Genomic DNA, 72,089 nt, shown 5'->3' with positions numbered 1-72,089 from the left:
ATATTGTAGTAAATAAAATTTGTTTATATTACAGTATAATTGATAATGAGTTAGAAAATAAAAAATAATTAGATAAAATATATCGAAATAATATTCTACATGATGAAAATAAACAACAAATAAAAATATTAAAAAATCAACAAATATGTGTCTTATAAACAATTAGAGAGACTATTGAAAGAAATCACACAAAGGAAAACAAATGTATAATTAAGGGTATGATAAAATGAAAAATACCTTAGAGATCTAAGAAAACTTTTCAAATATCAACATATATACTCAATGGTTGAGAAATAACAAAAATTGTTTTAGCGAAACAAAAGAGTTCTTCAAATGAAACAAAAATTAATAATAATAAGTAAAATTTTTTTTTCTATTACCTAATAAATGAAAGATTTATGCTATTAATCACTTAAATTGATAGTACTAAACATTCTCATGTAAAAGATGAAAATATACAATAAATAAAAATATTCAAATGTGAGACATAAAATTTTTAATTGACATATATCATTTTAACATAATTACATAAAGGTTATGATAAGATGAAAAATATATCAGAGATGTGAATGAGTTTCATGACAAATCAAATAACTAGAAGAAATAAAAAATAGAAAGTATATATTTAATAATTTAAACGTGGACGGAGATATGGCGGGGACGGGTATTATGGTAGAGATATGTACATCCACATACTCATCCCCATACCCAATTGAAAAAGTTGGGGATTCCTCATACCCATACGCATACCTAGTCAATGCGGGGATTCCCCGTCAAAACGGGAACGAGTTCGAGCAATACCCACGGGGGCAGGTTTATTTGTCATCTCTATTATCAAGCATAGGTTTATTGAATTCCAAGCTCGTATCTTTCTTTTTTATCACCTTTTTGTCCTTCCATTGTTGATGTCATTATTCCTTGATAAACAAATCTTCCTAAGGCAACAAAACAATACGAGGCCAGTTAGTATTCTCTCTTATTGATAATTCAGATTGCTCTTCCATTTCTTTCTCTTTTTCTCTCTTCTCTTTCTCTTCTTTCTCTCTAATTTCTTTCTCTTCTTTCACTATCTTTTCTTTCTCTTCTCTCTCTTTTCTTTCTTTCTCTTCTCTTTCACTTTTTTCCTTCTCTTCTCTTTCCCTCTTTTCTTTCTCTTCTCTCTCTTTCTTTTCTTTCTCTTCTGTTTCTATTATCTTTCTCTCTTTTCTCTCTCTTCTTTGTTTCTCTCTTCTTTTTCTCTTATTTCTCTTTCTATAAGTGCATCTTTCTCTTGTGTAAGTTGTTGTAATTTGGAAAGCTCCTTTTTGTAGTAAGGAGGCATTACAATTGAGTCCTAATTTTATTTAAAATCACATAATGTTGGTCCTTTTGTTAAATTGGCGTTAACACCTTTTGCTAAGGGCCACATGTGAGTATCTAGGTTTCTTTTGTTTGTTTTTTTCTATGTTTGTTTGAATTTTTTGAATTTTTATTTTTGAATAATCTTACTATTCTTCTTCAACCAGCAAACCCCACAAGATATTACTACCTACCTTCTTCTTCCTCCAATTTCTCTCTTCCATTCCCAAATATCTTACTTCCCCTTTCTAATTTCACTTTTCCTTCACCCACCATCACAATTGAAATCTCCAATGTTTCACTCTACTCACACTCACACACCCCTTTATTGCCATCTCTGTAATTTTCGGCGAGGCCTCTCAGAGCTATAGTGAGTAGCCCGTTGAAACATAAACCTGAGGAATAATTATTTTTTATGTTGGATGAAAATAGCATAATCCTATGGCACCAAATAAGCAATAAAAGCATGTTTATTGGATAAGGGTTTTTGTGTTCTGTTTACTTTTACATTGATGAGGTTATGACATAACCATGCTTGCTAATTATGAAAGAAAGATTGTAGCTAGTTGTTGTTACTAGCATGGACACTACCCAACCATAACTCACTAAGTTTTGGACTCTGCATCTCTTCATCATAATTTGGGGTTGGGGTTTCTCATGAGCAAAATTAGGAGAGAAAAAGAGGAATAAGAGTTGGGGTTCTGTTGGTGGTGTGGTGCTTGCACAATTGGGGTTGGTAGTGTGTGGGGAGGAGAAGAAAGAAGATGGAGGAGTGGCATGGAGAAAAGGAGGAGGAAGGAGATGGAGGGGTAGCGTGGAGAGAAAAAGGAAGGAGATGAAAGATGAAAAAAAAAGGAAAACAAAAACATTAAAAAATAAATAAATAAATAAAAGTTCATAATACTGACATATAACACCTGGTAAACAATGTTAATGATAATTTAACAAAAAAAGTCACCATTGTGCGATTTAAAACAAAATTGGGACACAATTAAATAAAAATAATTGAATATTTTTTTTTAATATAGGGACAAAAGTAATAATTAAACATTAATCTTATCAATAATATATGTTTTAAGATATAAATTGAAACACATAGGAAGTAGACATAAGATATTTATATCTTCATATTTTAAAGGTTATCTTGTTTCTAATTGTTTAGTTCATTTTTTTTTCAGCATTATGTAATTAAAAAAGACTTCTAGATTATGTAATGCAATTTTTTTTTAATAATATTGTTCAACAATCCAATAAGAGTGTGTAATCCAATGTCCAAAGCAAGAAACCACAAGGACATCGACGAAAATCAATGGAGATTTTAGAGGTTGATTTGGTTATAAAATTGAAAGGATAAAATTAGATTTTTTTTTTTAAAAAAAATGGGAGTGTATGAGGAAAATATGTGCATACAATAAGTAAAAAACTTTTGAATTATAGAAATACAGAAAGAAATGATCTCTTCCATAATGTGTTTTCTAAAAACCTCCTCCAAATCCAAGATATGGAAGACAATCCACAACTATTAAAACAAAACAACCGATTCATACCTTCTCCACGTACTTGAAGTTAATGAACTTTAAATCACTGTTACTATTATTAAAGCTAGTCAAAATACTTCTACTTAGACTATTGGTGGAGAAATATCACGGAAGAAAACTGTGAACAAGGAGGAGATGCTTTAAAATAAAATTCCAAGAAGTAAAATGAACATTTCAAAACTTATAGATGTATATTTAGCAATTATGGAGGTGCAAGAAGCAAACAAATTCTTGTGTGTTTGCATAAATAGCGTAATTTACAAAAAAATGGTAAGGTGAGTAGTATTGATAGGGGTGCATATTGAAATTATGTGGGTAAAATAAGAAAAGCCCCATCCTGAAGCACCATGATCTGTATAGTAAATAAAGTGATATTGCTTTTATTATATGTTTAGAATTAGTGGACATTATAAGTTTTGAGTATATATTGCTTTTATTCTATAGTAACAAAATTAGTTGTGCTGCATTAAATTCATGTTCTTTATTATATGTTTATAAATTAATATTTATTTCATTATCAATTTCTTATTTATTAGTTTTATATCTTAAATCTGACATTTTTGCTAAATGATGGGGATGATATTTTTAGAAAAGTTTTGTCTAAAAATCTTATTTACCCATCTAATTAAAAGAAGTTTTAATAAAAAGTTATTTTTAAGCCAAAGTTTTGGTGGAAAAATTAATATTTATTATGTATTTATTGTTGTCGTAGAATATAAGAAATAAAAAATATGTATAGTAGTTAAAAATATATATTAAAAAAGGTAATCAAGAGATGACAGACTTGGGTGTCCTGTATCGGAAAAACAAAACTCTAAAATTTTCCAAGAAGAAAAATTATATTGAGGAATCTGTCAGACAACTCTGTGACCATCCAAAGCCATTGCTGACCAGGAACGATCCTCTACAGCTGAAGAGTTTCCTAATCCAAGAAGAAGGTCATCTAGCCGTTAATCACGCTCTGATCACAGAGTCATGGTTCATCCACCAGATTTCAGTTCCTGTCTCCTTAGAACTTAAGGATACAGAGGTACGAACCTATAGAACAGATCCTGTTCAAGTAAGGTCGTATCCAGAGCTCTTTCGCAGAGGTTTATAAACTAGTGTAATTTTCAAAAAGTTTCCGATGTGGGACAAACCGGCTTTCCGAAATGCAGATTGTTGAGGCAAATATGACGCATTGCTTGGGTGCAGTGATGTGTGTGTGCTGAAATATTTTATTGATAACTTCTCTCGAAACTACATGCCATCATCTCTATATACTAAAATTATCAGTTTATGAAACATTGAAATCAGTTAAACATTTCTAATGTTTCCCATCATCATATATCTTTTATATTTGTTCATCTGTGAAAGTATGCACTTGCTTGTTTAAGGATAATGATTCATGACTAGTAATTAACCTTAGCTATTCTGAAAACAATCTCAAATCATGGAATAAAAGTGTGAATAGGAACCATGTGCTTATGCAAAAGCAGTTATTGAATCAGAATGAAACTTTAGTTGCAGGTGCTTGTAGAATCAGGTCTATAGATTATTGTTTCATTCACCAAACACGACAAAAGAAATAAACCAAAAGGAAATTTGAAGCAATGTGCACTGTTTTTGGTGGGCTGAAATTGAAGATTTAAGATTTCGAAATTGTGTTTGTATATAAGGTACTTCACTGTCACCTAAATTCTCTTACTTCACTGTCAACAATTTTGTTCCGTACGATCAAGTCCACAAATTCTCTTACTTTTTTATGGTGATTGTATTGCTAATATAATATGTTGTTCTAACAAGAACATTCATCCTTTGTGTTCTTTGTGGATTTTCTTAGCATTTCGTGTTTTCAATTTTTTGTTCTTATTGAAGATAGATTCATTACTGGATAGTGTAAAATGGGATGACAAAGGCTTAGTTGTGGCAATAGCTCAGAATGTTGACACAGGGCCATATTAATGCAAGGTTTTGCAAACAGAGAAGCAGTTGCCACAACCCTATCTTCTCGAAAGGCCACTTTCTATAGCCGATCAAGATCGACATTGTGGACCAAAGGAGAGACCTCTAATAATTTTATCAATATTCATGATGTCTTTCTTGATTGTGACTGTGATTATGTAAGCACTTCCCTTTTTCTCATTGAATTGTTTAGTTTTTCCTTTTTAATTTTAGTTTCATACGGTATGTTGTTTACTTTTCAGATAATATATCTGGGGAAACCTGATGGTCCTACATGCCACACGGGCAGAAACATGTTAATTATACATCAGTCTTTGACTTGTTAAAACAACAAGAGGTAACTAAAAGCAAATAAAAAATACATATAATTGCCATGTTTTGCTGGAGAGAAAGTGCAGTAACATTCAAATTGTTTTTGGTTATCTGTTATAGGATGAAGGAAATAATTTGGCATTAACCTCTTTGTATGCATTGGAGTCAACAATCTCACAACGGAAAACAGAGTTAACTGGAGAAAATGAGAAGCCTTCATGGACAAAGCGATTATTGCTTAATGATAAGTTGTTGTGTTCCAAAATCAGGTGTGTATAACTTGGCATGTTATTATATTGAGTTGAAATTTAAAAGAGAAACAATATACCCCTTTTTTACCTGTTTGTCCCAAAAATATCACATTCTACATGATTTTCAGTTATTAAGAAGCCTTTTAACACCACTTTTATTATGATTCATTTTTCTTGAAGGTACAATATGGATTAAAAGATTGTCTGTTTATGATCTCAGATTGTAACTCTATCTTTCTACTTGCATGGAAGAGGCAAATGAGTTGTGTCAAACACTAGGGAATAATGAGGACAAGTCACGTACTGCTTCAGAGATGGCTGATGTACTTTATCATTCCATGGTTTTGCTGGCACAGAAAGATGTCAAAATAGAAGAGAAGCCGTTTATCCCAGAAACCATTGGATCATTAAATTTTATGTCAAGTCTATATCTCAAACAATATATTTAGCTTTTGTCGACATACCTGGATTCATTGTATGATTATGTAAAAGTGTGTTTTTAGTTATTTTAGGTATTATTTGAAACAATGAGAAAAAAAATAATTTTTTTTGTCTTTTTGAATTTGTTGATTTTAAAATGGATTTTGTACTGTGTACTAAGTTATTTTATGTGCAATTTGAAAATATAAAAGTTAATTTAATTTAATTTTTTTTACTTTGTTGATTAATTTTCTTTTTATAATAGTGATTTTGGAAAAACAATATGAATTATAATAGAGATAACTAAAGTAAAAATAATTAATATATATTGTTTAATGTGGTGTTGTATTATTTATTTTTTAATGTTTATTAAATATATTAAATTAAAAAATTTGGTTACTGCATCAAATGGATCAAGAATCAAAGCCAAAAAAAATCAAAATGAAAATTAAAAAAAAAATAGGTTGCGGATGTGGGCATCCGTAACACAAAAATGACATCTATTTCGACATTATTGTGAATGTCGATATCCACAATACAATTTTTCACAAAATATTTTCTAAATTTTTTAAAATTAAACCAGTTTCATATAATTGAAAATAAATTAATCAACTACTATATTAATGTTTATGCATGTTATAGTCTAATTACTGCATTGGATCAAGAATAAAAGTCAAAAAAATTTCAAATTAAAAAAAAAAATAGGTTGCGGATGTGGACATCCGCACACAAAAATGACATTTGTTTCAATATTATTACGAATGTCAACATCCGTAATACAATTTTTCATAAAAATCATTTTTCAATTTTTTAAAATTAAATCAGTTTCATATGATTGGAAATAAATTAACCAACTACTATATTAATGTTTATACATGTTGTAGTGTGGTTACTGCATCAAATGGATCAAGAATCAAAGAAAAAAAAATTCAAAATGAAAATTAAAGAAAAAAAGGTTGTGGATGTGGACATCCACAACACAAAAATGACTTTGTTTCAACATTATATCAAATGTCCACATTCGCAATACAATTTTTCATTAAACTAATTTTTAAATTTTTTAAATTAAATCAGTTTCATATAATTAAAAATAAATTAACCAATTACTATATTAAAGTTTATACATGTTATAGTAATAATACTGCAACAAATCGATCAAGCATCAAAATAAAACAAAAATTAAATTGAAAATTAAAAAAAAAAAGTTGTGGATGTGAACATCCGAAACACAAAAATGACATTCGTTTCAGCATTACTACAAATGTCGACATCTACAATATAATTTTTTAAAAAAATAATTTTTAATTTTTTTAATATTAAATATGTTTCATAAAATTAAAATAAATTAACCAATTACTATATTTATATTTATACGTGTTATAGTAATACTACTGCAACAAATGGATCGAGACTAAAAAAAATTCAAATTGAAAATAAATAAAAAAAGGTTGTGAATATACACATATCTGGAACACCAAAATGTCATTCATTTCAGCTTTATTGTGGATGTCCACATGTGATATATTTCATAAACCCGTACACAAGCTAAACTAGTATATTTCATATATTTTGGAAATTCTGCTTTAAAAATCTTATTTTAGAAATTTTATTCTGGAAATCTTATTCTTCTGAAAGTTTAAAATGTTTTCGAAATACGTAATCTACAAAATCACTTTTATGGAAGGTAGAAGGCTTAGTTTTATAATTTGAGGGGTGAGTGAAGAAATTGCCGGGGGAGGAAGTAAAAGTCCGATATGTTTGTATATAGTTGTTTTGACTCTAGTGAAAGTTGAAGATGGCAATCCGTTTTAGGATGATGAAGATCCTTCGAAGATATTGCCAAATCTCTTGAAGCAGAGAATTGTTTTTTTCGATAATTAAGGAAAAAGGTGCATAATTTTTTTTTTTTTGAGTGATTAATATTATTTTGAGCAAATGAATATCGATTCCCTTGAAACAAAATAACATAGGTTATATAATGCTTTTTATCCACATTTTTGTTGAGAAATATTAATTTTTAGCTTTTTTTATACGTCTTAATTTGGTTCCTATTTTGTTAAATTTAATGCAATCAGGTTCTTTTCGTTAATATGTTAATATTGTATCAACAATGTTGTTAGTACATTACTAACGGAAATGACCTGATTGCATCAAATCTTTCAAAATATGAACCAAATTGAGATGCATAAAAAATGAACAAGTTCATATTTTTTCACCCAACAAGGGGACCAAAGACATAATTTAACCAATAAAATAATGTCATGATAACTAATGAGTCATGTATAGCAAGAAATGCAAAACAACACCATAGATGTAACGTTTCAATTGATAGGATTCACCTTACTAATTTAAAATATTTCATATTTGATAAAAAGCATAAACCAAACAAATAAGTATATAAAATATATTTACAAATTCTCCCCGAGGAAAACAAAACAAAACAAAACTTTTTAAAGATAAATCACACTTCATCAACTAGAAGGATGTATACAATACAAAAAATATATACATAACAAATGTTACTCTCTCTAGGAAGATCATCTAAAGTCCTATCATTTCAAAATTCTCTTTTTTACAATATTATTTGCTCATATATAACATACGATCATTGTAGGTGGACAAACCACGATATAACAAACAATTAGGTAAGCTATAATTAATTTAAAACTTATAAGTTTTAAATAAATAAGAAAAGAATCTACTAGCAATTCAGGAAAAAAAACGTAGCTTTCACAAATCATACAATCTGAATCCAAATATAAAAGGCCTAATATCATAACTCATTCATATACCAAGAACTACAAACACAACCTTCGAAGGACTGATGTATTGACTTGTATTGACTTGAACCTTGAGATCTTACACACGCCATTGCTCAATCACTCTTGTCTCTCAGGAACTATAGTTATAACATGCTCGAGCCTTTACTCGATCCATAAGACATACTGGGAAAATTAAATAAATAAAAAAATATTTATTTAATGAATGCGAGGACGAGAATCTCTAAGTTAATAAATATTACTACTTTTATTTTTATTATTGTTACTATTATTTTTATTATCATTATCATTTTTATTTTTATTATTATTATTATTATAATTATTATTATTTTTTTTAATATTATTATTATTTTTATTTTATTATTATACTTATTTATATTATTATTATTTATTATAATATTATTATTATTATTTTATTTTATTTATTATTATTTTTATTATTATTATTACTATTATTATTATTATTATTTTGTTTTATTTTACTATTCTTTTATTATTATTGTTATTAGTATCATTTTTATTTTATTTAAGATTTTATTATCATTATTATTGTTTAATTATTATTACTTTATTTTATTATTATTAATATTTTATTATTATTGTTTTATTTTATTAATATTATTGTTTTATTATTATTGTTTCATGTATTTTATTATTATTTTCATTATTATTATTTTTATTTTTATTGTTTCGTTTATTATTATTATTATCATTATTATCATTATTATTGTTGTTGTTATTGTTTTTATTGATATCATTATTACTATTTTAATGTTCGTGTGATATTTTGAGGCAATAGTTTGGTATTCTTCCTTATTTGTATATTGTTTGGTTGTACAGGATTGTATGTTGGATATAACACTTTGTTTACCATAATGATATGAAAGTGTATTTACTTGTCATGGATGCATGTTTTGCATGAACGGGGTGTCTTATGTAAATAGGTTCAATGGAACCTATTCTAGAGTGTCAAAAACTAGTAAATTACTAGTTACTGGTGTGTCGTCTTGCGGAACGATGTAAACCGCCAAGAGATAGGCCACAAAGTGAACTCTAGATCAAAACCCAAGAGTTGGCGTTTGGCGACATAAATGGTCCCGCCAAGAGGTGTGTTGTAGAATTGGGGTTGGACCAAAATCCAATGGGCTGGCACCCGACGACACCAAGTGTCCTGCCAGGCGGTCTAGAATGCGAGTTAGCCTAGCAACGTGAGTGTCTCGCTAGGCGATTTTGGGTGTGGAATTGGATTGTGTGGAAGATACTACACAGCTTTGGATGGATGTCTTGAGGTGATGCTTGACTAGGGCCCCAATTACGAGTGTAGCTTGTATTGGGGTAACACGTGGCAAACTCAAGGTTGTAACCTAGTGGTTTGGGAGTCCAGTGGAATGTGCGAGATTATGGCTCGTACGGATGGGTTCCGAAAGATTGCCCTCATCGGTAGTAGCCAATGAGTTTGGTAGTCTTGGGACAAATACGGACTACGGTTCGTATTGGGGAACGCCACTTGGTGTTGCAGATTGTGGTCGTGACAAGATTATTCTCACGTGTAGACTATAGGTGGTGGCCTGTATGGCAGCAAGTATCAACCAAAGTAACCATCAAAGGGTGTAGAATCAAGAGGTATCCAAAGGAAGATGTGAAAGTTTGGGTCTGAGGTTTGAGTGTAGTAGAAGTTTTAGGGGTTTTAAATTGTTATTATAATGTACCTTCTAATGCATTTTTATTTTGAGCTCACCCTATCTGTGTGCGTTTGGCGATGATCATGTAACTTGTTACAAGGAAGCAAATGTTAGTGTAGGTGAGCACGTGGATACTTAGAGCTGTAGTGAGGTTAGCATGGGAATTTTTACATTGAATTATTTTATGGATTTTATGGATTATTTTTTTAATAAGTTACTATAAATCGTTTTATATTTGTAAGCGTTGAACATTTATGGATTTTATCTTTTAGTGCTTCTAATAAAGTTTGAAATTTTCCCGCATTTTGGGAAAAAACTTTTGTTATTAAATGCGTTTTATTTTAGCTTCATTTTATTTTATTTAAAATAGTAATATCCGACCGAGATGTTATATTTGGTATCAGAGTAATGGTTTTCAAGAGATTTTTGGCCATTGGGGAGTGAGCTTGTCGTGTTTCGGTTGCGAAACTATGTGTGTTTGATTAGACTGTTGAGTCTTGTTGAGTGAGGCTCATGTGTTGTGTTGACTGATAGTACGTGTTGGGGTGCGAGTTGGTAGTCTCGACACCAGCATTTGGGCAAGTTTCAACCAATTTAGGTTGTGTTGGATGTTCCATATAAATAGTAGGCCGCATGTTCAAGGTGAATCTCATAGGCTTGTTTTTTTTAGGGAATGAAAATGAAACTTAAAGCATTAAGAACAAAAAGTGTCTTGGTAGAGTGATGAGGGTGCACACTCATGACTATATCAGAGATAGTTTTCTTTTTTAATATTAAAGGTTTTGGTAAAGGGGAGGAGAGTATAGTTTGAGTTTATTTCCTATTCTTTTCTTGTTAGGCTTGCGCTTTTGTGGGGTGTGTTTGCTGTTTGTAAGGATAGAGGAATCCAGATTCAAGGTCAAATCTAACCTGCTTACTTTGCAAGGGTTGGGTAGGGCCCTTGAGACAATCTCTTGCTCGGAGAGGCAATTATGCAAAAGGTTGAGAATTGGTGACCGAGGAATGTTAAATGGTGGTTCAGTGGGTGAAATGCGACATTGGAGTTTAAAAACGACACATTAGACCGAAGGATCTTTTGGAATAAGTTCTCGGGACTAATACCACCAGTTGTGCAAGAGGAGTTGAGTTCAAAGGTTAGATTAAGAAAAGGTATCGGTGCATGCTTGTGCAACAAAGTTAAGAAGTCAAATTGGTACTACGTCTTAGCATAGGTCTAAGGTCAGAGGTGGAAAGTGGGAACGTGTGATGAAGGATTATCTTGTTCCTTTTCAAGATTATTAAATATGGTGTGAATTGATTAAGAAAGCTAAGTGAAATCCCCACTGGACATTAAGATAGCAAGCTATCTAGATGTGAAGGTTCCTTTCACAAAGCTCAAGAGAAAAAGATGATGGATTGATTCAAAATGAAAAGGAAATGGAAAGCACATAAATCATAGAAAACCAAGAACAATTAAAGGAAGAAGAAAACATAAATTGGAAAGGAAAGAAATGGTAAAAATGTGAGAAACACGCCACTACAAGGCTAGGCTAGAAGCCATGACAACCTTGAAGATGAGTGGATGTGTGCCGCCACTTGCTATGCAAGATAAGGCTTAAAAGTATTCACTCCCTAGGGAGGAAACTCTCACAAATGGTTGAGACACAAGAGTGTTTTTACTTCAAAATCTTCAACCCTTTTACATGTCTAGGAGCACCCCTTATATAGAAGAGTTTAGGGGCCTCTAAGCAAATAAAAGATACCTAAGGATGTCTCTACAAAAACCTAACCTAGCTTCTAGAAGCTAGGTCAAATAAGGTTACAAAAATGAGAGACAAAAGAGCCAACTATGGTGTGTGCAAGGCTAATTTCGTTCTAGCACAAAAGGAGACAAAGAATGTGTCTCATATGTCTCCAAAAAGTGGCCAAAGTGTGCTAAAAACAAAGGAGACCAAAGGTACATAGGTACATTTGCTTCATGCCTTTTACTTTATGCTTTATGCCTTTGCTTTACTCTCTCCTCCACATCATTTATGCTCCCCAATCACCATGCGCCACCTAGCATTGCTTTCTTACTTCTAATTAACCTACAAAGCAAATAAACATAGATTAGCATGTTGGCTTAAGTTAAGTCAACTATAGTCAACAAGTCAAACCTAGTCAAAGGTCAACAAGTCAACTAAAATTGATTCAACTAAGTCAACTTAGGGAATCAAAAATAACAAACGCAAATGAAAGGGATGAAGGATTAGTGAACTTCCTTTCTAAACATGCTTAGTCTTCTTAAGCATGTGCCTCCATCCTTGGTTGGGGTCAATCCTTCATCATCCTCCCCTTCTTGGAGAGAATTTAACCACAAATTCTTTAAGCCTTTGTGGATGGAACTTGACTTGATTTGGGGGAGGATTTGCGCCTCCCTTTTATGAGCTTTTGTTCCATCCTTTCTAAGGGTATTACCCCTAGCTTTGGTTAGGCCATCTTTATTTTCTAGACTACTCTTCCTCTCTTGCTTATGCTTTGGGCCTTCCTTTTTGGCTTGGGAAAAGAAGGAAGAGTGATGCACATCTTGCTTTGGAAGAATTTTTTTGTAGGCAAGTAACACCTTGGTGAAAGCTTGCCCCTTTTCTTTTTCTTCTTTATATTTTCTTATTTTATTTCTATCCTTATTAACTTCTTGAGGTGATAGAGGTAGTAAAGTTGTCTTTTTCCCATTTTTGAAGAAAATGTATTGGTTGGTATGGCCATCATGTAAAGTTTGTTTATCAAATTGCCATGGCCTACCTAGTAAGATATGTGTGACTTCCATGGGAACAACATCACATAGCACCTCATCTTTGTAGCTTCCTATAGAGAAGTTAATTAGGACTTGTTTATTGACATCTATTTCTCCCTCTTTACTTATCCAAGCAAGCTTGTAGGGCTTAGCATGAGGAATGGTCTCTAAGCTAAGCTTTTCCACCAACCTTGTGCTAGCTACATTGGTACTACTTCCTCCATCAATAATTAGAGAGCAAACCCATTTGTTAATTTTGCATCTAGATTGAAAAATGTTTTCTCTTTGAGTTGGCTCAAGCTCACTTTGATCTTGACCTATCATGCGCCTTAATAACATAGGGTCTTTCTCAAAAATTTTAGTTTTACTAGAGGAAGAAGGTTCTTTTGAAAGAGAATGGGGAGATAAGTGTTCACTTTCAACATCATTACTCTTCTTTAAGATCATGGTCCTCTTGGTTGGGTAATTTAAAGCAATGTGATTATAACCCAAACATTTAAAACATTTAATAGAACTTGATCTTGGAGAAGTGGAATGGTGAATGTGATCACTTGGTGACTTACTTTTACTTTGTAGTTCTTGATGAGAGTTAGAAGGGAACTTATCATGTTTCATTTTATCATTTCCCTTCCATGAGTGACTAAAGTAGTGGTTGGGTGAGTAACTCTTCCTTGCCCTTCTTTTTCTTTTCAATTGAATTTCAATCCCAAGGGCAAGTGTGAAAACATTTTCAAGAATGGAGTACTCATACAACTCTACTTGGTCTTGTATGTCTCTCCTAAGACCACTCACAAATCTTTTTATTTTTTCTTTGTTAGTTTCTTTTATTTCAACCCTACGCATTTGAGACTCTAATTCTTTAAAGTACTCACTCACACTCATAGAACCTTGGTAAAGCCTTTGGAGCTTCAAAAGAAGTTCCTTCCTATAGGAGGGAGGAACAAATCTAGCGCGCATAAGAGTTTTAATGTCCATCCAAGAAGCCACGGGTGGCCCTTGGTCATAATTCTTACAAACTTTATGCCACCAAGTATTGGCATACTCCAAAAATCCTAAAACTACTAGATCAACTTGTGTTTGATCCTTTACATGATTTTCATTGAAAATTTGATCAACTTTAGCTTCCCAATCAAGGAAGACTTTGGGATCACTTCCTCCATAGAACTTAGGAATCTTTGGAGTTTGCTTCTCTTGTGATGGGTTGCGCCTAGAATACCCTATTTTCCTAGCCTCTCTTTCTTGCTCTTTAGCTTCAAGCCTTTGAATGTGCTCTTGGATTCTTAGGTCACTTTGCTCCTTGTCTTTTCTTAATTGTTCAAAGGCCTCCTTCCTAGACAACTCCAAATCCCGAAGCAATCTCATCAATGTATTGTTTTTGTTTGGTGTAGGTGCATTTGATGAACTTGCCATGATTCCTACAACAAAAACACTCAAATCCGAGACAAAATAAATGGATTAGAGGTTAGACAACATGAAAACCGAGACCAAATCCAACCCAAATTGTAACCCAAGTGTTTAGATCACTCTCCCAAAGTAACAAGGCAAGGCTAGCACTCAAAATCCACCAAAGGAGTGAAGCAAACACTTTTAAAAACTTGTTCAAAACCTTTCAAATGCAAGACAAGTGATTCGGCCACAACATCCCAAGAGTTTCAAGAAAAGAAAACTACTAAGACACAACAAAGAACACCTAGTGACAAGCAAAAAAAGCACAAAAACAAGAAAGTTTAACTTCTAAGGAAATTTTGTTTTAAAGACAAAACTTGAATAAGACTAAAGCAATGAAAAACACTTTTAAAGACTCTATGGAAAGCATTTGAACAAGCCAAGATTATACCTCAAATTATGCATACACCAAGAAAGATCATAACCAAGTTAAAGCATGGAACTAATTTTCCAATATCACCCAAAATCCAAGTATAAAATTTGGTAGCATAACACCTAGTAAAAATGGCCAAATGGATTCACCAAGCAACACATTAGCTCTCGGCCAAACTGTTTTTGGTCATGAAAATAATTTTTCTTTTCAAAACTAGGTACTTAAGATGATGAGAAGGATATTTTAGGGTGTCTTGAACACTTAGTTCCTTAAAAATTAGGTCAAAATCAATTTCAAGGAGCATGCTACAACAAAAGGCATAGATCTCATGCAATAGCTCAAATACTTAGAAACAAGAATAAGAAAACTCAAAGAAGCATATGACATATGACTCAAGTAAAAGTTAGACACATTTAAAGACTCAACATGACATACACAAAGACACAAACATGTAGCTATCATGCATTTAAACTCATGGATTTGAGGATCAAATACTAAGCATCAAAAGACATGTTATCCAACCACATTTAGGAGCAAAAGAGTCACAAAACCGAAGCCAAAATTGTCACAACATAACCTGAAAACGTTGTTTTTCGTATTCTCGGCAGCTCTGACCTTTGCTCACTCATTTGATCATAACTCTCTCCACAGAACTCCAAATGCATTAATTCTTTTTTTGTTGGAAACTAGACTCAAAGAGATTTCTTTTGATATAAAGAACGTTACTTTTGGACTACTGAGCAGGTGCAGTTTAATCTTTTAAAATCGTGAACAGTTTCTGCCAGCATTGTTTTTGTGTGCAATGGAAGTGGATTTGAACCATACAAAGATAGCTACAACAAGACAAGGTTAGCACATGAAAAACACCATATTCAAGATAACCTAGGCTCTAGATACCAAATGATGAAGGATTATCTTGTTCACTAATCATGTTTAGAAAGGAAGTTCACTAATCCTTCATCCCTTTCATTTGCGTTTGTTATTTTTGATTCCCTAAGTTGACTTAGTTGAATCAACTTTAGTTGACTTGTTGACCTTTGACTAGGTTTGACTTGTTGACTATAGTTGACTTGACTTAAGCCAACATGCTAATCTATGTTTATTTGCTTTGTAGGTTAATTAGGAGTAAGAAAGCAATGCTAGGTGGCGCATGGTGATTGGGGAGCATAAATGATGTGGAGGAGAGAGTAAAGCAAAGGCATAAAGCATAAAGTAAAAGGCATGAAGCAAGTGTACCTATGTACCTTTGGTCTCCTTTGTTTTTAGCACACTTTGGCCACTTTTTGGAGACATATGAGACACATTCTTTGTGTAACACCCCCGGATCCTCTTGGGCTTACCAGGCATCCCACCTGCCACCCTCAAACCGGTTGTGTTAGGTCTGCAGCCCAATACACCCCAACCCCTCACCCTTCTCCATCCATTCATACTGGGTGGGTTGTTGCCAGTGGGAATCGAACCCCCAACCTGACCTTTAACACCCCTGGCAAACCAGCACAACTGGTAGCATCTGCTGGTGAGCCAGAGGTGTTAAAGGTCAGGTTGGGGGTTCGATTCCCACTGGCAACAACCCACCCAGTATGAATGGACGGAGAAGGGTGAGGGGTTGGGGTGCATCGGGCTGTAGTAACCTGACAGCCTCTGGGGCCCGAGGAGGGGTAGCCAGGGATGTTACACTTTGTCTCCTTTTGTGCTAGAACGAAATTAGCCTTGCACACACCATAGTTGGCTCTTTTGTCTCTCATTTTTGTAACCTTATTTGACCTAGCTTCTAGAAGCTAGGTTAGGTTTTTGTAGAGACATCCTTAGGTATCTTTTATTTGCTTAGAGGCCCCTAAACTCTTCTATATAAGGGGTGCTCCTAGACATGTAAAAGGGTTGAAGATTTTGAAGTAAAAACACTCTTGTGTCTCAACCATTTGTCAGAGTTTCCTCCCTAGGGAGTGAATACTTTTAAGCCTTATCTTGCATAGCAAGTGGCGACACACATCCACTCATCTTCAAGGTTGTCATGGCTTCTAGCTTAGCCTTGTAGTGGCGTGCTTCTCACATTTTTACCATTTCTTTCCTTTCCAATTTATGTTTTCTTCTTCCTTTAATTGTTCTTGGTTTTCTATGATTTATGTGCTTTCCATTTCCTTTTTATTTTGAATCAATCCATCATCTTCTTCTCTTGAGCTTTGTGAAAGGAACCTTCACATCTAGATAGCTTGCTATCTTAATGTCCAGTGGGAATTTCACTTAGCTTTCTTAATCAACTCACACCATATTCAATATTCTTAAAAAGGAACAAGATGATCCTTCATCAACGTGTGAGGCTAAGGCTAAAAAGGTAGAAACTAGGAAGGGAATAAGGGAGGAAGGATCTCAAGTGGGACGTTAAGTTGAGTCAAAGCTTGGAAGATTAATCCGATAAGGTGGTGTTCTAAGAAAAACGGGTCTTTGATATATGTCGCTGAGTCGGTTGAAGTAAATAAGGACATTAAAGGATACAAAGCATAAATGATGTGACCCTAATAAGGCTTACAGCATTGGGCCAATGCCTGGGCCCATTCCTTTTTAATTTCTTTTATTTTTCTTTATTTTTAATTAAATAAATGTGTTCTAATTGGGTTTGTTTGTTAAATGCAGCCTATTTTCTAAGCTGCCAATTATTGAAGATTGGCATTGGGCCTGCGGCCCAATTCTCCTTTGCATCAACAATCACACGCTTCTTCAATTTTTCCTTCCAGCACCACATCCTTGCTGCAGCCAACACAACACGAGCCCAATTCTACAATTCATTCAGCGCCTTCGAGCCATTCCTCTCTAAGTCTTGCTTTCTGCACACCACGTGTTTCATCTTTCTTCACATTACGAGAGCTTCAGCTTGTTGGGCCGCAAGCTTTCATTTCTTTTCCGCGTACGGAACCTTTAACTGCTACTTCTTCGAATCTTCACACCAACCTAATGCAATAACATTTTGTCTTCATTGGGCCGAGAATCATTTCATGCGTGCAGCCCAATTATCTCTAGGGTTCCTCTCCACGCGTCCCTTTCTCTCGTCAACGCCGCTAGCTTCTTTCTCTTTCACGCTGCTCGGGTTCCTTGTGTTGCACCTTCATCCAAAACTGACAACCCAAACAGCCAACCCAAACAAGAGTGCATCACACGTCCCTGGCCCGCATCACATGTTCTTTTCCCCTCACCCATTTCCCATTAGGATTCTTGTACACGGCCTCGTTGCCGTTAGATCCTTTTCTCTTTCACTTTCGTTTCCCTTGCCGTTAGGTCTGTTAGACAGCGTTCCTTTCTTCATTCTGGTTTCCGGTTGCCTCTCCTATAAAGGGCAAGCCAATCTCATGTAACAAACAGCTTTGATGAATGAGAATGCCGGTAGAGATCACTCCCACCGTTCATCAGCTCACCCAAACCCTAGATTAGCTTTTTACCTCTTAGGGTTTCCGAAACCAGTGAGATTCGAGCCTAAACACCATACACGAACCATTCCGCTGCGTTTTCCCTCGCTTCTTGCGAGATTCAATCGGTAGAACACCGATTGGGAGAGGTTTCCAGCGACTACCGCGACAGAGGAGCCTCATCAATAAAAGTAGTGCCTGGGGTATGGATTTTGGTTTTGATTAAGATCGTATACTATTGGTTATCGCCAGTATGAGAATTAGGTTATGGTTGTCTACAAGAGGGAGTTAGTAGTGAGATGGTGGTTTCGCTACAGTTGCGACTAAGTGCAGAGTACTCGGGTTTGGTGGTGTCTCGGGATGATCAAAGAATCCATACTCAATGTTAATTGGAATTGATTCCTTTGTGAGATTGGGACATAAACGCAAGAGTGAATAGGTTATTTTCCAATCTCATCTCGGAACGATGCAATACCGAACAAAGTGGCGTTCGATGATCTAAAGAGATAAATCGACGATGGCGTATCAATTGTGGGTCAAGCAGAAATGTGAGGGTAGAGTGTCGTGTGAACCAGAGTTACCTAGCAAAGACAAGCGAAGAATAGACGCAGATGATCTCAATCGTGGAAGAGTCCTAGACGTGTTTTGAGGTGGGTACTAGAATTTCACCTTGGAGTGGTGAAGTTCTTCATTGCTCTAGTATCTGAAGTAGAGTTGGTGCCAATAGTTCCAAATTGGATGTATGCAACACAAGAAAGACATAAGTGGTACGCAGATAGGAAGAGATGGTCATTGGAAGTTGAGGCGGTAAAGCAGGTGATTCTTAGGGTTCCCAAACTACAAGCATTGGAAGAACGATCAATTCAGAAAGTTGACTCGGGAGTTCATCGGCAATATAAAATTAATCGAAGGATCGATTCAGTTACATAGGAGATTGTCGGACCACCACACCTGGCGAACTTGGACCAAGTGTTTCACGTGTCACAAATAAGGATACGCATTGCAAGTCCCAATCATGTACTATAGGGGGATGATGTTCAGATCAGGATGAGGTTCAGATCAGGGAAGATCTGACTTTGGACGTGAGGTTAGTAAGAATATTGTATTCTCTGGTCATGGAAGTGAGGGAGAATGAGATCCAGACAATGAAGGTTTCTAGGATGAAGCTACGCACAAGAAGACGTGGGAAATGGAAGACCTCGCAAGACAAACATAGCCATAGTTGTTTCCAGGTAAGTGCAATTTTTGAGGGCGAAAATTCTATAAGTTGAGGGAAATGTAAGACCCGAGAAAATTAAATAAATAAATAAATATTTATTTAATAAATGTGAGGGCGAGAATTTCTAAGTTAATTAATGTGGAGAGAGAAGACAAGGAATTGTACTAGCTCAAGTGATTCAGAGACTTGGTTATATGAGAGGACTTAGGTAAGTCTTGTGTATGACATTGTGGTGTTAATTAATTACTTAATTTGTTTTGCGTGGGGATAAGATCTCGTGACTTAATGTATAGGCACATGTGTGCATAAAACACCACAAAACATGAATTTGTTGGTTGGTTGTGCTTTTGCTTTGTATTTGTTTGGGTATGGGTTTGAACCTTGGTGAACACAAAATAGTTCTTTTTGCGCTTAGATTATTTTAGCAGTGAGGAGAGATGTTCAGAAAACTCTAGCCGTCAAGATTTTTCCAAGCACACACCTAAATTCAAAGAGAGTTGGTGCTCGTTTTAGTGTGGAGGCAAATGTGTGACTCTTTGGAGCAAAAAGAACTCTAGAAGAGCTTTGATGCAGGAAATCCAGGTTAGAAGAGCTTTGATGCGTGTGCTTGTGGCTTTTGTTGTATTGAGTTCTCTTTGTGTCCCATCTCTTTTGTGATTATTATGATTCTTTTTTTTTTTACTTAGCGTGATGTTTAGAGTTTTTCTTTTAAATACGACACACTTATTTTTTTTATTATTACTACTATTATTATTATTATTACTATTATTATTATTATTATTATTATCATTCTTACTATTATTATTACTTTTATTTTATTTTTATTATATTATTATTATTATTATTATAATTACTATTATTATTGTTATTATTTTATTTCACTATTATTACTATTATTTTTATTTTTATTATTATTATTATTATTATAATTACTATTATTATTGTTATTATTTTATTTCACTATTATTACTATTATTTTTATTTTATTATTATTATTATTATTATTTTATTATTATTATTATGGTTATTATTTTTATTTTATTATTATTTATTATTATTTTTACTATTATTATTATTACTATTTATTATTATTATTATGTTTATTATGTTTATTATTATAATTATTATTTTATTATTATTCTTTTATATATATTATTATTATTTATTATATTACTATTATTACTATTATTATTATTATTTTTATTATTATTATTTTATTATTACTATTATTTTTATTTTTATTTTTATTTTTATTTTATTACTATTATTAATATTATTATTATTATGATTTTTATTTTATTTTATTTTATTTTACTATTTTGTTTTATTTTACTATTCTTTTATTATTATTGTTATTAGTATCATTTTTATTTTATTTATGATTTTATTATCATTATTATTGTTTTGTTTTATTATTATTAATATTTTTTTATTTTATTAGTATTATTGTTTTATTATTATTGTTTCATTTTATTTGATTATTATTTTCATTTTCATTATTATTATTTTTATTTTTTCGTTTTATTATTATTATTATTATTATCATTATTATTGTTGGTGTTGTTGTTGAATTTTATTATTATCATTATTAGTATTTTATTGCTTGTGCGATATTTTGGGGCAATGGTTATGTGTTCTTCGTGCTTTGTATATTGTTTGGTTGTCTAGGATTGTGTGTTGGGTATAACACTTTGTTTTGGTGTCTTTATGTGGATTTATTGTGATTATCTAGGATGTATGAAAGCAAGGATATGCTTGTTTGTTATGTATGACCATGTGATATTGTGTACTTGAGTTCAACTTAATGATATGAAAGTGTATTTACTTGTCATGGATGCATGTTTTGCATGAACTGAGTGTCTTGTGTAAATAGGTTCTTTGGAACCTATTCTAGAGTACCAAAAACCAGTAAATTACCAGTTACTAGTGTGGCGTCTAACGGAACGGTGTAAATCGCTAGGAGATAAGCTACAAAGTGAACTCTGGATGAAAACCCGAGAGTTGGCGCTTGGCGACGGAAGTGGTTCTGCCAGGGGTGTGTTGTAGAACTGGGCCTAGACCAAAATCCAATGGGTTGGCGCCCGACGACGCCAAGTGCCCTGCCAAGCGGTCTGGAACGTGAATTAGCCTAGCGACGTGGGTGTTGCGTTAGGCGGTTTGGGTGCAGAGTTGGATTGCACGGAGGATTCTACACAACTTTGGATGGTGATCTTGAGGCGATGTTTGGTTGGGGGCCTAGTTACGAGTGTAGCTTGTATTGGGGTAACACGTGGGCACTAGTGGTTGCAGTCTAGTGGTTTGGAAGTCCAGTGGAGTGTGCAAGATCGTGGCTCGTATGGATGGTTTCCGGAAGATTGCCCTCCTTGAGTTTGGTAGTCTTGGGACAAATACAGACTGCAGTTCATATTGGGGAACTCCACTTGGTGTTGCAGATTGTGGCCGTGACAAGATTATTCCCACGTGTGGACTATAGGTGGTGACCTGTAGTCGGAGGGACGAGTAGACACTCGTGGCAGTAAGTATCAACCAAAGTAACCATCAAAGGGTGTAGAATCAAGAGGCATCTAGAGGAAGATGTGAAAGTGTGGGTCTGAGGTTTGAGTGTAGCAGGGTTTTAAATTGTTATTATAATGTTCCTTGTAATGCGTTTTTATTTTGAGCTCACCTTATCTCTGTGTTATTGGTGATGATCATGTAACTCGTTACATGGAAGTTGATGTTGATGTAGGAGAGCACGTGGATACTTAAAGCTGGAGTGGGGTCAGCAGGAGAATTTTTACATGAAATTATTTAAGGATTTTAAGGATTATTTTTGTAATCAGTTACTATAAATCGTTTTATATTTGTAAGCGTTGAACACATTTATGGATTTTATCTTTTAATGCTTTTAATAAAGTTTGAATTTTTTTTCCGCGTTTTGGGAAATAATTTTTGTTATTAAATGCGCTTTATTTTAGCTTCATTTTATTTTATTTAAAATAGTAATATCCAATTGGGATGTTACACTTCAAATTATAGGATTCACCTTACTAATTTAAAATATGTGATAATTGATAAAAAGCATAAACCAAACAAATTTACAAATTCTCCATGAGAAAAACAAAACAAAACATTTGAAGATAAATCACATTTCATCAACTAGAAGGATGTATATAATATAAAAAATATATACATAATATATGTTGCTCTCTCTATGAAGATCATCTGAAGTCCTATTATTTCACAAATCTCCCATTTGCAATACCATTTGCTCATGTATATCATACGATCATTATAGGTGGACAAACAACTGTATAACAAACAATTGGGTAAACTATAATTAAATTAAAACTTATAAGTTTAAAATAAATAAGAAAAGAATCTACTAGCAATTCAGAAAAAAATAAGTACGTAGCTTTCACAAATCATACAATCTGAATCCAAACACAAAGGTCCTAATATCATAACTCATTCATATACCAAGAACCACAAACACAACCTTCGAATGACTGATGTATTGACTTGAACCTTGAGATCTTACACATGTCATTGCTCAATCACTCTTGTCTCTCAGGAACTATAGTTATAACATGTTCGGGCCTTTACTCGATCCATAAGGCATAACATGGTAAATTCTATATCTCACAATCTCAACTTTAGTCAACCACTCTAGATACGAAACTCCTTTGAATCTCACAACTAGTTGTTTTCATCTATGAATCCAATCACTAGTAGAGTTAGGATGATCTCATCTCAATCCTTATAGTCAATACACCCCACACAAAACCAAATCATTGCAATATTCTCACCCCAAGAATAACTACCTCATCATTTCATTCATATACATCTTAATTCACAATAAATATTACCAAGTTGGTAAACATAGTCATAATAAAATAGTCAAAGAACAATGTAACATCCCGACCGGATATTACGAATTTAAATAATAAAATAAAGAATTAATAAATAAACCTCATTTATTGAAATATCATTTCCTAAAAACGCAGGAAATTAAAAACTTTATTATATTATAAAGTATCGCAAAACATCTAATATAACTCAATTATAAATTCATGTTAAATCTCAAAGTCTAGTAATATAAAATATTACAATTTATTTAAAATCATAAAACATAAAAACTCTAATAAAATTATCCTCCCAAGACTAGTCCCGCTTCGGCTCTATGCCTCACCAGATCCACCTACAACATCATTTGCTCCCGTGTATCACGTACACGATCATCGCCAAACACAAGCAGATAAGGTGAGCTAACAGTTAAATATTGCCTATATATATATATATATATATATATATATATATATATATATATATATATATATATATATATATATATAACATAAACACACATCCAAACACACCAAAGGAATTCCATCCTTTGATTCAATATCAAATGGTCACCACCATGTTACCTATGTTCTACGTCTTATGATGAGTATCTCAAGATGTCTTGCTGCCACACCTACCAGTCACAACTGGTAGAGCATGTGCGAGAAACCATGCTACGGACCACATTCCATAACACTAGGTAGAGTTTCCAATACGAATAATATTCGTAACGTCCCAAGACTACCAAACTCGTCAACTTAATACTGAGGAGGGAAATCTAACTGAACCCATCCGTACGCGTTTCAACACGCACACTCATACCGGCAACAATCGCCAACTCGAGCCACAACTCAAGAGTTCCTCGTGTTCATCTGCCATCCCGAGCCACAACTCAAGAGATGTCATTTCGAGCCACAACTCGAGGAATGTCATGTGCTTAAACCCTATCCCGAGCCACAACTCTAGAGATGCGTTCTGAGGCACAACTCAAGGAACATCAGTAAGCTGACCTTCAAGATATCAGCAAAGCCTTGTAAATCACACACATCCAAAGCATGCAAAAACACTAGTTTGACCTTTGCATTATCACCTGGCGATGCTCTAGAGACGCCAGGCGACACACGCTTCCAGATCGCCTAGCGGGGGACACGTGCCGCGAGGCACCAAGCGTCTCTCCTACCACTGTTTTGCAACTATCGCTTAGCGGAACAACCTTCACCGCCAGGTGCCACGCGTCCAATACCTCACCGTTTTTGTAACTTCCGCCTGGCGGTTCGAACCACACCACCTGACGCTATACCAGTACAACAAGCCTACTGGTTTTTACCAATTTGCACAATTTACTGACTCTCTTATTACCTCAACACACACACACAGGATTCATAGACTTAGTTGAATATTATCAACAAGGCTTCCTATTATCCTATCCGATCTTATATAAAATTAATCATCTCCCTATGGTCCCATGTATGAATTTCAATCTTATAATGCCAATTGGACATTATTGTATTCTTGTGTAAATCCTTAATCCAATCCGGGTTTAGTAGTGCCAAGTTCCCTTTCTAATTCACTACTTAAGTGTTTACCAATACTTCATTCATAAATTCGAACCACTCAAAGAACAGGGTCAAGGTTCTGGACCTTCCCCATAAAGCTTGCCCAAAACCATAATTTACGCTATACCATACTTTAGCCTAAGCTAAGTCTTAGAATAATTAATACCATAACAAATTAGGCAGCATTCATTCTCAGTCCTCATTCAACTAACCTCATCTATACCTCTCTCACATCACTTTACTACTAAATCCAACCAAATTCTAAGTTTAAACCAACCACCTTAATTCATGCCTTAGGGTTCTATCATTAACTATTCAAAGATATCACCAAATCCATTCTTCCAGTTCCATTTAGGATCACAATAGAACCCAAACCCAGTGTCTGCCATCACAGCCACGCAGTGCAGAATCCACTGCGTTGGCGCTTGGCAGAGATGCAAGTGCCACCAGCCGGTGCATGAAAGTCTGGGAAAATTCTATCTTTTCATTACACTTGCGAATGCCCAAAAACTCCAATACACCTTACATTGATCTTTTACCCAATTCTAGTAGATAATCATTGCTACCAAAGGTACCCATTCTCCAACCAGAGTCAAATTTATAGATTATCAACGCAATTCCAACCTCAAACATTAATAACCCTCAAATCCCCAATTTGCCAAACCCTAAAAGATATTCATGCAATTTCATCCAATTTAAACTTCAATCATGCATCATTCAACGATATATGGCATCTAATCATACACAAATAGATAAAACTTCCTTTTTCTCCGATCAGAATCATCCTAGAAACCCTAAAACACCATAATGGAACCAAAATTGGTTCGCGTCGCTTGGCGGGTGTTCATCACCGCCAAGCAATTCAACAAAACCCAAAAAACTGGCTGGTCAACACGCGTCGCTTGGTGAGTAGGGTTATGCTGCCAGGCGGTTCCTCTGTAGGAACCCATAATTGCATAGAAATGGGATGAGTCACCTGGTGACAGTTCATCGTCCGCCAAGCAGTTTCTGGAAATTTCCAAAAACACGAAATTAGACAGTATATAAGGGATTCAGGTATAGTCATACTATATTTATCATGCAATTCATTCTTAAACAAAAATTTAATGAGTAAAGCTCCCCTAATTTGGATTCCTTTGCTTAGAATTGGAGATTTTTTAGAGTTTCTCTTTGATCACTATGCCGCCTAGCACTTCCCCTCAATTTAGCTCCTAATTACACTCAATTCTCACCACACACTCTCTGAATTCGTTCTCTTCTTCCTATGCAACAATGACAGCCACAAAAACACTCTCACTTTCCCTTAATTAGTCACTAAATGTTGTCTTAATGAGAGGTAAATGGTGCAAAACGAAAATACCATTAAAATTAAATTTAATTGTCATTCAATGGTGATTTTCTTGCCCTTTGGTTGCCTCTTTTTGTTAGGGTTTCTTTATCCTTTCACATTCATGCTAAAAGAATTTTGGCAAGAGAAAATTTAGGGTTTCTTTACCCTTTCACATTCATGCCAAAAGAATTTTGGCAAAAGAAAATTTAGTTTGTATTCACCAAGGTTCAAACCTATAACCATGTCAATGTTAAATCAATGCACAAGCATTCAACTAATTCATGTTTCGTGATAATTCTTATAAATATAAGATTATCTTATCACTCTTCATTATCCAATATATTATTAAAATAATAATAAATTAAATAATGCATAAATGGCATACATAGGACTTCCAAGTCCTTTCACACAATCAAGTATTCTTAACCACTTGAGCTATTACTTTTTCACATTATGTCAATCAATAATTAATGCCATAAAGGCTCCTACTACCCACATTTATTAATTAATTAATTATTTAATTAATTAAATTTAGCGGATCTTACAAACAACATATCACACATAGCTCATTCATCACATTCTCATATAACCTTAAATCATTACACCATGTCATACATATGTATTTTAACTCAATCCAAACTCATCTTATAACATCAATCACCTATTATTTATTTCAATTTACATGTTAATAATGTATCATTTATTTTCTATTGCATTATCATAACCACAAACTTCTAGTTGACAATCCCAACGATCAAAATTAAGAAGCATTTGTCAAAAACCACCTGTTAAAATTTTATCCTGATCCAACAGTTAACAAAGCAGGAATCAAAATTTTACCGAGACAATACAGAGTAAAATCCAAGTGACACCCAACGCCGTGAACTTGGCACCCCGTGCCAGAACCCTTGATGCTCATTGTTAAGTGGGCGCCTAGTGCGATTAGGGGACCTCCAAATGCCATGGGTCATTGAAGTTCACTATCAAGTGAGCATGTAGCTTTGGACCACTAAAGCTCATTGACTTGAGTCTTGTAAGTGATGCCCAATGGTTATATGGTACCACCCTGCGTGTATCCGAGTTTTAACTCCCTAATTGACTTGAATAGGTTGTTCAACTCGATTATCTATGAACCTTTAGTTCCTTCTTAGTTTAAAATACCTTGTTTTAGTTCAAAATAACCATAAGATATATCAAATTGGACAATCATAGCCAAATCAATTTAGCTCCATAGACAACAATCCTAAAAACACCCAAACACAATAGTCCAAGCAATAACATCACAATTCAATTCCATTATTATACTTAAAGAAACAAAACCAAAATCAAACAATCACATAATCTCAATTAAAACCAATACACAGGTCAAAACAAATATAAGTAATTGTAAAATTACTATTAGCTACCCTTACTTGGATTGTTAGATATGTATAAGCTATGAGAAGGAAAATATGCACAAGAAGCATTTGATGAAAAACAACTGAAGTATAGCTTTCATATTGATCTATTGGAAACTTGTCCAATATATAGAGTACAATATCCCATGATATAAGAAAAAAATAAAACCTAATATATCATCACAATACATGAATATTTGATAATAATACAAGAGAAAAAATATATGATATCTCCATCAATAGAATTAAAATTAGGAGATATATGATATCTCTAACACCCCTTCTCAAGATGGGCATGAAGCTTATGAAGGCCCAACTTGAAAGTAGTAGTTTTTTTGGAGAGTAGTCGGATGAAAAGAATCTTGAGAACGCGAGAACCTTGAAGAACATGAGAACCTTGATAGATTGGTTTAAGAAGGTCGAGAACTTGAAAAGGCCAAGAACGAGAAAATCGAGAACTTGAGAAAAACCGAGACCTTGAGAAAGTCAAGAACTTTGAGATTTTTTTTTTATTATTGTTGATAATTGTTATCAACAAGAAAGAGATATACAAGAACAAATTGATTGTTTTCTCCAAGATGAAGAAATAAAGGGTGAGGAGAAGCAAAACTCACCATGAATGAAATGACAAAGAGAAGATAATGGCTGAAGGTGTTTTTGCTATGATATCATGTTAGGAAGTGGGCTTGAAGCTTAACTCAATCCAACAAAACCAGCTTGTAAGGTTAAATTTGCACCCTACTTATATAGTATGAAATTACCTTATCTTTAGTCGATGTGAGACTTCCAACACACCCCTCACTCACACCGAGGTATATACATCTCGTGCATGGGTCTAGAAATGGGTGGTTTGTTAGTGACCCGATAGAGGGTGTAACAGAATGTCCAATATGTATAAGTCATGAGAAGGAAAAATATGCAAGAGGTGTTTGATGAAAAACAACTAAAATTTAGCTTTCATATTGATCTATTGGAAACTTGTTAAATATATAAAGTATAATATCCCATAATATAAGAAAAAAAATAAAACCTAATATATCATCATAATACACGAATATTTGATAATAATACAAGAGAATAAAATATATGATATCTTCATCAATAAAATTAAAATAAGGAGATATATGATATCTCTAACATGGATAAACGCTCATAGACTCAAAAGGTGCTCCTTATACGTTTATGAACCCTTAAAAGACATATGCAAGTCCAAACATCCCACATGCAACATGTTTTCTTAAAAAAAAACACAAAAGAATGACAAAAGATGAACTTAATCTGATCAAGATTTTGATCAAGTAGAATTGTAGACCTCAACACTATAAATCTACATGTGGTCTCTGATTGTCAAAAAAAAAGAATGATGAAGTCAGAGATCTAGAAAGAAATGTTTAGAAAAAGTTTTAGAAAAATAATAATTCTTATAAAATGAATAGAAAATCTTTGAACTTTTCATAAATAAAATAATTGAAAGTCATTATGAAAATCACTATTACTTTTGAACTAAGTCTTAAAACAAACAATAAATACTTGTCATAATAAATCTCTTTTCGGTTCTTGTGGAGACAATGTCATTTTTTATTTAACTTTTTATCATGTTATTAAAATAAAATAAAAATTTAAATGTTTAAAATAATGATTTAAACTATTAAAACGAGTTTGATCCGATAAGTTAGTTCTATAAATTTACAAAATGAACATGAACATGGTTAAATAGAAAAATGTATGACATTAATAATAATTATGTCTAAAAATATAAAAAATAGTTTTATTTCATGAAAAATATATGTGATAAGTTATGCATCAATCACTATATTAAACTTAAAATTAATTTAATTAAAATAAATTAAATTTTAAAAGAATGTTTTTATACCTAGTATTTTTTGTTTTATATATATATATATATATATATATATATATATATATATATATATATATATATATATATATATCTTTTAAAGTAGACCAACGAAATCAGTTAATATAATCCAAGATGAAGTTAGGAAAAAAAAACTATAAACTACATTAGAAATGGATTAAGTTAGATCCATTAGATGATATGTGGGGCCGATATTTGATGCTTCAAATTATTCCTTGACTCAGCAAATGGATAAGAAATTATACAGTTTGAGATATGTCTGAGACCCCACTTTTATTTTTCTTTTAAAAAAAACAAAGAAAGGAAATAATTTATAAATATCTAAAACATTGATCAACATATAAAATATATTTAGAAAGAAAAAAATATATGATAAAAAAGAAAATCAAAAAGAAAAAAGAAATGATTAATATATATATATATATATATGTATGTATGTATAAGAAAAATATATGTGTATTATCTAAATTAAAACAAAATCATTTGTCTTTATCTGAATTGGGCCCAGTTATCCTAAAACCTAATTAATTATTAAATTAAAAAAAAAAAGCAAATGGAAAATGCTTTGTAGTGATTATGTCAGACAAATGAAGACAATGCTACTAACAACTGATGGAGGAGACTTCCATTGATTTTGACAAGGATTTGATTAGGGATAAAATATATTTTAATACACATTTTACACTCATTATTTTGTTATTAATATGTGATTCAATATGGTGTTATTTATTTAATAATTCTTTTAAAATATTTATTATTAAATTAACCTTTGATATAACTTTTTTAAAATAAGCAAGTATTTCTTAGATTTATCATGCACCACACTGTATTATTAAGGGGCCATGATTTTGTTTAATAGTTATTTTTTTTATATAGAATTATTTATTAAGTAGTGTTATGCAAACGATAAATAATGTTAAAAAACTAACTATTCTCATTATGTCAATTCATCATTTTTGTTTTAAGAGTGTTAACCGTGTTTTCCAACACACTTTTTTGATCAATTAAAATTTACTAAAATCTCTAAGCTTGGTTGAACAAAATTAATTGTAGTAAAAACAATTTAAACTTACAATTATAGTTGTTAGGATTTACATTATATAATAATATATTGTGGAATGATTGTATAAAATCATTTATTACAAACATGACTTGATCAGCAAGTAAAAAAGTAATAATTTCATTATTCACGAGAAAAGATTGTTAACAACAAAAAACACAGCAAAATGTATTTTTTAACATTAATTTCAGTTCTTATTTTTTAAAATAAGCAAATTTGTATTCTTTTATATCTTACTCCTACCTAAGAAAGAAATTTGCCATAGTCTAAAAAGTAAAAAATAAAACTAAAACAACTATTATTAAAGAAATAGAAATTAAAATCTGTTTTCTGAAACAATCATGTTATTAAGTTGAAATATCCATGAAAAAAACTCACTGATTAACTTCAATACTTTATGACTTACAATATTTAAATCACAGATTATTTAAAAGGATCGAGCCCATTTTCCTAAAACTAACTATTTATTTATTTATTGATAAATGAAGTCAATTTCTATGAAAATGTGAAGGAATTTAAAAATCTTATCCTTGAAATACATTTATTTTTAAAATGATGTACTTTCTCTGTCATTTATTTTGGCTAGATTAGAAGCGAAGTCAGTAAGAATCGATGATTACCAAAACGAGAACTTGATTACCACAAAATAACAAAAAAAAAAAAAAAAAAACTAAGAGCCGATAAAATCACCAGTGTGTGCTTCTAACCTTCGAACACAACACATGGAAGTGACTCTCACGAGCTTGCTTCATCACCGCTGTCCATGATCACCGAGTGGGAGGTGTTCCATCTTCCATATTCCCAAACAAATTAAGAAAAATTATATCTTTTCCGCTTTTCTTTGGCGTCTGAAACGGTTTTCCTTTCATGGGTGAAGCCACCATTTTTCATTTTCAGCATCTAATGGCAAAAAAATTGCTCTTTTTGTTGACCCTTTTGGAAATACTCCTCTGTGGGCAATCCAAGTTTATGGTGTACAACACATCACAGGGTATAGTCCCTGACAAGCTCAATGTTCATCTGGTAGCTCATACCCATGACGATGTTGGTTGGTTGAAGACCGTTGATCAGTACTATGTTGGTTCTAACAATTCAATTCAGGTGTTTATTTAATTCTCTTTCTTTGGCTAGACTTGTGAACAATGTGTCTGAAGATTGCAAGTTGAGGGTCTTGTTTGTTATGTTGCAATGTGTAGGGGGCTTGTGTGCAGAATGTGTTGGACTCTATGGTGCACGCACTGTTGGCTGACAAGAACAGAAAATTTATCTATGTTGAGATGGTGAGTTGACTTTTTTTTTAATCCCTTGTATGTTGCTTTCTTGAGTTTCCTTTGTTGGATCAAAGTGCTGCTGCTTGTGCCAAGAGGAAATTTTGAAGTTGCTTTTTTGGGCTAAAAGTAGTGATGTGATGTTCCAGGATACAATCCGGCAAAGCATTTCATTTCCTTTTTGTAGTTCATGCCTTCCTTTGCATTCTTTTTACCAAATGTCATGATTTATATTTCACATCCTTCTTGTGGCAACAGATTAATGTTGCTCCTACAGCAAGCTTGATTTACCTAAGACTGTTAATGCTTGTGACATTGACAAATAGGAATACTAAGAAAATGAGGAAAGAAGATGTTTTTGAAAGTATGGATTACTTTTTAGGCTTTCTTTAAATGCTCATGTGAAATGCTCTCTCTTGGTATCAACTCTTTAAAGAAATGCTCTTTCTTTAAAGGCTTTCATATTAATTCTTTCACTTTCATCAATGCAGGCATTTTTCAAGCGATGGTGGAGAGATCAAAGTGAAGCTGTTCAGGATGTTGTTAAGAAACTTGTTAGTTCGGGTCAACTAGAGTTCATGTAAATACCTTTCTGACTACAGATTTCACTGTGATTAAGAACAAAGTCATTCTTCAATTTTGAAATGAAAGCTATCCTTCACTGTGAAAACAAACTGATTAAGAATTCGTTTGTGATAGTTCCAATATCTATGGGCGATTATCTCTCCATTATTGTATTCTTCAATCGTCTTTTACTTGGGGATTGATGCTATTTCTTTCCTTTATTTTCTCCTTGTTACAGAAATGGCGCCATGTCTATGCATGATGAGGCGGTTACACATTACATAGACATGATTGATCAGACTGCACTTGGACATCAATTTCTGAAAGAGGAATTTGGTGTGACTCCTAGAATTGGTTGGCAAATTGATCCTTTTGGACACTCTGCTGTGCAGGCCTACCTGTTGGGAGCTGAAGTATGCCATAGATCTTCAAGCAATGAATCTTGTCATGACTCTCAAATTTATAAAGAATATGTTTCTCTTGTATTTTAATAATGAGGGCAATGGACCTATAAATACATAAGCTTGGTAGTTATTTTAGGAAATATAGATAGCTAATTCTAAGGAAACAAATCTCTGTAACTATGGGATTGTTTTGAATACATAATCCTAGCATTAATAGCAAGATACACATGCAATAAAGAATAAAATTATAGCAAGAATGGAATAAAAAAATTTCTAAAATACATAATGAGCAAAGCATGATTTTGATAATGACTAGTGAATATATTTTGAAGAAGATATGTGTCAGAAGTGTTATGTTCTATGTGGTTTATCAATTGGTTCTACTTTGTATGCAGGTTGGCTTTGACTCACTTTTCTTTGGTCGGATAGACTACCAAGATAGGGCTAAGCGCAAGAAGGAGAAGCGTCTTGAGGTTATCTGGCATGGTAGTAAGAGCCTTGGCTCTTCAGCCCAGGTGAATATCAAGAAATATTTTATTTTTCTCTTTAAATATTTTATGGTTGTTGTTAGAGATCCTACATTGACTAAGAATAAGGTCGAATTTTATAATATATATAAGTAAGTTGTAATCCTCACTTTACAAGTTAGTTTTGTAAGGTTGAATTAGATATAAGTTCACTTACTAAGAGTCTTTGTATTTTTATGATTGGTTTCTCTTAAATTAAATGTTTCCTTTTATTATGTTGAGTATCCTTTTTGTTCTTCCAGATTTTTGCCGGAGCGTTCCCTGAAAATTATGAGCCACCTGCTGGACTTTACTTTGAAGTTAATGATAACTCACCGATAGTTCAAGTAATATTATAAGAACTTATTAATTTTGTTATCACATACAACTATTTTAGTTCTTTGTTCTGCTAAACTTTGCTTACTTTGTTCCTGAAGGATAACATGGAATTATTTGATTACAATGTCCAAGAACGAGTGAATGACTTTGTTGCAGCTGCATTATCACAGGTAAGTTGAGCGTGTTTATCTTCAGACTTCTTAAAAATGTTATTTGACTTTTGAGATTTAAGAACATGATTAGAAACTAAAAATTGAGTTGAGTGATTGAGAGGTGTTGGGTCTTTCGAGGGGAATTCACCATGGAGATTGAATGAACCAAACTCACATAAGGGATTAACATAAGTTTATGGGTCCTTTTTTCCTATATTTTAGAATTATTGCATCTATGTATTATCATTAACCCTAAGTATAGGGTGTAGAGTGTTGAAAACCTCCTACAACTGTATCTAGTTTTGAACCTAGGGTTCTAGTGCAGTCTCTTAGTCTTCTATGTATCCTTGTATAAGATTTTCATTATAAATAGAAGAAAGTGAGAGGGTTCCTTTAAGCCCCCTAATCATATATTTTCAGTTTTAATCTTAAGTCTTTATGTTGCTTAACTTTGTCATTTCTACTCAATGTAAGATTTAGACTCATACTTAGATTTCTAACAATCTCCTTCTCAAGTATCAAATACACGGTTGGGTCTTTCGAGGGGATTCACCGAGGAGTTTTAACATTAATGAGACTTAAGCCAAACCCACATTACCATGATTGTTGTCAAATAAATGTCAATCTTAAGTGTTGCAGTAATTGTCTAATGGTCTGCACTAATCGTCTAATGCCTTGAATTGGGTGTTTGCTTCACAAAAAAAATTAATAGAATGAATATAGATGAGGTTAAGCTGACTCAAGTCGTCTCCCAATGATTTCGATTGATTAAGTCACTTAAAACGGTACCTATTAGAATTTGCAATAAGGATTAGAACATAAAAATAGTAATTTGGTGGGGGGGTTAAAACAATAAATGATAAAACAAAAATAAACAATTGTAAGAGGACAAGTTGATTCTCCATCTCTTCCATAATAGCTCTCGCAAAATAATACCTTAATAACAACTCTATCTTGTAGAAGATCCAACTCAACAAACAATAGGTGTAGACGAGGTTCTCCAAATGATACATGTCAGACGAAACCATCAAATGAGTCTCAGTAGACAAGTGCATCAAACGAGTCCATCAAATGATAATATCATTAGATGAGTCTGGCAAACCATTGAGTAGACGCGTCTAGCAAAGCATGTAAGACGAATCCAACAATGTATTGACTAGACAACTTCAAAAATACACTAATTAGACAGTTTGTTGACTAGATGACTTGTCTTTTACCATCTTTTCTTTTCCATCTTTAAGAACACTTTATTTTTTTCTCCAAGCTTATGATATTAGCTTCTCTTAACCACTAGAAAATCTCAAATTCAGCCATGCTTGCATTGTCTATAAGGCATTAGACGATTCAAAATTGTATCATCTATAGATGGTTTATGAGATTGCTTTCATTTCAACTATACAAAGCATGCATTAGAACATTTAGGAAACATCTATCCAATTATATAACATCATCAAAGCTCATGTCATAGATGATTTATCAAGTCATCTAGACAAATTCCATAGACTAGACTCGCTAGTTAAACTCATCTAACTAGATCATGTAGTGCCTTTCGTCTACCTAGAACACCTATCATCTAACATGGCTTAAAGAGATGATTTTAATGCATAATTTGATTCAAAGTTCATATTATCTCATTTGAACAAATCCTAGTTAAAACAATGGATTTAAACTCAATTATACCTCAAGATAGCTATGGTTAAGTATTCTAAAAGTGTATAAAAATGTGTTCATCACACTACCCACAACCTAAAATCTTATTGTGATGATTTATGAGTAATCTTCTGTGTATGGTAGGAAATTTTTAGAGTTCAAAGAAGGAAAACCAATCTTTAGTGATGTAAAAAATCATTATATTTCATAGTATAATTGCATAAATTACCAATCATATTTATCTAGAAAAAAATTTCTATTTTTATGTTTTGGATAAGGCATATGTTTACTGTCTAGCTGAATAAGATTTCTGCTATACAAATCGAATCAACAACCAAAAAAACCACTGCCTGAATGACCAGCCTTACTAACTTGTTCTAACTTCCATAAATGGTTTTTGTAGCGGAATAGCTCAAAACAAATTTGCTGCAAAAGCGTCTACCATACAAATAACATGATATTAGATAAATCGCAAAAGAAACAATTAGAAGGTAAACGAAGGAAGAATAAGGAAAAATCACAATAGAAAATAACGTGGCTAAATTGAAGTGTTAAAAATTATAGCTTGAAGTTTCTCTCAAAGTGAACTCTCTTAACTAACAGTTTTCTGTTATACAGTTGAACAACAACTCTCAATTGAAAAAATTGTTGATATATGTTCCTATTTATACAGCATAACTACCTTAACTAAGTTCAGTAAATCACACCGAAACAAGCCAAGAAAAATATGTGAACAGTGCTTTCACTGCTGAGTTTGAAATGTCACTTATGCAGACTCTTCAGATGATACAAGTCTAAGAGGAAGTTAAAGTCTGGATGCAAGCAGACAATTTGATGTCATCGAATGCTCTTATAAAAGACAAAAGCACTAATGAAGATGTACTGACGAAGTCAGACTCACTTGAACCATCAGATGATCTGGAACAGTTAGATGAACTAGGAACCTTAACAAGGTTTTACTGAGTCAACCATCATAGTTTTGAAAAGGGATAAATTAAACTGTAAACAAGAACTCAACCATGACCTTAAATTTAAAGCAAATGGAAAAAACAGAAAAAGATGATATTAGCTTGAAGCTTGAATAGGAATTTTTATTTTGCTACTGAGTTTTTTGTAATAGCGGGAACTTTAATTGCTTTTATTCAGGATCTCATCTAAATCGCTATCTTACACTATTTTACTTTAGGCAAACATAACTCGAACAAATCATATAATGTGGACAATGGGAACTGATTTTAAGTATCAATATGCACATACATGGTTCCGGCAGCTAGACAAACTCATTCATTATGTAAACAAGGTAACTCACTCATATACATGAATTTATTTGTGGTTTAACTTGTGGTTTGACTTCATGTCTTTATTCTTGGTGTTATTATGAACTCTTATTGTTAAATGTTTTGCAACTTTAGGATGGACGTGTTAATGCTCTGTACTCTACACCATCCATATATACTGATGCAAAATTTGCTACCAATGAGTACTGGCCAATCAAGACGGATGATTTCTTCCCGTGAGTTTAATATTTAGCTGTTTCATAATCTATTTGCTTAATTATTATATTTTTGTATGGTATGACATTTCTCCTCATATGTGCATGAACAAAACCCAGTTATGCGGATCGTGCAAATGGTTACTGGACAGGATACTTTACCAGTAGACCAGCTATCAAACGCTACGTCAGATTAATGAGTGGCTATTACTTGGTATGATTTGTATTTTTATAGTTTACAAGGTAATCATCATCTGTAGTCCACCTGTGTTTTGATATTTACTTTCTACAAATAAATTATTAGGCTGCAAGACAACTAGAATTTTTTAGGGGGAGAAGGAATTCAGGGCCAAATACAGATTCATTAGCTGATGCTTTAGCAATTGCTCAACACCATGATGCAGTCACTGGCACAGAAAAGCAGCATGTTGCCAATGATTATTCTAAACGGCTGGCAATAGGCTACACGGAGGTGTGGTTTCAGCGTCTGTTTCAAGTTATTGTGTATAACCATTTGTTAGTGTATCGTCTAGTGGAATATTGCTTTTTTGCAGGCTGAGGAATTGGTTTCATCATCACTGGCTTGCTTGGTTGAATCACCATTGCTTTCTAGATGTCAAAACCCAGTTACAAAGTTTCAACAAGTAAAAGATCTAGAATCTTTTTAAGTTTGTGCACTATTTGTATTATTTGCTGAAATGGCCTGCTTCTTCCTTGTCCTAAAATGTTTTTTCAAAAATTTAGCTGTTGATAAATGATTTCTTATCCTTTATTATTCCTTAGCTCGATAGTAAATTACCGTTTGGTGTATTTCATGTCAAACCTGATTTTGTTTATTTTTAATGGATTATATTCCTTTCTTCATCTTCACTACATAGAAATATCTTTATTTATCAAGTATTCAGTTACCAAAAAAAATGTTGTCATGTTTCTTGTATTAAGCATTTTGACTTAAAAGGGATATTTTCTTCACAATAGTATTTATTTTTTTATATACGAAGAAACATATTGGGAGAAAGATGAGAATATAACAGAGCTAAAATAAATTAAGAATTTGTCCTTAACAAGAGAAAAGAAAAGTATACATCAGGACCAAAATGTAGTAAAGCTACCCATTTGAAAAATAGGTACTTGCTTTACACCATGTGGAAGCAAAACATCTAGTATGATGCCAAAGCAATTACTTATCTGAAGGCGTTTCCTAAATAAATGCAAGAGCTTAGCTCCACCCAGATGTACCAATTAGCATATTGCACTGTGCCACAAGATTTACTTCTTTATTTCTTCTGAAATGAAACCAGTAAACCTGGTCAGTGAGAATCGGTCTGAGGATTTAGGACATGCCAAAATCTCCAAATCCAAACAAATAATTCCATGAAGCTGTAGCAGCAGAACATAGCAGGAAGTGAAGAACAGATTTTGAGAGATCCTGGTACCAGTTGATGGTAATACCAGAAAAGCATAATTACAGAAATGAAAGTAAAACAGGGTGCTTGAGAGACCCTGCACTCTCCCCTTAATTGTATTATTCTTCTAGCTTTTCTTGATCTCCCTAACTCCTTTCCTATGCTATATGGGTCAACTTCCTTCCTATTCCTTGCTCAAATCACTCAATTATTTGATTATATAAATCACTCAATCCCCCTTGATTGCTGCACATGGAATCTATTACACTAATCATTTCATGTGATTTCCCTGTCATTTTCTAATATAGAATAGGTGAAGCATATGTATCACATGAGTCAAGCTTGTTACAAATCATATCTTTAACAATCCCCTCAAGTTGAAGCTTATGTATTATTTGAGTCAAGCTTCTTACAAATGTCATCCATAGAAGACCCCTTGAGAGACTTTGTGACCAAAACTGCTTAGAGGACACGACAATTACTGAAGAGAGAAAATAAAAAACTCGGAGTACACAGTGGCTTCCGAATAGCAAAAATATCTTGAAGAGCATTGTGCCTGTAGGGAGCAAGGCAATGCTATTGGTGGCTGTCATCAGCAGAAAAAATAAATAAACTGGAAAATGTCACGGTTTCTAAAAGAAAATTGCACCTATAATAAGCAGTTGTCTGGCCCATAGAAGACCCCTTGAGAGACTGTGACCAAAAATACTTAGAGGACATGACAATTACTGAAGAGAGAAAAAAAACACTCGGAGTACATAATGGCTTCCGAATAGCAAAATATCTTTAAGAGCATGGTGCCTATAGGGAACAAGGCTATTGGTGGCTGTCGTCAGCAGAATAAACCGTGTTAAATGTCACGGTTTCTAGAAGAGCTATGAGCAGTTGCCTGGCCCATAGGGAAAGCGTAAACTAAGATTCCCTTCTCATTAGACTCTTAATGCCATGTTGAAAGTCAGAGTGGCAATGTTGGGGCTAATGCATCTAGGGAAAAAGTCATGGCCTAACATCAAATTAGTGACAAAACAGAGAAATCAACAAGGCATATGATGGATTTCGTGTTTGGTGTACAGACATGAGTAGGAATAAATCAATAATTAATAATGTGAAATATTTGTTAAGATATTTCCCTATGTAATAAAATATCATATTTCTCTATTTGCTGTAATCAATCATTTTTTAACATGTTAATATATACAGTTTGTCCATTCGATCTTTGTTGTTATATTTTGATGTAGTTCAATTTATGTTATAATGTAATGACATGTGAGCTTTATGCCTTCCCCTTTTGTCTCAAAAATATTATAATAACTATTAGATATGATAGTTTTTTATTATCATATTTAAGTTCAAGCTTCTTATATTTTCAGTATTCTTTTTCCTTTTTCATATTTTACAGTGTCCACTTTTGAACATAACTTATTGTCCTGCATCAGAAGTTGATCTAGTTCGAGGGAAGAATTTGGTAAAATTGATCACATATTTTGTTCTCCTTTCATCAGTTATATTGTTTTATAATTATTTCTTAAATTCTATCTTCTCATGAATTTTTTCCTTGCTTAGGTCATTGTGGTTTACAACTCTCTTGGTTGGAGGAGGAATGAAGTCATTCGATTTCCGGTGAGTGATATCACTCTAGTATTTGTTGATTGTTCTAAATTCAATATATGATGGAACATAGAGAAATTGAAACTAATATAATGAAAATAACCATAATCTTTATCTTTTTTGTTCTTCTAGTGGTCTTCATTCATGAAATACTAATGTATCTTCAATATGATGTGATAGCTGTAATAAATAAAATCTGTTAGAAAGTTCTTGGAGAAAGTGATATGATATTTTATTATTTCTATCTGTGTGAAGCTGAATACAAAAGGGAGCATTTGTAATGGCTACCCTTGAAAGCAGAAACTCAAAAAACCCAAAACAAATTCACCAAAAGGGACAGTTAGAAACAACAAACCAGAAGGGGGAAAATGTGACGGAAAGATAGAAAGAGAAAAGAATATCTTCTATATTCTTTTATTCTATTAAATCACTTGAAAGGAATAATTTGAAAGAAAGAGAATTTTACTGTATTGTTAATTCACTACAAACAGTACATCAACTTCTCTATTTATAGAGATCTCAAACCTTAAAGTAATAATTACAAGAGATCTCTAGAATCTTCTAAGAGCTTCTAATAACTTCTAATAATACATTTAATATACTACCAACAGCTTTTAATATTGCATTTAATATAACAACACTCCCCCTCAAGCCGGTAAATGGATATCTATCATTCCCAGCTTGCATGTGAGATTATGAAATCGCTCGGTGGGAAGACCTTTCATGAACAGATCTGCTAACTGAAGTCTAGATGGGATGTAGGAAGTAGTGATAAGGCCACTATCCAGTTTCTCTTTAATAAAGTGTCGATCTATCTCTGTGTGTTTAGTCCTATCATGCTGAACTGGGTTGTGACCAATGCTAATGGTTGACTTATTATCACAATAAAGGATCATAGGTTCTTCACATGCCACTTTAAGATCATTTAGGATAATTCTCATCCATAGCAATTCACACACCCCTTGTGCCATAGCTCAGAATTTAGCTTCTGCACTAGACCTTGCAAGAATATTTTGTTTCTTACTTTTCCAAGTCACCAAATTTCCACCCAAGAACATGGAGTATTCTGAAGTGGATTTTCTATCTATGATAGACCCTGCATAATCTGCATCAGTATACACTTCCATTATTAATTTTTCATTTCTCTTAAACAATAATCCCCTTCTTGGACTTTTCTTCAAATATTGAAGGATCTTGTTTACAGCCTGTAAATGTCTCTCCCTTGGATCATGCATGAACTGACTTACAACACTCACAACATAGGCTATGTCTGATCTGGTGTGAGCTAAGTAGATGAGCTTCCCAACTAGTCTTTGATATTGGCCTTTATTTACTGTAGAACTGCCTTCATCACTTCCAATTCTATGGTTTTGTTCTATAGGAACTCCAGTAGTCTTACAATTAATCATACCCGTTTCTTTGAGAAGATCAATATCATATTTTCGTTGGGAAATAAATATGCCTTTCTTTGAGTAAGTTACTTCTATCCCAAGAAAGTACTTCAATTTTCCTAGATCCTTCATTTCAAATTGGGCAGCAAGCTTTTCTTTCAAGATTTGTTTCTCATGTCCATCATCTCCTGCAACAATCATATCATCAACATAGACCAAGAGCAGTGTAAGATTACCTTCTTGGGAATGTTTGATGAATAGGGTATGGTCATCTTGACTCTGTCGATACCCATGGAGATCATAGCGTGTGAGTCTACCAAACCAAGCACGAGGGGACTGCTTAAGCCCATACAAAACTTTCTTCAACCTGCACACTTTATTCCCTCCTTTAGTAGATTCAAAACCTGGAGGAATTTCCATGTATATTTCTTCCTCTAAATTTCCATGCAGGAAAGCATTTTTCACATAAATTGTTGCAATTCCCAACCAAAATAAGCTGCCAATAAGAGAATGATTCTAACTGTATTTATCTTTGCCACCGGAGCAAATGTTTCCTCATAATCAACGCCATAAGTCTGAGTATATCCTTTGGCAACTAACCTTGCTTTGTAACGGTCTAATGTGCCATCCGATTTATACTTTAGACTAAAAACCCATTTGCATCCCACTGACTTTTTATCTAGTGGCCTGTCAACAATTTCCCATGTTTGGTTCTTTTCTAAGGCACTCATCTCTTCATTCATGGCTTGAATCCAATTCTCATCTTTCAATGCTTCTTGAACTGATGTAGGGACTCTAATTGCATCAATGGCAAAGAGAAAACTTTGGGGCTGCATAGAAAGGTGTTTAGTGGTCACAAAATGGGAGATAGGATACTTGGTACAAGACCGAGTTTCTTTTCTCAAAGCAATGGGCAAGTCATCAAGGTCAGTTTCACAGTTACTATTCAAAGACTTTTCCAAAGGTTCCAGGGTATCAATAGAAGGACTACTTACCCTCGGTTCAGACGATTGAAGTTGTTCTTGCATAGAGTTAGGTTGCTTTTGTCGCCTTTGGTATTGTATACGGAAAAAACTCTCTGGACGACTAGAGTCTGTAGATGACCCTGACTCTGTATTGTTCGGAGCAATTTTAGAGACATCCATAGATGTTTCTGGAGAAGTATTATCAGAATGAGATAGTTCCTCTATGGAAGGTACAAAAGATGACTCAAGAGATTCAAAAGGCCCAACTTCAAAAGAACTCTCCCCCTGAAGTTGAGGACGCATGTAAAAAGATTTAGTTTCATCAAAAGTAACATCCATGGAGGTAAAAAACTTTCGACTTGGAGGATGGTAACAACGATATCCCTTTTTATTAGATGCATAACCAATGAAGATGCATTTAATAGCTCTAGGATCTAACTTTCCACGGAATTGACTATGAATATGGACAAACACAACACATCCAAACACTCGACTATGAAGACTAGAAAGAAAAGGAATCGATGGATAGAAGGAAGATATGGACTCAATGGGACTCAGACCATCTAGAACCCGAGAGGGTAATCGGTTGATAAGATAGGCAGCAGTAAGGACATCCTCTCCCCAATAAGATTTAGGGACATACATTTGGAAAAGAAGTGTCCGTGTTACCTCAAGAAGATGTCTATTTTTTCTCTTAGCAACACCATTTTGTTGTGGTGTGTCCACACATGTGAATTCATGAACAACACCATTCTTGGAAAAGAATTTAGACATGTCATGGTTTACATATTCCCTTTCATTATCAGAACGCAAATGTTTAATTGACTTTCCAAATTGTGTTTTTATCATATGGAAGAATCTAATAAATAAGTTAAAAACTTCAGATTTTTCTTTCATAAGAAAAATCCATGTAACTCGGGTACAATCATCAATAAAAGTGACAAACCATTTAGCACCAGATATACTAGAGCCTGATGGAGGTCCCCAAACATCAGAATGAACCAAATCAAAAGGATTAACACTCTTTGTATCACTAGAGGGATATGTAGCACGATGGTGCTTTGCAATTTGACATACATCACATTTAAATGACTCAACGGACTCTTTGGTGAACAAGGAAGGGAACATAGACTTTAAAACAGGAAATGACGGATGTCCTAGACGACGGTGGAGAAGCCAAATTTGAGAAGACTCAAAAGAAGTGCAAGACCGGAAACAAGAGGTAGTTGTTTGCCTACCGATACTATTCTTAGTTTCCAAGTTGTTAAAGCAATACAACCCTCCCTGTTCCTTAACAACTCCAATCGTCTTCCCCATGGCAGGATCCTGAAAAGTACAATGAGTGGGAAAGAAGGTTATGGAACAATTTAGGTCATGAGTAAGCTTTCGAATGGAAATAAGGTTATTAGATAGTTTTGGAACATAAAGGACATCTTTAAGACTAAGGGATGGCAAAAGAGAAACATTTCCACGTCCATGTATTGGGATATGGGTCCCATTGGCAATAGTAATGTGGTTATCAGAAAAAGTAACAAATGACGTTAAAAGAGATGAATGAGGGGTCATATGGTCTGTTGCACCAGAGTCAAGAACCCAAGAGTCCTTACGTAAAGTTCTAGAAACATTAAAAGAAGAATTAGAGTTCTTACCAGTCATAGTTAGAGAGCAAGTACCAGAAGGTGGCTTACTTATTGACTCCATAAGATTTTTAGACATTCAATCTCAGCATGTAGTGTAGGCATTCCTTCCTCAGTTGAAGAAGAAGAAGGTGTCTTGTCAAGATTTTCAGAATCTGAAGAGGCCTGATAAGCTTTCCTTGAGAGTTGTTTTTTTAATTTTGCTAGACGATTGAGAGCTTTCTCCTTTCCATGTAGCTTGAAGCAAGTGTCCTTGGTGTGACCAGATTTCTTACAATGAGAGCACCAACGCTCTTCCTTACCTTTTAAGCTAAGTTTAATATTTGCAAGATTTGAATTCCCAGGTTTGGAAGTCTTTCCGAAAAACATGGCAGCTCCTTCGGTGGAGGTCTCATTCATCATGACCATTCGACGAGCCTGCTCACCTCGGACAATGAAGAAGACTTCAGAAAGAGAAGGAAGTCTTTCCTTCCCAAGAATTTGAGTCCTAACAGGGTCATATTCAGGATTTAATCTTGATAAGAACTTAAATATCCGAGATCGTTCAACAAACTGAGCAAGAGTGATAGCATCTTTGCTATTCTCAAGCTTCAAGTTTTGATACTAGTCCAACTCAATCCACAAACCCTTCAACTTTCCATAATATTCTGAAACAGAGAGAGTTCCTTGCCTGGCACCAAAGATCTTGCTTTCTAACTCATAGCACGTAGAGATGTCCTGTTGCATAGAATAGGTAGTTGCAAGGTCCTCCTAAATTTCGCGGGCACTAGAATAGAACATATAATTTTTACTTATCTCTGTAGTCATGGATCCCCATAACCATGTAATGATTCGTGAGTCATCATTATCCCAAATCTGAAAACTGGGATTATCTGGGGAAATGGCCTCTCCTTCAATATGATTGAGTCTTCCTGTACCCTTTAGTGTGCGTCTGATAAATTGGAGATAATTTCGACCATTAAGGCGGTTGTCATCCGGCAATTGTGGAAGATCGGCATTGCTTAGTGGAGTTGCCATGCCAAAAAAAAAAATAACAGCAGTGATGGCAGCAATGCGACAACAGCAGTGATGGCAGATATGGGACAACAGCTGTGATGGAACAGCGACAGCAGCAGTGATGCAACAGCAATGACAGCAGCAGTGATGCAGCAGCGACAATGACAGTAATGATGCAGCAGAGGATGCAGCAGCGGCAATGATGCAGCAACGACAGCGGCAGTGATGCAGCAGCGACAACGACAGCGGTGATGCAGTAGCAACAATGACAAAACCACAACTTGGGGCACTTCGGCAACCCAATAATAAAAGAAATGGCTGCACTTCGGACAACACTAATGAGAACCGTAACTAAGACGGAAAAGAAGAAATGCAGAAGCAGGGCTCCCTAGACCGGGAGCTCTGATACCAACTTGAAAGGAATAATTTGAAAGAAAGAGGATTTTACTGTATTGTTAATTCACTAAAAACAGTACATCAACTTCTCTATTTATAGAGATCTCAAACCTTAAAGTAATAATTACAAGAGATCTCTAGAATCTTCTAAGAGCTTCTAATAACTTCTAATAATACATTTAATATACTACCTACAGCTTTTAATATTGCATTTAATATAACAACAAAATCCTAATAAAAGTTAGATGTAAAATACACCAACTGACTGTTAGTTATCAAATAAGCTGACATAATCAGTTACCAACTAAGCATGTACGTAGGGAAGTCTGATATCGCCTGCCTCAATTATTGGAGTGAAGTTTATATAACTCTTAGAAAACTTCAATTGATAAAAATTAGTTTTAAGTTGAAATTTGACATGGTATCAAAGCTTATTGATAACAATTAGTTTTGATAGGCTGCCATGGTTTGACAAGCATCTATAGAGGGGTGATGTTGGGAATGTCCAACATTGTCTGTCCCAATTCTTGGTGTATGGTTTATATATGTATTAGGAAAGTTCGCTTAATCCAAATTGGTTTTAAGTTGAATCTGCCAATATATAGCTAACAAAGCCTGCTGGTCCACTTGGCTACTAACTTCCTAATAGATTTTTATTTATGGAAGTTATTATGATGTTAAAGGTTTTTCGAGATTGGTGTTTTAATGCACTGAAATATATATAGTATTTGCTAAAATGGGCTAGTAATTTTCTCTTTAACTATTATAGTACTTACTCCTTGTGTGTGTATAGATGTAACTAATCTTGCAACTATCTTCAGGTTACTGAGGCCAATGTTAGAGTTCAGGACTCTAATGGTTCAGAAATAGAATCCCAACTTCTTCCTCTGGCTGAGAAATATTTAGACTTAAGAAACTACTATGCGAAGGCATATATGGGTCAGGCTCCACTTAAGACACCCAAGTATTGGCTTGCATTTACAGTTTCTGTACCCCCACTTGGTTTTAGCACCTACACTGTCTCGACTGCCAAAAGAACAGGTTCAAATATATATTGCTTTAGTATTTAATTTACAACAGTTAATTTCCATGCTCATAACAAATAAATGATTTCTGTTTGTTTTCAGGAACTACTAGATCGTCAGTAGCTACATATAAAAGTAGTGAAAAGTCTAAATTTGAAGTAGGTCAAGGAAATTTGAAGCTTACATTTTCTACTGATCAAGAGAAGCGTACCAATTATGTTAATACAAGAAACCTGGTTTGTGATACTTCACTTCCCAGCACATGATTCCCTTTTCACTAGAACACCTTTATCTGTGCAATCATGCCTCCGTATTTGTGATGTTCTCTTTCCTGTTTTCATATATACTTTAGCTTCGAATTTTAAATGGATAGAAAAATGTAAAAGCAAAAGAAGTAAAACTTGATTAACAAAGTTGTTTTTTGACATGGAAGGTTGAGGAACAGGTTGAACTAAGTTACCTCTACTATTCTGGATACAATGGAACCAATCAAAAGGATCCGCAGGTAGATAAGTATTTTGACTTTAGATATCAATGTCTTACAGGTTCAATATGTTTTTAATCTCTGTAAATATGGAAATGTTCACTTTTAGTACCTAAAAGCTGTCTCCTTTTGTTCCCTTGTTTATGGAAATAGGGACCATACATGACATTTCCACAAAGGAGGGACCAAAGAGTGGCTAGTTTTTTCAGGAATTAAAAGTAAACATAATTCTATTTACAAACGCTAAACTAAAAACATATTTATCCCCCAAGTCTCTCGCAATTTTACTTTGGATAAAATTTCATAATTTAATTCCCCTCACAGAATTCCGGGGCCTATGTCTTCCGTCCAAATGGCACATATCCAATAAACCATGAAAAAAAGGTTTGAAGTCCTCCCTTCTATATTCTAATCCAAGAAACCAATTCCCATAACAAGTCTCACATTCACTTGAATTTTCAGGCTCGATTGACTGTTTTGAATGGACCGGTACTAGATGAAGTTCATCAACAAATCAATCCATGGATATATCAGGTGTTTTGCTTGTTACATCTTTAACAGCATCTTCATATTAGTTTCTTATTAATAATAATAAACTTCTTTTCCATTTAGCTACATGAAATTGTGGTCACATAATAACTTGAATAAAATCTGGTGTGTAAAAAGGAAGATGGGAACTGCATGTTAACTTCTTGACAATCTTAATATGATAGTTTTTCATTTTTTATATAGATATTACAATTGATTTTATTATAGTTTGCCCTGTATATAATAATTATGGCTTCACCTTACTTTCAAAATTTTAGGTGCAACAGGTCTTGATATTTTACATTATGCAATTTACTTTAATGTTCTTTTACTTTAAGTAAACCAAAAGAGTAAATAAAGCTTAGGGAATGCCCTTAGTGCCATCCTGGTAATTTATTTCGCAGTCTCAAGTGTTGCAAAATAATAAATGAATTTTTCCATAAATAGCCTGGAGACAGTCTTACCCAACGGCCCAAACACTTAATAAAATAGGTCCCACTTCATGAATGAGGTCTAGCGAAGTGGAACCAATCCCATTATCAGTACCTGTTTAACTCCAGTTTCTATTTGCCCCAGCTCCTAATATTTTCTATAATGATAATAATTATAGTAATAAATGTTGAGGAATGAGCCTTTTTATCTTCTTTTTACCTTACATTAGAAATTAATGTGCTTCAAATATGTCCGCAGATTACCAGACTATACAAAGGAAAAGAGCATGTTGAAGTGGAGTTTATCGTAAGCTTTAATAATTGGTTTTTATATTTACATTTGTGTCATTCTCCTAGTCGTGATACAATCTGTCTGTGACAGTTTGATTTCCTTTGTTTTCTGGTATATACTGTAATAACTATTGAGATATATTCTTAAGGATTTTATGGATAATGTTGGAAACTTATTTGAACTTATGGTATGTGGAATATCAGGTTGGCCCTATACCGATTGAAGATGGAACTGGTAAAGAAGTTGCAACTCAGATTTCAACTACTATGGAAACCAACAAAACATTTTACACGGATTCTAACGGGCGAGATTTTATCAAAAGGGTATGCAGCTCAGACTGATGTTCCTTGTAATACTACATCTAAGTAATTTAGATCATACATAATTGTTGGCACCAGATGCTACCTTGCTTACCTTTTCATTATTGTCTTTCGTTAAAATTCTTTGATCTAAGGTATAGAGAGAGGGAATGGAGAAAAAAAAGATTGATACTAATAATCCCAATTAAAAAAGAAAACAGATCATAAAATACTACAGTGCATGGAAACTGAGAAAATAAAAAATTTGATCATTGAAGATATTTATAAGATACTCTAAGGTATTCTGAAGATATAATATCACTAAGATACTCTGCTAGATGACCTTAATTATGGGAGTCTAAGAGAGAAGAAACAAGGGAGTCTATCAGGCAATAAAATAACTTATTGTGATATTTCTAAAACTGATATTGACTTGATGTGATATGTTCTCAGATACTCAAATAATCTGAAAGTTGTAATATTGATATTCTTAGATATTCCAACATCTTTCTATTTCCAGATGCTGGGTTTTGTGGCAAAATATTATTCTCTCATGGAAGTCAAGAAATGGAAACAACATATCTTTTTATTTGATTTTAAATTTGATGGCATATAGAAGCATCTGCAAAATTTTTCCATTTTCTTTTCCTTCAGTTGTGAAGTAAATTTTTGGAACTCATCCCACTGCAGATACGGGATTACAGAACTGACTGGGACCTGGAAGTGAACCAACCCGCTGCTGGAAATTACTACCCTGTATGTGAACTTTTATATTCTGTTATATTCATCATTGGTGTTCAAGACCTCGTTTCCCCCTCTTTCCTGCAGGGATGCTATTGCTGAAACTGTTGTGCTTGCAAACTGTTGTTTGTTCTTGTATGATAAAATATGAAACTTCTAATAATAAACTGCATTTTTAAACTTATTTGGCTAATTGAAATCATTGATTTTCATGAGCCTATTAAGTCAGCCATATGCAGATCCTTTCTAGAACTGCTTGCCGATATGTATGCCCAACCACACTTCAGAATTCAGACTGCTTTCTTTATGGCACAGGAGTTTGATAAATTCCACAAGTTATATCCATTCTTTAGGTTATTAATATTATTTATTTTTATCGATCAGATTAATCTTGGGATATACGTGGAGGATAATAAAACAGAATTCTCAGTTTTGGTGGACAGATCTATTGGAGGATCCAGCTTACAAGATGGACAAATAGAGCTGATGGTCCACAGGTATGTGTTATTCTTCACATGGTGCTTTAAATAGATTGATATTATACTGAAGTTACTTGAAATTATAATTGAACTACTTCATTTTAGAACTTTGCATGGCCTTGTTTCTTGGAAATGTGGTCTTTTTCCATCTATGGTAAAATCTGTAAGCATATAGAAGGGAGCAAAACCTTTAAAAATTAAAAAGTTTTGGAAGAAGGGAGGGGAAGATTTCTTAGATGTACAATTTAGGTTGTGATTTGGTACTTTAGTGAAGCATAATGCAACGTTTTTTAGATAACTTATCTGCTTCAGCTTTTAAAGTGTGGGCATGTTGGCTGTGTCTTCATCATTTAAGTGGTGGGGATGAATTACATAATTCAGCATCACGATCTCCATTTTTTCACACTAGAGTTTGGATTGCTTCTTTGAGAATACAGTATTAACCCACGAGTCAAAATTTTGCACATCTGAGATCTGACAAGACTTTTTTGTGCTCTAAAGTTTTCACAAGAACTATGAAAAGCATTTTCTTGGTTTTAAAATCAATAGTTCTCTGTCATTTATCTCATTTTTTCTTATGCTGAATAAATAATGTTATTCTTACTAGTTTTATCGTCTTGCCATCTATAATTGTTTACTTATCTTGTTAATTGGTGAATTACATCTCTTATTAAGGTACTACATAATACGTTAGGTTTTCTTCAGTACTTATTTTTGAAAAAATAATGCTATTAAATTTATTGGTATTTATAAAGGAAATATGCAATTGATTTAAAGTATTTGGCATTTGGATGAACAAAAGAACATCCGTCATGGTATGCTGCTTTTACAATTTGAAGTTTTCATGAATTTCCACCCGTACCTGTCTTATGTATTGGTGACTTAGTGGGTGATGAGGGTCTACATAGCGGGGGATATGCAATGGTAAAGAGACCTCTCATTGCTTTTGATTGCTTCCCCCACCTCCCACCCTCACCCATGCAACCAGCAGCAACCCTTTTCTTTAGGTCTTGTTTAGAGGGTGTCTATTTTCACTGTTTGATTCTGTTATTGTATTTTTGTTTCATTTTTAAAGGACTAACCAAATTTCTTTCTTCTCGTAAACAGGAGATTACTACTTGATGATTCAAAAGGTGTTGCAGAGGCTCTAAATGAAACAGATTGTGTTGGTGGTGATTGCAGGGGTCTAACTGTAAGAATTTCGTGCATATTTTTTATGTTGTTTAGTTGTTTGTTTCTTTTATTAGTTAGATGTGTATTTTGCTTATATATATTCTCACTTTATCAGCTGACAATTGCTCTCAAATGGGTCTGAAAATGCTGATGGCAGAAAAAGGTTTGACAAATCAATGTCAATCCACATTTTGCTAAAGCTGACGAAAATGTCAATGTCATAATTTTGCATTTAGTGTCAAAATCCCATGACCTGCATTTAATATTTTCTTATACAGTTTTAATTACATAATTAGGAGGTTTAATTACATTCCATAATTAAGAGGATTAATAGGCTGATTGTATATTTTATATTTATTGTATAGGATCATTGGTCCTGAATAGTAGGAATAGATTATATCTAATAAAACTTACAATTTTCAGTTATTAAGCAATTGCTCCTCAATGAATAATATCATAAACAGTTTTTGACGTGGCATCAAAGTCACTTAGAACCTATCATAGTCAAGTTCTTTGGAGTTATTATGCCACTGTTATCGGGCTCTTGTTAGACCACCCACAAATATCTAATCTTGTATTCAAGATGTTGATCCAATATGAGGAGATTTGTTGAAGATCTCACATCGACCAAGAATAAGGCCAAATTATAATGAGTCGGGTGTAATATTACCTTACAAGTTGGTTTTGTGAGGTTGAGTCAAGGTGGAAAGCTCATGTATTGAAAGATAAGGATAATTCATTCTTAACAGAAAACCTCATTCTTCCAAATTCAGTCCCATTAACACTTCATCATCTATTGAGTCTAATACTTCACCATCTACTGAGTCTAGTCATGTTGCTTCACCATAAATAACTGGAGAAAAAGTGTAATCCATCTACTGTAAGTATATACTCGTGAAGAAGAAGGTTTTTTATTCAATCACCACAACATGAATATGAATCTATACCTAAAATACCTGACATTAATGAAGAACAAAATATGTCAGCCATTAAAGTTTGGGACCTTCCAATTGCATTAAGGAAAGGTGTTAGAGGATGTACTCAAAAACCAAGGTACCCATTGTCACACTTTGTGTCTTATGACAAACTATCCAGTAATCACCAAAGCTTTCTTGGTCGTCTAAATACTGCCATTGTTCCAAAAACTATGGATGAGGCATGGAATAGTAAGAATTGGAAAAATGCTATGAAGGTTGAAATGGTTGCTCTAGAAAAGAACAAAACTTGGAAATTGGTGGATCTACCTGAAGGAAAAAATCTTGTTGGATGTAGGCGGGTGTTCACTATTAAATCCAAGGCAGATGGGAGATTAGAAAGGTACAAGGCAAGGTTAGTAGGTAAGAGTACTCAAACATATGGGGTTGACTATCATGAAACTATTTTACTTGTTGCAAAAATGAATAGTGTCAGAATTTATTGTCTCAAGCAACTAATTATGAATAACGATAAATAGTTTTGCAACAATTTGATGTCACAAATGCCTTTCTGCATGTAAATCTTGAGGAAGAAATTTACATGGAGGTCTCACCTGAGTTTAAAGTCGAGGAGAGAAAGGTGTGTAAACCATGGAAAGTACTCTATCGACTGAAACAATCACTTAGAGAATGGTTTGACAGGTTTATTATTGTAATGAAGATCGTGGGGTACAAGAAAAGCCAAGGTGACCATATATTGTTTATTAAGCATTCAACTTCAGGGGAATTACTGCACTAAGATGATACAGCTGTAACTGAAAATGATGAGGTAGGAACGAAAGCCTTAAAAAAATGTTTGATAACAGAATTTGAAATTAAGGAGTTAGGTAGATTGAAATATTTTTTGGGCATTGAAGTGGCTCATTCCCATCATGGTATTTTCATCTCTAAACAAAAGTATGTGCTGTATTTATTGGCTAAAAGTGGTAAATTAGGACGCAAACCAACAGAGACACCTTTCAAACAAATTCACAAACTTGGTGAATAAATTGAAGATGTAGTTGTGGATAGACAATCTTATCAAAGGCTGGTCATGAAATTGATCTACTTGTGTCACACTAGGCCAACGTTATGGAGTTCTAAGTCAGTTCATGCATACTTCAAAAGGAGCTCATCTCAAAATTGTTTATCACATTCTACCGGACTTGAAAGAAACTCCTGGAAAAGGAATTTTATTTACAAAGGGGAATGAGATGATCTTAGAAGCCTACACAAACTCTGACTATGCAGGTTCTATAGATGACAGAAGATCTATCTCTAGATATTGCACTTCTCTTAGAGGAAATTTAGTCAATTGAAGGAGCAAAAGACAAAATATTGTGGTGAGATCAAGTAGGGTTTAGAGCCATGGCCTTAGGGATTTGAGAAATACTATGGTTAAAGATAACTTTAGAAGAACTGAGTATTGATTGGAAGAAGCCTATGAGACTGTATTATGATAACAAGTTAGGAATAAATATTGCAGATAATTTAGTGCAACATGAGAGAACTGGACCTGTTGAAGTAGATCAACACATCATAAAAGGAGAAATTGGGTAACAGCACAATATGTACACCATTTGTATCCTTTGGAAATCAACTTGCATATGTATTGACAAAAGGGCCAAGTGGTGTTACATTTTAGTCTAGTGTTGGCAAATTGGGAATGTTGAGAATAAAGAAAATAGGGATTGAGATTAATCTTCCTTGTGTATAAACCACACATAGGGTAATCTATTTATAATAGAGAGAGGTACAAGTAAAAAGAGTAACTGAAAATAAAAAGATTAAATAGAAGATATTGTTTGATATTGTGGTTATCAATATCTAACAATATCTTAATAATATCAAACAATATCTAACACTCCCCCTCAAGCTGGAGCATACAAATCGTATGTGCCAAGCTTGTTACAAATATAATCAATTCTAGGCCCTCGTAAAGACTTAGTAAAAATATTTGCTAACTGATCACTTGAGTTAACAAATTCAGTCTTGATGTCTCCAGACAAAACCTTTTCTCGAATGAAATGACAATCAATCTCAATGTGTTTGGTCCTCTCATGAAAGACAGGATTAGAGCTAATATGAAGAGCAGCCTGATTGTCACACACAAGTGTCATTTGAGTAACATCTCCAAATTGTAACTCTTGAAGCAATTGCTTGAGCCAAACAAGTTCACAGGCAGCTGAGGCCATAGCTCTATATTCTGATTCTGCACTGGATCTTGCTACAACACTCTGTTTCTTACTTTTCCACGAGATCAAGTTACCACCAATGGAGACACAATATCCAGATGTAGATCTTCTATCAGAAGGAGATCCTGCCCAATCAGCATCTGAATAGCAAACAACTCTTGTATGGTTATTAGAACCATATAACAATCCTTTTCCAGGGGATCTTTTAATATACTTCAAGATACGAATGACTGCATTCCAATGATCTTCACATGGGGAAATAAGAAATTGGCTTACCACACTGACTGCAAAAGAAATGTCAGGACGAGTAACGATAAGATAATTTAATTTTCCAACTAATCTTCTATACTGCTCAAGATCAGATATAGGCTCCCCCTGATTTGGTAGAAGTTTAGTATTGGGATCCATGGGTGTATCAACAGACTTTGAACTCACCAACCCAGTTTTCTCCAGAATATCCATGGCATACTTTCTTTGAGATATAACAGTATCATCATTGGACTGTGCCACCTCGATACCCAAGAAATATTTGAGTTTGCCAAGATCTTTTGTCTGAAAATGGTCACAGATATGTTGTTTCAACTGAGAGATGCCATGGTTGTTACTCCCTGTAAGAACGATGTCATCAACATATACTATCAAATAAACACATCCAGCACTCGAGTGTTGATAAAAAACAGAATGATCTGTTTCACACCGAGTCATACCAAATTGTTGAACAACATTGCTAAACTTTCCAAACCAGGCCCTAGGAGATTGTTTTAGGCCATATAGTGATTTGCGAAGACGACATACCATCCCAGAAGACTCCCCCTGAGCAACAAACCCAGGAGGTTGCTCCATATAGATTTCTTCTTGCAAATCACCATTGAGGAAAGCATTTTTAACATCCAGTTGATAAAGAGGCCATTGTTGAAGAGCAGCCATGGCGATAAATAAACGAACAGAAGCCATCTTTGCCACGGGGGAAAAAGTATCGCCATAATCCAAACCAAAAATTTGAGTATAACCTTTGGCCACAAGACGAGCTTTGAAGCGATCAATAGTACCATCAGGTCCAACTTTGATAGCAAACACCCACTTGCAACCAACAACAGATTTCCCAGACATAATGGGACCAAATCCCAAGTTCCACTGTTATGAAGAGCATTTAGTTCATCAATCATGGCCTGACGCCAACCAGGATGGCTAAAGCTTCACGGACAGTTTTCGGAATGGTCACAGAAGAAAGAGAGGAAAGACATGTATAAAAAGGTAATGACAAGCGATGATAACTCAAAGCAATATAATAGGAAGAGGGATTACGGGTAGAACGCATACCTTTTCGGAGGGCAATGGGAAGGTCAGACTCAAGTGTCAGAGCCGGAGGAGACAGAGCAGTTGGCACTTGAGTGGAGTCACATGGTGGTAGTTGTGATCGGTTTCGGCGACTATAAATCTGAAGAGGTGGTGGAGAAGCAGACTGTGGAGCAGGAACCGATGGTGAAGAAGACACAGTAAGAGGGTCACAAACAAGAGGAACATTAAAGGTATTAGAAGAGGTGTCAGGACTAGATGGAGGTAGAGGTGAAGTTTGACTCTTAAAATAAAGGGAGAACTCATCAAAGGTGACATCTGCAGACACAAAATAACGATTAAGAAAAGGAGAAAAACATTTGTATCCTTTTTGTGATCTTGTAAACCCTAAGAAAACACACTTATGTGATCTAGGAGAAAGCTTGTCAAGACCAGGACTGAAATTATGAACAAAACATGTAGACCCGAAAACTCTTAGAGGTAAGGGATGAAGAGGGTCATGAGGAAATAAAATGGAATGAGGGATGTTATTCTTTAAAACCGAAGAAGGCATGCGATTAATAAGATAACATGCAGTAAGAATAGCATCACCCCAAAAATGTTCAGGAACCGCTCCATGAATTAAAAGAGTGCGAGTGGTTTCAATAAGATGTCTATTTTTACGTTCAGCTACACCATTTTGTTGAGGGGTATAAGCACAAGAAGTTTGATGCAGAATACCGTGAGAAGCCATAAATTGTTTAAAAGAATGAGAAAGATATTCACGGCCATTATCACTGCGCAAAACTCTAATAGAAACACTGAACTGAGTTTTAATTTCATGAAAAAAAGATGGAAAGATATGAAATAAATCCGAACGATGCTTCATTAAAAATAACCAAGTACATCTAGAATAATCATCAATGAAAGTAACAAAATATTGAAAACCTAATGTAGATTTAACGCGGCTAGGACCCCAAATGTCAGAGTGAACCAAGGCAAAAGGGGATGAAGCACCACGTGTGACACTACGAGGAAAGGAAGTACGACTATGTTTGCCTAATTGGCATGACTCACACACCAAATGAGATAAGTTGGACAAGGCAGGGACAAGCTGCTGTAACTTAGCAAGGCTTGGATGACCTAACTGAGCATGAAGAAGAGAGGGAGACTCCATAACTGCACCAACTTGTGTAGAAGGACGGAGATGATAAAGACCATGAGACTCACATCCTGTGCCAATCACCTGTTTCAAACTCCGGTCCTGTAAACACACAGAATTGTGGGTAAAAGAAACAACACAATCAAGAGAACGAGTTAGACGACTGATGGACAACAGGTTAAAAGGAGACCCAGGGACATAAAGAACATTATCAATGATTAAAGATGGGAAAAGTTTAACCGTGCCAATACCATGAGATGAGACTCTAGAACCATCAGCCAGTGTAACAGAAGGTAAATGATTAGGAGAGGATAAAGAGGAGAACAAAGATTTGTTACCAGTAATATGATCAGTGGCTCCTGAATCAAACACCCAAGGACCAAGAGAAGAAGATCGAGTCAGACCAACAAAAGATGTACCTGTGTGAGCGATAGATGCAGTGGAACTAGAAGACTCATGATCCTTATACCATTTGAGAAATTTGTTGAACATAACAGGTGTATCAGGTGAAACAGAAGGAGGATCCCAGTAGAGGAAGGTGGGGAAAGGTTGGTCTGAACAACTGCAGCAGAGCGAGGAGGACGTCCATGCAATGCATAACACCTGTCAATCTTGTGACCTGGCTTGCCACAATGTTCAGACTCATGTAATGCATAACACTTGTCAATCTTGTGACCGAGCTTGCCACAATGGTCACACTTAGGACGCCCTTTTCCCTGTTTGCGAAGGCGAGTCCGGTCATCGCGGTGAGATACCAATGCAGAAGAATCATCAACAGAAGCAGGTGTATCAGTGTTAGGTTGTTCTGGTACACACAAAAGAGTAGAGCATGTTGAAGTTAAGGTGGGGACAACCGGGGAACCCAAAATTTGATCACGAAAATGTGAATATTTATCAGCAAGCCCGTGTAATGCTCCGAGCATGAAGAACTTTAAGCGTTGTTCGATCTCCGTGGCAGAGTCGGGGGAAGGAGGCAATAATTCATTGAATTCATGAAATAGAGCATGAATTTTGCCCATATAATCAGTCATAGAGTCTTGATGTTTAGAGGAAATAAGCGTTGCAAATTTAGAACAGACACCATAGAGACGTTTAGTATTATTGGTGTATAATAACTTGGCATGCTCCCAGATTTGAGCACATGTTTCGTAGGAACGAAAAAGTTGTTTTAACGAAGGATCAAGAGTACCCTTAAGAACCACACATAATTGAGCATCAATGGTTTCCCAACGGTCGTTCTCAACAGGAGTGAGAGTAGATGCTTTCGGGGCAAGATGATCAAGATACCTCTGACTCTTAAGCCATAAGCGGACGTCTGATGACCATGTGGCATAATTATGGCCAGTTAACTTGTCAATGGATAAGTGTACATTAACATAGTTAGTGTAGATGGACGGGTCAGACACACTAGAAGAGTTTTCAGAATGGGAAGAGGCAGCAGAAGACGCCATGGAGGAGGCACGGCTTCAAGGTTGCCGGTCAGAATTGGCACTCCAGCAACAGAGGTCCGGCGGCGGTGGTCTGGCTGGGTCCGGCGAAGGTCCGGCGGCGATCTGGCAGAGGCGGCGGCTCCAGTGGCGACGACAGAGGCAGAGGCAACGGCGATGAAAAGAGAAGATACCTTAAGCTCTATACCATGTTGAGAATAAAGAAAATAGGGATTGAGATTAATCTCCCTTGTGTATAAACCACACATAAGGTAATCTATTTATAATAGAGAGAGGTACAAGTAAAAAGAGTAACTGAAAATAAAAAGATTAAATAGAAGATATTGTTTGATATTTTGGTCATCAATATCTAACAATATCTTAATAATATCAAACAATATCTAACAGGGAACGAATGACATCCACTCACCAACTTGAGGGGGAGTGTAGAATTTCATGATTTATGTTGCAGTTAATATTTCCTTGTACAGTTTTAATTACATAATTAGGAGATTTATTGTACAGATCATTGATCCTAAATTGTAGGAATAGTTTATATTTATCATAAATTAGAATTTTCAGTTATTAAGATTTTGTATTCTATTTAGGAGCAATTGCTCCTCTATCAAGAATATTAGAAACATTTTTCTAACATTTAGAAATGTTTAATTGATGTATAAATGAGAAAGAAATATTTCAATTTTCAATTGCTTTCCGAAACGGATTTATTCCCAATGTTGTCAATAAATTATGCCTACCCAATTTTTTTTGGCAGTGTGCAGTTTTGGCTGTTAGTGTATTTGGCTAGAGCAGTTTTCCTGCATTTTGTCTAATGTCATTCATGGAAAATGTCCCTGCTGCTGTGTGATTTAGATTTTCATAATTGGCAATACTTCAATAACAACCTATTTTGTAGGTCCAAGGCAAATATTACTACAGAATAGACCCCTTAGGGGAGGGTGCTAAGTGGCGTCGTACTCTTGGCCAGGAAATATATTCTCCACTTCTGTTAGCCTTTGCTGAAAAGGTGAAATTCAATACTGGAAACGAAGTAGTTCTTAAACAGATATCTACTTTTTATTTGATAAATTGTGAATATTTAGAATTATATCAGGTACTAAGGGTCTATTTCATTGTGCAGGATGATAAAGATGACTGGACGAATTCCCATGTATTAACATTTTCAGGAATAGATTCTTCTTATGCATTACCTGATAATATCGCTATTATAACATTACAGGTATATATGTCTTCAGCTTAAAGGGATTTCCTTATCCCCAATAGTATTAGTTCAGTAACTAACAAGTGAATTTACAGGGCCAATACAATGATGGTAACAAAACTTTGTTTTTTTTGTCTTGTGTGTGAGGAAGTGCACATATGTTAGGCCATCAAGATCAGAAGAAGGGTGGAAACAGAGAGAAAGAGAAAAAGAAACCAAGGAACATTGAATTCACCAAAAAGAATTTCTGTTAATGGATACACATGTTTTTTACCTTCTTGTTATAACTAACGAATACACATTACTGATGATATAACCAATATTCTAACCACTGTTGTGAAATGTATATAACTTTTATTGAATATATTGGAATTGTTCAGATTCAACAACTGATGGCTAAGAAAACAATGAGAAACTATACTCTAAAATTTTTTCCGGAACTCGTAGCACAAATTGAAACCTGAGAATCAAAGGGTTGAGAAATTAATCAGTAAAACCACAACACATGTTACTTGTTGTATAACAATAACACCTTACCCCACTTAATGATCTATTTTCCTTCTAGATAGACCTTCAATTTTGCAACCTCTTGGTTCCTAACAATTTATGAAATCTGTTATGCTGAAATTCTATTTTTTGTAATATATCTATGTTCTTGAACTTTGCAGGAACTTGAAGATGGGAGGGTTCTTCTACGGTTAGCACATCTATATGAGGTCTCGACTTCATCTTATGTAGCATTTCTCTCAAGTTTTTCTTTGACTTCAGATTGGAAATGAGAAGTTGTAATGTTTTATTGGTACCATTGCTCTTGTATGTTTATTTCATGATCTTTGCTGGAATGAAGTATAAGCCTTGGCATTGAAAATAAAGTGCACCAATTAATACATGAATGAAGGGAATGCATTCCTATCTCAAAACTGCACAAGTTTTGTATAGAGATGGGTTCCTGCCATTGTGATTGTTTGCCAACTAAATAAATACATCATAGTTGTTACTTATGAATATGAATATGAATACTGTAATTAATAGTTAATAGAATATGAATTTGCTTCATGCTTTGGTCCCTAATTCTCTTGGTCCGTCAAATTAATGCACAGATTGAAGAAGACAAGGATCTCTCTGTATTGGCAACTGTGGAGCTTAAAAAGCTCTTCCCTGGGAGGAAGGTAAGTGATAGGTTTCATGAGAGTATACAATTTTTTATCTCTTTTCTTAGCTTGTTTTCTAACTCAAGTTCTTTCCTTGAAAAATAGATCAAAGAGGTAAAGGAGATGAGCTTATCTGCCAATCAAGAAAGAACAGAGATGGAGAAAAAGAGACTTCATTGGAAAGTAGAAGGCTCTTCTGGAAACAGACATGTTTCCAGGGGAGGACCCGTTGATCCAAAAGAGCTAAAGGTGGAGCTTTCTCCAATGGAAATCCGCACTTTTACCATTTATTTTGATGGTGTTTCAGACCAACCTTTTTATGCAGTGTAGAGCAAAATCACTAGTCCAAGTCCTTGCTTTTGAACAAGTATATTGGTATGACACAAATATTAATGTTTCATATACTAGATGTTTTGCATAATACCATATCTTGCTTGAAGACTAATATAGCCTATTTCTTTCATTCTCTTATTTGTGTAGTTTTGTTATAAAATAAAGTGATGAGACTATAATGCAACCCTAACAAACAATTAGTTGCAAATTTTTAAAACCCTATTTTCCATGTCGTGATTCACGGAAGCTGCGCCGAAGACCTTGCTCCAACTGTTGCTGGATTTTTTCCTTCTTCCGCAAGTTGTAATGGTTGTGAACGTTGAGTTGTTGCTGGATTTTTTGTTGTTCTCTCCTTCTACTGTCTTTTCTTATTCTTTTATCTATTACAGATTAATTTTGCTCTTTAAAGTGTATTTCTTGTTAGATTCCGAGATCCTCAAAAAATATGGAAAAGTTTTGTTGTATCCTTAGAAGTTTGTGCAATACAATATGAATAAGTTTTTAAGGACAATAATCATTAACGCCTCATGAATCAAGTTTTATTGGAATTTTAGTATGATTGTACAACAATCTTAAGAATTTATGGTTAACATCAACAACAACTTAATTCGAAAAATCAAAATATTCTTTGGAACTCAAACGATCTTTGCGAAAACATTCTCGGATGTGTCAAAAATTGAGGTATTCTCTAGATAGAACTTTCGGTGTTGGCAAGAACTTGTCTCTACCATGTTAGACATGTATGGAATTGTTTCTGTTCTTACATCTTCATCTTCAAAACCCGACTCCAATATCCCTTCAAAACAAGTTAAAGACTGGATTTATGTGAACAAGGCATGTCGACACACTTTACCTAGTGTCTTGTATAATGAGTTGTTCGATGTGTACTGCTTATATAAGGAAGCGAAATACATTGAAATACATTTGAGATTCGTTGATTTTCAAATATACTACTGAAGACTTCGTCCGAAAAAGATTTGTCATAGAAAACTACTATAATAGATATCAAAAGAGAAAAGGTGAATTCAATACAAGAAATTTAATGAAGAAAGAAACAATTTAGGCTCAATTTCATAAGATTTTTTTTGTCTATGCTTTTTTTTTTTGCTTTTATTAATATATAATGATAATTACGTAATATAAAAACATAGTTACATATTTTATATGATAAAAATATATTATTTCATCTAAAATTAACATTATAAAAATATTAAATAAAACAATTGATGAAATTTTTTGTCCACACAATTTTTCAAAGATTTCCAAAATTATTATCTTTCTATATAAATATTAAATATTGATATGTTAATTTTTTTTTCTTAGATTTTAATATAAGACATATTCCACACCTACTATTATTATTATTTTTTTCTTTAATCAACTTAATTTCTCCGTATTTCTTTTTAACATTATTTAAAGAAAATAAAAAAGAAACACATTGACAATATTTTAAAAAGGGTTAAAAGCGAAATTAGAATTATATTTTTTAAACTTTGACAAATTGTTATCTTTAATTCTAAAATTGAATATATATAATTATCTGTGTTAAGTTTTTTTACATGTGATATATTTTGGGTTGACATTTATATTATTTATATCCTTAATACACTTTAGTTCAAATGTCATTTTATGCTGTTTAACATATAAAAAGAATCTAACAATATTAAAAATACTATATTTATTTATTTTTGAAAATTAAGAATCAAACTGTATTTAAACATAAATAAATTTCAATTTTATATTAAAATTAAAGAATAAATATATTTAACCTTTTAGAAGATTAAAAACAATCAACTATATTTTATTAATAATTTCTATTTTTTTAAAATTCAAATAATTTTTTCTTTTCAAATGCATATTATTTACTTTAATATTCATAAAATTAATATTCGTTGGATAATAATTGAAAAAATAACAAGGAAAACAAAGAAAAAAAAAACAAATGAGTCTATTCACTGTTGTGGTGGTGTAAACCCGATATTCGGCGAAGATGCGGCAGCGATACCCACGGAGACCAACACATGAGAAATAAAAGGTTGTGTTTGATTTAATGAAGTTTGGTAAAGTAGAATAGAAGCTGAACCACCAACGAACACACCCCAAACCCTCCTTCCAGAACTTTCATGTCCATCTTGCCCTCACAAACCCAAGCGTCATCTTCGTCCTCTTCATCAGCGCCATCTCCTAACCCTAATCCCCAACATGGCATCGGAAGCCCTCTTCCTCAACAACCTTTCCCTCACCTCTCACCCCCACTCCACCACGCCCTCGGATCTCTCCAGATCTCCGATATCGCAGGTTACTTCTTCGATCTTTCCCATTCCCTTTAAATTCTACGTGGACACGAGGAAATAATCATGATTCGTCACTGCTTCTGTGAAATTGGGGTGTTTTTGTTTTGTTTTGTTTTGTTTAGGAATTGAATGGTCAAGGTAGTGGTTAATTTTTTGTTTGTTTGATTGGTACTATGCTTTTTTAACTGATTAAGTGGTTCAATGTTGTTGTTAGGTTCATCGACTCAAGCTGCCAGAGATTCTGGTGGATCTTCCGAAAAGGTAATTGTTGTTCTGATTATCTAGGATTGTTTTGTGGAAGCTTATGGCCTGGTAGAAGTGTAGAAATGTGTTTGGGTATCTGTTGGTTACTATTTTGTTCCCTTGTGTGGCTTTTAGGTGACAGAATTAGGGTCTCCAAGTGGAGTGACGGTTTCACCTCAGCAAAACTCTAGAACACGTTCTAGGAGTCACGGAGGAAGACGGGCAGGAATGGTTTCTTCTCATAGAAACCAACAAGCTCCTGGGTCCCTGGGTTCTCATGGAAGTACCCCTTTGGCAGGGAGGAAATCTCAGACTGTGAACGGAAATTACTTGCTGAATTTTCAATATGACCCGATATCCCGTTCTCAACCACGGGGTCCCCCTCCCCCCCCTGCTGCAAGAAGGCATTGGAAGAGGAAGCCATACAATAAAGATTTGTTTTTGCAGGCAAATTACAAGTTCATGGTATTAGATTCGGGAAATTATACTCCTGAGTCGATGGATCCTGATAAAATGTTGCAGTGGGAAGACATTATATGTGTGACATATTTGACCCCCTTCTCAGTTCAGTGTCCAATTTGTTTGGAGTATCCACTGTGTCCGCAGATAACCTCATGTGGACATATTTTCTGTTTCCCATGTATTATACAATACTTAATGATGGGTGAAGAGGATCACAAAGGTGATATCTGGAAAAGATGTCCTCTGTGTTTCGTGATGATGTCTGCCAAGGATTTATATACAGTTCACATCACAAATGTTAAACAGTATCAAGTAGGAGAAAATGTTGAGTTCACCTTTTTAACTCGGAAAAAGGACTCATTTACTCTGACAAGTAAAAATAAACAAGAGACAAATATCACATCATTTGGTAATGGACACTTCTGTGATCCCTTTTCAAAGTTTACTCTTACATCAGATGTAGATCTCTCAGTGAGACATTCAATATCAGATCTAGATGGTTGGCTGGCCAGAGCAGATTCTGGTCTTGTTGATGACATGGAGAAGCTTCCTTATGTTTGTGCTGCAATGCAGCAACTGGAACAGAGGAAGAGGTATTGGAATGAGCAAAAGTCTAATGACAGTGAAAATTCTAAGCCCATTGATCATGGACATCAGATACAATCCATGGCTACAAATTCTATGGATACTGATGATGAAAACTGTTCTAATGGGTCAAAAACTGCCTCTACTGATTACAGTGACCAAATTAAGGTTTCGATTCTGGAGAAGTCAACTGCTGGAGCCTGTTCTGACCCAACTTTGAATGTGGAGAAAGAACTAATAGAGCAACAAATGAATTTATGTTCTTCATATGAGGAGAAGAGTAGTATTCAAAGGCCAGCAGATGATGGTGTTGTTGAAGAAGTGAAGGGAAATGATTCATACAGTTTCTACCAGGTAACTAATGACAGTTGGTTTTAGTTGTGTTCTGCATCATATCATATGTTTCTTGCTCCATAATTTTCTATTTGGATACAACAAACGTGTCTATAAAGTATGAAATGATTTTTCATATTGAAATCATGTGGAACAATTTGATATTATATAGGGTTCATTTGGTAGGAAGGAGAGAAATAGTTGGCAAATAGTGTGGATGGAAATGAAGAAGGTGAATGGAAATAGGTGAGAAATGAAGTGGAAATACAGGTGTTTGGTTTAAGAGAAAAAAGAGGTAAATATTTAATGAAAAATAGGCGGGAAATAGAGTGAAAATAACTAGGTGTCCTCTAATATCATTTTAATTTCTCTCCTCCCTCGTTTTCCCTCTACCGAATGCACCCTTTTTATTTCCCACCAATTTCTTTTCTCTGCATTCTATATCTCCTTCACCAAACAAGGGTGTAGTAAGACATTTTCACTCAATTTTTCTCTTTGAAAGTGGTCGGCTTGACTGAAGATAAATTAGGATTATAAGGATTTGTGTAGATGCATGAAGACATTAACTATGTTACTATTTTGTACCAAAGCTTTGGAAGTTCTGATGCCTGTTTAGTTGGATGGCGGCATTAATACCTCACACTTTGGCATACATGTTTCATCAAACATGAGATTTGGGGTGTGTTTGAGTAGACAATTTAATTAGAAACTTACTAAATAAAGGCTTATCATCTAAACATGTATGCATGAGTTGTCAATAATTAACAAGGAAATAAGCTTAATTAATTTTTATAGAACTTCTAATCGCTTTTTATAAGTAGTCTTGGAGAGCTTATTGAAATAAGCTGAAAGCAACTTGTGGACATATGATAAGCTATTTTCATAAGCTTTGCTTACACGTTTGTCATAAGATATTCCCTACAAATATGTTCTTTCTTAGAGGGAATGGGACAAAATCAGTTTATGGGTGAGATTAAAATGAACCCCTTGTGTTGTTATCCAATGAGTTGGTGGGGAACCCTGAGAGTTTTCGCCTATTAATCTTTCAACTTTAAAGTTCTCAAGGAAATCAAAATGAGTATCTGTTAAAGAAAGCAACTTGTGATAGGATCCCTAGAATCTGGCCACCGTTTCCTACTTAAAGGCTTATTTATTCATAAAATCCAATTATAAATGGAAAAATGAGCTGCTTTTGATTCTATACTTGGTTTGGGAATAACTTCTTTTGATGTTCTTCATTGTGTCCTAAAGATGTAATTTTCCATAGCGGTCGGTTATAGTTATTGTGCTGGCTTGGTTAATTTACTTGCAACATGTTGACCATGGTCTTTAATTTTCCATTGATTTCAAATTGTCTACCTACCCTATACCCCTTTATTTTGTTGGACTCTCAAGTTGCTATCAGGAATTGCTGTTTTTAGTTTCATTGAGCAATTCCCGAATGCTTTAGGCCTGAAACTAGCTTTAATGATGGCATCTGGATGTTACATGCTCTTGTCTATTTCAGGCTGCTGATGGTCAGCATCTAATTCTTCATCCTCTGAACATGAAGTGTTTGCTCCACCATTACGGGAGCTATGACATGCTTCCACACAGGTTTGAACAAAATCAAATTATAATTCTCCTATGTGCCGAGAAAATAAGTGGAAAAATGTGTGGTTGGTTTGTGAGCTTAAGATAATATGATATTGGCATAATGTGGAACTTTTATCATTTATAATAGCATTAAATTGAATAATGAAGTCCCAGTTTTGGTTTATGTTTATGTGCACCATACAATAAGAACTTCAAATCATGTTAATATTATTTACGTAAGGTCTACTGTTCCAAAAAAAAAAATGAATACCACCCAAACTACAACGATTTCACCATTTTTATATCCATGACATTCTTATTACATGTACCATTGATTTCGAAATAGAGTTGAACCTTAGTTATAGACTATAAAATAAAGATAGCTTTTAAATATAGTGAAGTTTGGCTTGTAGTTTTTGCTTCACAGAAACATATTGAGATCTGTTAGAGATATGGTTTGATTATGTTAGAGATATGATTTGATTACATTAAATAGGAATCTATGATATGATTTGATTACATTAAATAGGAATCTATGATATGATTTGATTACATTAAATAGGAATCTATGATATGATTTGATTACATTAAATAGGAATCTATGGTATGATTTGATAGGGAAATATCTAACCAAATTCATGAAATTCATTATATTCCTTCTCGATTTCTCTCTTCTCAATGGGGTACTAGAGTGGTACCATCCCTAACAAGAAGGGAACTTAAATCTCTATTTTCTCTATGGGTCTTGTGTGAGATCGCACATGAACTAGAAATATGACCAAACTATAATATATAACTGGGGTGTAAACTTTACTTTACAAACTGATTGTGAGGTTGATTTAGGCATAAACCCTCTCACTAAGATGGTATCAAAGCCTTTCCTAGTGATGTGTTAGGTTTATTGTGTCACATGTTGTCAGTCTCTAACTTTATTCACATGCTCAATGTCCTCGGTGTGAACACTCAATGTCTTTGTTGTGAAGACTCAATGCTGTTGGTGTGAGGGGATATGTTGAAGATGCTACATCAACTAGAGAAATGGCCAAATTATAGTATAGGGTGCAAACCTAAACCAAATATATAGAAATTAAATTGTCATTTTGTTCAGAAGAAGTTGTTGGTCAAAGAAATTTGCTCGTAATTTGTCAACTCTAATGATCAACTCACTTATTTTGACTAAGTCCTTCAGAGGACATCAAATTCAATTTATAGGTTCCAAAGCTTGGTACATATTGTTATCAAAATATCGAATAACGAAAATTATTGAAGACCCAAAAATGCTTTATGAAAATATGTTGGAAGCCATAATGGGTTATTGGCATTGCGGATTTAAATAAAATAAAATATATTCTAATAAAGAGAATACAATATATAGATGTAGATAATTTTAAAAATTCAATAGTATAATTGTAATTCAAAAACAACGAAAGAAAAGGAATAACCAAAAATAATATCATGTCTAAGAAATTTAAATAACAATAAAATCAAATTAGAACACCACAAATTTCATGCTTAAAACTTAAAATACAACTAAACATAACGAATGAAGGAGCTGCTGGTTCAAAGTGGGTAGGGTAGGATAGACTTGCTGTCCACAGTGGCAGCAGCAAGACTACACAATAATAAAGGAGACCGTTAGTTCAATGTGGATAGGGTGACCTAGGTCAATATTCTATTGTATTTCCTATTGGACATCTATGTGTAGATCATCATATATTTTTGTTTCACTACTGATGCAAGTTTCCTTATAAATGAATGAATCAGCTAAGAGAGAATTGAATTCTCTTGGACATTTTTCATATTTTCCAGTTTCAAGTATATAATATCTTATTATCATATCACTTTTTCATTATAAATATGAGTAATGTGTGTACACCCTTGAAATTCATTATATTCCTTGGTTTCTCTCTTCTCAACATGGTACCAGGGCTGTACCGTCCTCTCCTTGACATGTTTTGTCACTAATCCTCTCAACAAGACCACTGGGAAACACCATGAGAAGTTACACTAACAATATGGGCAGTCTTAATGGACTAATCACTGTTGGGCTCCATCAAAGACCAAATTTTCAGTAGATGTTGCTTTGATCTTATCCATTTCCTCAGAAATGTCGATGCCTACAATAGTAGTAGTGGTAGAAGTTGTCGTTTCAAAATGTATGGGTTTGAGGTATTAGTTGATGTTTAGGATGTTTTGTGTGTATTTATGGTTTAATGTCTTGGTCTTCAATGAACGTCTTTCTATTTGGAGTAGCATCAGTGAGCAACCAAGCGTTAAATTCTTTTTAACCAAAGTTTGGTCATTGCAGAATAAATGGAAGGATTCTACAATTGGAGACAGTCACTCAGTCTGAGGCCATGAGGAGGCGATATCGATTCCTAAGTCATTTTCCATTAACCACAACATTTCAGGTACCTGTTCAAAGAGTTTTATAGTTCCAAGATATTTTTTTCATGATTTATAATAGGTGTTTACTAATTTTGCAGCTTTGTGAAGTTGATTTGAGTGAGTTGTTACCTCCTGAAGCACTGGCTCCATTTATGGATGAAATAAAGAAACGTGCAAATCAGAGGAAACAACTTGCAAAAAAGGTATCAATGTAGCCCATCATATTTTAAAATAATCCTTGACCCACATTAGCATTTCTTAACATGTTTATAAAACATGGTAGTTATGGAAAGGAAATTCTCTTAGAAAGCTAATATTTTTTCAACCTTTTCCATTCATTATTTATTTCATTTGTAAACGTATAGGTTTTTGAATCTAGAGACCCTTTTTTAGATTACAGTTCAATGTGGGTTTTAGAGACCCTTTTATAGATAACTTTTTTGATGGACTAAAACAGTGCTACAAAGCCTTCTAGTTGCAAGTTCATGCTTGCTGTTTTGCCCACTGTTGATATTTTTATTTTTATTTTTTGTTATCATCATATGCCTTTTATTCAAATTTCAAGTATTTGTTTTGTTTTCGAAATTTTGGAATGTGCTTTCCCAGCTATATTTTTGTTTTTAGGAACGGAAGGAAAAAATAAGGGCTGAAGCTACAGATACCTATTCCCTTCCCATATCATTTAGTAGTCAGCTTACATCTCGTGATGATCCTCCAACATTCTCCATGGATGACTTTGAAGGTAATCTGCATTTTGGTTGTTAGAATAAAAGTTCTGCTGTTATTTATTAACAATCCCTCCATACAGTAATTTTTATTGAGGTAGTTCCATAATGAGAACAATAACAGGACTTGAACATATAAATAAGAGATAAGGAAAGAATACACCAGGAAATACTCACACGAGTCAGACATGCTGAAGACACAGTAGCAAAAAAAGATAGTTACATTTGTATGGATAATACTTAAATTCAGTTCCTTAACTCCTACTGTCAAAGTTAGATTTTACCCTGGTGATCTGTGCTGACCTTTATTGCAAGACTTAATTATGTGGATTATTGTAGTGAAACCCCGATTTTAATTGGAACAACACCTAAAAGCCTAAGAAACTGTATTGAAGTTTTGTCTCTTATGGATACCCCTTTCCCCTCCATCTTCATACGCTCGATGTTTGCACCAAAACCATCTCAACTGATATGACATCCTCCTGACTCTTCCCAACAGTTTCCTTGAATTCTCCACTTCCTTAATGGTTCTCCCTGTCCTTTGCAAATTAAACCCTGTCCTCCATTTAGGATAGACCAATCATTGTCTTTAACTTCCTTTGGGCCTAATGTTGATTCTCTATTAGAATGTGGTTGTTTAAAATTCCGTATTGACTAAGTATAAGATCAAATTATAATATATAAATCGGTGCAAATCTCACATTAGAAGCTAGTTTTTGTGAGGTCGAGTTAGGTTTAAAGTTTACTTTTTAAGATGATATCAGAAATATCTTAACAAGGTTTTTTGGGTTTATCATGTCACTTTCTATCAGAATATATTTATTCTCATGCTTGAGATGTCCATTACTTAGCGGGAAGGAGTCTGTTATAGATCTCATCGCCTACAGTCAAATTATAGTGTATGAATGTGTGGACATGTCAACTTATAAGTCAGTTTGTTTTGTAAGATTATGTTAGACTTAAAAGTTTATTTTCTAAGAGTTGACACATTATTGGAAATCTTACTATTGCAGAAATAGTTCTGTGAAAAATGAGTGAATTATGCGTGCTGTACTTGTGTAACCGGTGTTAATTTCCATCATCGCACTGAGGCCTTGCCCTCTTCTGTTTTACTTTTCATTACAGCAGTGTTGTGATATGGTATATGCAATTTATGGTTTTGTGCTATGTGGTGTATACTTGGACAATGTTGTGACATGGTGTATGTAATTTGTGTGTTTTGTTCAGCTCTAGGAAATTCATCTATTTCCTCAAGTCCTCCCGTAGCTGGGGAGAGAAAATCCTTCTCGAATGTCACAAGACTTGGGTTTGCTGCTGCTCATGATTCTCCATCCTTGCAAATTCAAGAAACTAGTGGTCTACACAATAACAATACCACAACTGATTCGTCTGCCCCAACTGGTAATATATGTTTATGCAATTTTATATATTCTGCATGGAAAAATTTTCTAAGTGGTATATAACGGAAGAATGAAGTAGTTGAAGTGCCCAAAAATGTTTTTAACCGTTGTAATTCCGTAGGTTCGAGAAACGGGGAGATACAGTCATACTCGAATGTTATATCAAGAGCAGAATCAAATATAAGCTCGAATGCACCAAAGACTAATGAGTTGGGGAAGAAAGGTAAGAAGCCAAATCGAGTTCTTCTATCAACAGCTGGAGGTAGACGTTATTGATTACTCGGTCAGATGATTCCCAACCACCTAAGCCTAAGCCATACTATTTTCCAGATGATCTCAATTGTAGAATTGTTAACCTTCTATGCATTCACATGTACTTGATGTGCCTCTAATTCACTTTTTAGTTGTAGATAGGTAGACATGTGTGAAGAGAATAAATGTTTTCAACAATAAACAAGCCATGACAGTTGCAACTTTAATTTATTGGATTCAGAATCAATAATGAGCACTCCAAAAAAAAAATAGCAAATGTTATAAAGCATGTATGGCTAATCATTAAAATTTGGTATGTTATATCTTTAATTAAGTATAAAAATGGATTTTATACAACTTGTTTGGAACGTGTAGGTGTACCATCTGTGGTCTCAATGGTTGTTCCAGCTATATTACATTTTAAGAGAACGACAGTTTTTTTCCTGTATTTCATAATTTCAACTTGTATCTTCATAAATAATTTGTATTATGGAATGTAAAAATTAGAATATTTTTTTTATGTTATATATTTTAGAATACAAAATAAAAAATGTATTTTAGATTATATAATTTAAGATATAACTTTTATATTTTGAATTATATCTTTTTTACGATAAAAAATGTATTTCAAATTGTATATTTAATAATATAAAGTAAAAATATATTTTGAATAGTATAATTTAAAATATAAAATTTATATTTTATATTGTATAATTTAGAATACAAAAGCTTATTAATGTTTCAAAATATAATGAAATTTCTATAGGTTTCAGTGACCATTTTCTAATTTGATTATGTAAAAAGAACTTTGATAACATGATCTTTACAATATACTTTTTCATGAAAACGAAATCTACAACGTGAAAAATAAAAATAAAGTAATAATTTCTCAACAGGAGCATGTCGGGTTTTAACATCTATTGAAATTTTGTTCAAATAAAAATTACACACTTTATTTCGTTAAAGTATTCTTGACAAGGCTCATACTAAATAAAATGCTTAAAGATATTTGCATAAACACACTGGAACTCAATTCAATATTAACTTTCTTGAAAATAAACATTCTTGGAAACAAGAGTAGGGTTCAATGCACATCTACACAGAGAATAATACGGTCATTCTTAACAAATTCAAATCCTCTTCTCGGCGTCACTCTAAATCCACCACTTCTCAGCAACTTCAAATCCCCATAAACTAAACAAAATTAAATGTTTGAGTCCAAGCTCCAAGTTTAAAACAAAAGTGACAAATTTCTCTCTAGGGTTCACTCGCGATTGTAAACCAAGCTTCATCATCTTTGATTGAACTCCAATTCTAGGTTAGGGCACAAGGTTACAATGTGAGGAAAGTTAGTGAGATTAAGCAAAGCAAGGTTATAGTGTGAGGGA

The 72,089-nt window shown here is 34.0% G+C and overlaps 3 protein-coding genes and 1 non-coding gene across 5 annotated transcripts; 3 read left to right on the top strand and 1 right to left on the bottom strand.

Moving 5' to 3' along the window:
• Positions 1–3,651: 3,651 nt before the first annotated feature.
• Positions 3,652–21,926, top strand: LOC114189692 (uncharacterized). Its single transcript, XM_085666393.1, is given in 7 exon segments — positions 3,652–3,936; positions 4,566–4,809; positions 4,812–4,978; positions 5,063–5,117; positions 5,120–5,157; positions 5,253–5,401; positions 21,743–21,926. Coding segments are annotated over 7 exon segments (1,122 nt in total).
• On the bottom strand, positions 3,725–3,946 carry LOC114165463 (small nucleolar RNA U3). Its single transcript, XR_003599714.2, has one exon. It is a non-coding gene; the product is annotated as a small nucleolar RNA U3 (small nucleolar RNA).
• Positions 21,927–31,198: 9,272 nt separating the features above from the next.
• On the top strand, positions 31,199–60,917 carry LOC114195651 (Glycosyl hydrolase family 38 protein). Of its 2 annotated transcripts, XM_028086204.2 has the most exons (30): positions 31,199–31,601; positions 31,697–31,780; positions 32,260–32,348; positions 32,571–32,745; positions 33,132–33,251; positions 33,506–33,589; positions 33,680–33,751; positions 36,570–36,683; positions 36,796–36,896; positions 36,996–37,089; positions 37,180–37,347; positions 37,430–37,519; positions 39,681–39,746; positions 39,845–39,901; positions 46,096–46,315; positions 46,402–46,535; positions 46,733–46,804; positions 47,108–47,167; positions 47,246–47,317; positions 48,002–48,049; positions 48,238–48,357; positions 49,024–49,089; positions 49,459–49,571; positions 50,661–50,745; positions 58,655–58,765; positions 58,880–58,978; positions 59,629–59,676; positions 60,061–60,129; positions 60,217–60,486; positions 60,592–60,917. In XM_028086204.2, the coding sequence occupies exons 1-29, from the start codon at positions 31,368–31,370 to the stop codon at positions 60,439–60,441; spliced, it is 3,090 nt and encodes a 1,029-aa protein (XP_027942005.2). In that variant the 5' UTR covers positions 31,199–31,367; the 3' UTR covers positions 60,442–60,486; positions 60,592–60,917. The 2 variants fall into 2 exon arrangements, with proteins under 2 accessions (XP_027942005.2, XP_027941997.2); XM_028086196.2 differs by lacking the exon at positions 60,592–60,917 and having other exon boundaries at positions 31,200–31,601; positions 60,217–60,556.
• Positions 60,918–62,443: 1,526 nt separating this feature from the next.
• On the top strand, positions 62,444–70,928 carry LOC114181096 (RING/U-box superfamily protein). Its single transcript, XM_028067441.2, has 9 exons — positions 62,444–62,742; positions 62,953–62,999; positions 63,117–64,382; positions 65,869–65,957; positions 68,245–68,347; positions 68,423–68,527; positions 68,949–69,066; positions 70,277–70,450; positions 70,571–70,928. The coding sequence occupies exons 1-9, from the start codon at positions 62,568–62,570 to the stop codon at positions 70,723–70,725; spliced, it is 2,232 nt and encodes a 743-aa protein (XP_027923242.2). The 5' UTR covers positions 62,444–62,567; the 3' UTR covers positions 70,726–70,928.
• Positions 70,929–72,089: the final 1,161 nt, after the last annotated feature.

Source organism: Vigna unguiculata, chromosome 1 (assembly GCF_037176805.1).
Source record: "Vigna unguiculata cultivar grain cowpea cultivar isolate G323 ecotype 2 chromosome 1, ASM3717680v1, whole genome shotgun sequence".
NCBI lineage: Eukaryota > Viridiplantae > Streptophyta > Magnoliopsida > Fabales > Fabaceae > Vigna > Vigna unguiculata.
This window is presented reverse-complemented; position numbering and strand designations above follow the sequence as displayed.

What these genes read in the sequence shown, in the direction of transcription:
- LOC114195651 (XM_028086204.2), top strand. Translation starts at nt 31,368, where the DNA reads ATGGGTGAAGCCACCATTTTTCATTTTCAGCATCTAATGGCAAAAAAA. An exon ending in GTTCTAACAATTCAATTCAG is followed by an intron (nt 31,602 to 31,696) that starts GTGTTTATTTAA and finishes TGCAATGTGTAG; the next exon opens with GGGGCTTGTGTGCAGAATGT. An exon ending in GGTTAGCACATCTATATGAG is followed by an intron (nt 59,677 to 60,060) that starts GTCTCGACTTCA and finishes ATTAATGCACAG; the next exon opens with ATTGAAGAAGACAAGGATCT.
- LOC114181096 (XM_028067441.2), top strand. Translation starts at nt 62,568, where the DNA reads ATGTCCATCTTGCCCTCACAAACCCAAGCGTCATCTTCGTCCTCTTCA. An exon ending in ATTCATACAGTTTCTACCAG is followed by an intron (nt 64,383 to 65,868) that starts GTAACTAATGAC and finishes TGTCTATTTCAG; the next exon opens with GCTGCTGATGGTCAGCATCT. An exon ending in GGAAACAACTTGCAAAAAAG is followed by an intron (nt 68,528 to 68,948) that starts GTATCAATGTAG and finishes TTTTGTTTTTAG; the next exon opens with GAACGGAAGGAAAAAATAAG.